Source organism: Puma concolor, chromosome B3 (genome assembly GCF_028749965.1).
Source record: "Puma concolor isolate L17-30 chromosome B3, mPumCon1.1.hap2, whole genome shotgun sequence".
NCBI classification, from domain to species: domain Eukaryota; kingdom Metazoa; phylum Chordata; class Mammalia; order Carnivora; family Felidae; genus Puma; species Puma concolor.
In genome coordinates, this window is record NC_141672.1 from 72,985,682 (window position 1) to 73,057,770 (window position 72,089).

Here is a 72,089-nt window from a genome sequence, read left to right on the forward strand (position 1 = left end):
GGTGAATTAACGGCACCAAGCATATAGACTTATGCCAAGCTAGTAAACCAGAGAAAATAATTTCAGCCTTCATCCAGAAATTAAATGGTTATTGATTGATAAGGAAGATACTGTAACCTTTCAGATTAAATTAAGAAATGTTGCTGAACACAATTAAAATTTTTCTAATGTAATACTGTTTGCAGAGTGCATTTTTGACTAAACTCCATCTCTGAGGTTAATTACCATGTCTTGGGTCCAGGAATAATAGATTAAGTGGAAAGTTGGCTTCAAAGTTAAAGAATGGGAAGAAATAAGAAGTACTCAGAAGTGATTTATGTCTTCCTGATGAATTTGAGGGAGGAGAGCCAAGTAACCACACCACGCTTCTTCTGTGTTAAAGGTTTGCGGCCAAGGGAGTGGTATAAAATTAAAAGGGTGTTCATTCCAGGAGCAGCTCCACGTTTTGCTCATAATTTGGAACTATCTCATTCTTGCTAGTTAGGCTGAAGGTAAAACGTCTTATTGAATGTTCTGGAGGCATTCTAGGGCCTATGAGCGGCCTTTATTTCTAAGGAACTCACCACTCTTTAGGGAAGTCAAGAAACAGTTACAACCTCCAACCACAAAATCTGTTTCAAAGTGACAAGAGCTGTGTGATATTTTAGAGAAGCTAAAAAGAGCTGAGGTTTTGTCTTGAATATGTTATTAATTGGCTGGTTTACACAAGCTATCCAGCTTAACCCGCCCCTTCTTTCTCATCTGTCAAATGAAAGAGTTGGGTTAAGTGTTTTCTAAAGTTGCTCTAGTTCTATAATATACGAATAATAAATGTTTTGAAATTAGAAATAGTAAAATGTAAATATGTACCTTTAATTTCAGCTGCCGGGGTCGTGGCTCCCACCCTGCTCACCGGAACTATTCTGGATAGAGACTATGCACTTTTAGGGAATGTGAACAAAACTTCTGTTATGTAAAGCAGGCCTCCAAAAAGAAAAACCCAAGAAAGGGCCCTTTAAAAGTGTAGCTCCCTGTGAAAACAGCAAAGAATATGTACTAAAAAAAGACTAAAAGGCCTTCATGACACATTCAGTGAAGAGATACCCTTATAACTTTTACCCGTTAATTGATGCATAAAAGGTTGTGAAGATTAATGTACATCAAAATCAAAACTAAATTGAATTTTTGACATTTTTGAAAATAAAAACCCCAAAGAATACATAGGTGCCTTTTGATTTGTCACAGCTGGAAGACTCTGAATCATGAAGCGCTCTAGGAGAGGCCATTAAATAGCGTTAGATGGTTTGTCAGTGTGGAGGAAAAGTAATTGAAGAACCAAACTGTGTGTATGGGCACTGCATTTTAAAATATTTACCAAACAGAGATAAAGTGAGTTTTTTTTTTTTTTCTCCCACAACTAAAGCACAAAATGTTGATCCGGTAGTCCAAAGGAAAATTTCATCACTAAAATCCTTTTTAAAAAATTTGTCAGATGAAATAATCTTTGCTTAAAGATATTTCTCGTCTCTATTTCTAAAAAAATAAAACTACCAAAGTTTTTAGTAGTGGTACACTAAGCCTATAAATCTGAAAACAATTTCAGATCCCCTCATTCTGATAATCTGATTTGTTTTTAAAGAAACAACAATGGAATAAACAAGGGCTAGCATATCATTAAGTCAACGAAATTCCCAGTTTTATTCTTTGAAAAATAATACTATATACTGGTAATATTAATAATCAGGTAAGTGTAATTCCTTTTAAGGTAGACCTAAAATGAAAGACGTGTAGATCTATACAAGGTCTATACTGGGACCCAAACACCCAGGCCCAAAAGAGGACCGAATTATAGGGTTCATGTGTCTCTCCATGATCTGACGTGCCCCCTGAAGAGGTCAGTTGCAGCATATGGAAAGCAATTCTGCCATCCAAATGACTGGCTTCATCTGACTCGACTCATAAGAACCTAGAGATATGTTTTTCTCCTTAAATAGGATGGGTTTTTTTTTGAAAACTGTGCCATTAGTAGTAGACATGGCTGACAAAGACAGTACAGAAAGGGACATGCATTTGATAATTCCCAAAAGCTCTTGTGGCTTTCTCCATTGTCTTTATTTATGACGATTACTTTAGCAGTTGGCAAAGCATCCCTGTTCGCAAGATACGCATGTCAAAAACAAAACAAACCTGATGTTAGAAAACTGACTTCCACGTGGAACAGAAGGCAGGAACAGTTTCTATTCTTAGAAGGACAACAGTACTTTGTTTTAATCAGTTGTGAAGGATCTAAAACTAAAATTCTAAATGAGGTTAATAAATCAAGAAGAGTTAAAATGAAAACAAGTTTCATAATCAGCTTGCAAATAAATACTGCTGCATATTCTATTAAGGCAAGTCCCAGGGCTGAGGCAAGTCAGAACAGATATTTCATAAATACCCACAGTTCAGAGCTTTTAGGTGGAAATGGATCATGAGAAAACATTTTAATAAACAACACCCCTATTCAGTAAGAATGATAATAGCAGCAAGCAATCAAAAACTGTCTAGTAGAAAGCCTCTTCTCCCTAAATGGATTTTTCCTTAATCTCCAGAACAACTGTTTTCAGAATCACCTGCAAATAAGTCTAAGACATCTAGTCATACCCCTTGAAGCCATTCCTATTTTTACTGAGCATAAAGTCTTTACTTAACATTCCAACTCTTGCAATTAAAACCCTGAGCCGAGGTTTCTCTGAGGAGTCTATACCTTATGCCTAATGTTGACCATATTTAGGAGAATGGACAGTCTGAAATGAACCTCTCTACACACTTTAGTAAAGATTTCCAGTTTCTCCTTTGGGTAGGTAGGTGACCGAGTTAAAAAATTCATGATAATAATGACTTCAGGGGACGCTGATTAATTACATTTTGAATATACCTTGTCGGAAATTCAGAAAATTTTGTCTCTCGTAAACGCTGGTTGGGAGGTCAGTGTAAGGCAGTGCTGGAAAGAAACTCACAGGCCAAAAATGAAGTCAGCCGCTTATATTAAGAGCCCCACGTCACCAAACCAAGACTTGATGCCTAACCTAACTGTAGTCTCAGCCCCTGCCCCAGGAATGTAACCTTGCACCAGGCGACCTGGAATTTCCTGGCCGGCACTAGGAAACTTACTGCTAGACCCTTTCCATTCCCCGTGGAAGGGCCACCTCACCGAAAATAACACGTTCCTTGCTAATACTGTCTTTTTTTTTTTTGCATTCCCTCTCTACCTTTAAAACTTTTCCATTTCTAAGCCTTGACAAAGCTCCTTTCCATTTGCTAGATGGGATGCTTCCTGCTTCATGAATTGTTTAATAAAGCCAATTAGATCTTCAATACTCCATTGAATTGTGTTGTTTATGAGTAGTGGTTGCAGCTACTGAAAGAAATTTTAAAAATTGAAAAAAGTTGAGCCTAAAACTCTCAATCATGGTTCTTCCATTTGGGGAAAAAGAGAAAACTTATGTAAAAGACGATGAACTAACGGTAAGAGTCACCAGTCAGGAGAGACGCAGAAGACAGGGAGCTAATCAACTTTACTAAGCCCTGCATTCTTCTGAGTAATACAAGGATGAATACTAGCCATTGGATTTAGCATGCTAGGACAAAACTGGTGCCCTAGCAAGTGCTGTTTCGGTGGGAAGCCATTGTGATGAATTGAGAAGAACAAGAGGTAAGGAGTTGAAAACAGTAACCAGAGGCAGAGGCACTGAGGCAGAGATGCCTGGGTTTTAATCCCTGCTTGGGCATTGAAAATACAGCCTTGAACAAGCCATTCAACATTAAAGAACTATATAGCCTTGTACTCTGTGCGTTTAGGGGCAATGACAGTACCACCCAGAGTTTTGTGAAAATAAAACGAGATATTGCATGTGATTTTCTAGAATGGCACCCGGCATATGGTAAGCACTCGATAGCTGTCAGCTATTATTTTGAGAAGAAGAAAGGCAAAAAATCAAGTGCATATTTTTTGTGTCCTTGGCGACTTTGTTTTGTCTTGGAATCTAGGTGAATGGTTGTGTTTGTGTAGATGGATGTTTTCAATAGGAGTAAATTTAGCCATCTATAGGCTAAAGAGAATCAGTTAGTGAAGAAAGAAAAGGAGGTATCTGAATTGTGCTTGAGGAAAGGAGTGTCTCCATTTGGAGAATATACTTTCAGAAGCCTACTAGGGACAGATGAGATATTCTGGACAGTAATTTTAGCTGGTGTCAACATATCACAAGAGGGAGGAAGCTGCTTTGAATGAAACAAGGGGAAGAAAGTGTGCTTTTAATAATGAATGCAGAATCTGCATCCAAGACTTGGATACAAGTAGTTTTTTTGAAAGGTGGTCTCAGGGAGCAAGGGTAAATGACCACAGAAATGGAAACTGTGAAAGAGGAAAAAAAAAAAAAAACACAATATATTTCAGTGTCTTAAATTTCTACCTGAGGATTGAAAGGGAAAAAAAAAAAAAGCATTTCTTGATCATCTTGCATCCCCCATCGGTGCAGGTTTTCCCACGGGGCGTGAACTCAACTCCCTTACATTTCAGGCTGTGTGTACATCTCCCCTGCCTGACTGGGCTCTGACCAAGCATCTGATAGCACAATGTCAAAGAAAACGTGAAAGATTTTGGTGCATGCTTGAGACAAGACGCTGTCAGTTCCGGGGAAATTGAAGCCTACGCACAATTAATTTGCTGTAGCCGTGCCTGGAATCAGAGATGAGGCCAAGAAAATATGAGTTAGTGAACAAGAGGCATCTGACACAGTTTACCCACTGCAGCGTTCCTGTCTTTCATGAAGTCCGATCCATAGGTCTTCGAGTTTTGGCCTTAAAAAGACTTAGTAGGGGAAGCGTTTGTGAAACAAGACACCAATGTCCCCCTTTCCTGCTATATTGGTCATAGGACCTTAACTGGTAGTCATCATCTTTTGTCTTCATAACCTATTTTGAATTTTCTCAGGCTAAACCGTAAATTCAGCTAATCTGACTGCTTGCCTGTAGGGTGTTATAAACTTTTACCCCTGAGGCGTCTGAGCCCTCAATAGCTCTGTCATTATTGAATGGTCATTACTGAATCTGCCCATTTGCCATTATTAGGAGGTATAGAAACACTGAGAAATGTTCTAGTTAATCCCTTCCTGTCCCCATATGCAACGGTAGTCCTAGCTCCTAGTGGTAGTAAGGAACTCTTTTATTTGTCTGCTAGTCCACTAGGATAAAGATCCAAAAGTGACCTGGAAATAGTCATAGTTTCAAGGTCAGTAGAAAACCTTGAATCCAGTAGAAAACTGGAACTGTGGCACGAGATTCCAGGGGAAGCCTGCTAGGCCTGCACATATGCAAAGACTGTAAATTCAGCAAAGTTAACTACTTCTTGGGCAATCTGCAATCAATAGGGAACTGTGGATAAATGTTACTCCTTGTCAGTTCTCTTGTTCCCTGATTATGGGAACAAGGACCTCTAGATCGACATACCTTAAGGTTGAAAACCCCAATTCTGCAAGTGGGACACTGGAAATGGTGGTGAGAGGGGCCAACCTTACATCTAATGTGTATTTTTCAACTCACATATTCTAGATTTTGAGGACACAGTACCATATATTGGCTGTTGGTTCATCATTCCAACACTACAGAGTTTTATTTCCAGGCTAGCATCCAGGTGATATTTGAATAGGCTATTCTCATTCTATTAGATGGACTGCTCCCGTGAAGTGCATGTATTTGTGCTGGGACCAGTCCATTCCATGGTCGCACACCCATTGATACAAAATGGGTCCCTTATTTGGAGATAATACTATGGAAAAACTCATGCCAATGAATAAGGCATTGTGTAAGCTCTTACGTGATGGTGAGGGTAGAGGAACTTCTGTCAGGGAAGATAAGAGCAAATCTGGAGTAGATGGTGATACCATATAGAGAAATCACCATTAACTTTTGATGATGACAGGGCAGATATTCAGAAGTATAGTAGCTAGGTCAGCCTTGGGAAGAGAGTTAATGTTTCTGGAACCATGCATGTTCTTTTTTTTTTTTTTTTTTTTTTAATTTTTTTTTTTTCAACGTTTATTTATTTTTGGGACAGAGAGAGACAGAGCATGAACGGGGGAGGGGCAGAGAGAGAGGGAGACACAGAATCGGAAACAGGCTCCAGGCTCTGAGCCATCAGCCCAGAGCCTGACGCGGGGCTCGAACTCACGGACCGCGAGATTGTGACCTGGCTGAAGTCGGACGCTTAACCGACTGCGCCACCCAGGCGCCCCTGGAACCATGCATGTTCTACATTCTGCCACACTGGCCTTACTTTTCACGGCCCATGTAAGCACGACAGTGATAGAAAGGCGGTGGATCCACAAGGCAAAGCATAGGAAAGCTTTGAAGGCTGGACTCTTATTTTCCTTTGGAATTCCTGCATCTGCTTTTGAGTAAAATCTGCAGGAAATGAGGGTCTTTCTAGATGCTGTCCTGGAAATCCTTCCTTCACAGCATGCCCTGACTTGATAGTTGGCTAAGCTAACTCTGTAATTTTCTTTGCTCACGTCTTCCAAGGTATAAACAGCAGCCAGTCCATCTCATAATCCTTCAAATTACCATTGCCCTCCTACCGCTGATGCGTTAGAGCCCCTGGATTATCCAGTACTTGGTCTTCGACCAGCCTTCCACTTGGCCTATTCCATGGCAGGTAAGAGACTTAGTTACGGTGATCTGGATGCTTGCTAGGTACCAACTGTTTAGCCATCATCCCCCATAGACGTTTTCAGAGACTTCTGCACAGGTAGTTTATTTGGAAGGTAGTCACAGTGGGTGGGAGTTAGCAAACAGGAGTAAAATGAGCAAGGAGAAAAGGATGTGTGTTGTTAATTAAGGCACTGCCTCTACCACAGCACTCCAGAAACTTCTCTGGGGAGCATGGAGAATACCTTGCAGAATTGGCCACTTGAAAAGTGCCATTGAGTAGCATTTATCCATCAGCCCTCTATTGGGTTGAGGAGAGTGCCAGAAGGCATTAACTTTCCTGCACTTTCAGGGTTTGCACGCACATGGGCTTCCCCTGTACCCCATGCCACAGCACTGGAAGAGCCTGATGCAGCCCTTGGTGCAAGACTGAGTGGAGATGCTGCCAGAATAAAGTGAGTCAAAAGCATACGCAGAACATCTGTCCTCAGCCAGAGTCGGGTAAATTGGAGAAGATGGAGGTGGTGCACAAGGGATAGCTGATACAGAGGGAGCAGGAAGAATAAACAGGAGAAAATACCAAATGAGAGATAAGGGGTGAATCTAGAACTAGATGCATTGGAGCTCCATATTGGTGGGTCAACAGAGGACATGGTCGTGAACAATACCTATTACATTTAAAGTCATATATACTGCTGTAGTATAACCCACTTCAAGGTGTCCTTCCAAAATCTCTAATAAACTGTGAAGCCAATGAAATCTGCAGGCTAATAGATATTTGGCAGAACCCAAGGAAGTGGCTAATGTTGCGTTTAAGTCAGTCCAGAGGGAGCATGAAGGCTGCACTCAGGAAAGGTGTGAGGCCTGGAGAAAGAGAAAACGAAGAAAATGGTATCACACCTCTCCTTAGAAATTTGGAAGAATATCAGGACAATACATTTGGAATTCTAATAAGTCATGGGACTTTTTTTAAGTGAAGTATGATACTCATACCAAAAAGCATGCAAATCACAGGTGTATTTTCACAAAGTGAACAACCCATATAATCAACCCCTGTATCAAAAAGGCTGCTTGTACTCCCTTCCAATTACCTACCCCTGGGGGGGGTCACTTTCCTCAATTTTTTTTTTTTAATTTTTTTTTTTTCAACGTTTATTTATTTTTGGGACAGAGAGAGAGCATGAACGGGGGAGGGGCAGAGAGAGAGGGAGACACAGAATCGGAAACAGGCTCCAGGCTCTGAGCCATCAGCCCAGAGCCCGACGCGGGGCTCGAACTCACGGACCGCGAGATCGCGACCTGGCCGAAGTCGGACGCTTAACCGACTGCGCCACCCAGGCGCCCCAGTTTCCTCAATTTTTAATACCACAGTTTGGTAACGCCTCTTTCTGAACCTTGTTCAAATGCAAAGTTGGAGCCTGGTTTCTGTCACTCAACTTGTGAGACTGTTGCAAGCCACGGATTTTTCTGAAAATCAGGTTCAAGATCCTCCACAGCGGCAGCTGTGCTTCTCGCTGGGCCGTGAGGACCGAGGCTGCGTCTCATTCATCGTTCTTGCCAGCACTTAGGACAACACCTAAGATCATGATGAAATGAGCGATTCCCTGTGTTTTATCCACCAGAGAATTCACTAGCACAGACCCTACCCTTTATCAGCACACAGTTAACGGCAGTTGATTCTTAGATGGTAAAATTATCACAATTATCCATTCTTGTGCCTCTAGTATTGCTATTGGAATCTCAATTCTTAAATGCCAATGTGAAGTATGCAGTTTATACAGGTTTCTGTTTTTATTTCTTTGTTTAATTTTATTGAGACAAAGGATTCCGATCTTGCAAAATGGTATGAAGTAATGAAAAGGACCTAGTGAGGATGCGGTGGGAAAGGAAGACACTGATTTCTACTAGGTCTAAAACAAAATGTGGGGAAACGTAAACATTCAGAAGGGCTGAATTTCCTGTAATTTCAATATACTTCCATCAAAGCATCTGGCTTTTTTTTTTTTTTCAGAGTTTGCATAGTTAACAACTATAGATCACGCTGAAATTAAAGATTTGGAGATTTTGGCGTGTTTCTCAAAGATAAAAGCAAAATTTGTGAATTTAAGCAATGGTTATAATTACTAGTTAACATTATAGTTTGTTTTGTCTTAGTAGAATCTATACATGTGCTTAACGATCAAGGAGACACTCTCTATGTTTTTTTTTAATCTTTCTTTACCAGAGAACAACACATTCTAGCATGATTTGCCATGAAATCCCCCTCTCTTCATTATTTGTGAACAAGTTGAATAGTAGCATTGGCTACAATGCATATAGCAATAGCTTAGCTGCAGTGATAGTATAGTAGCATGCTAATAATTACATAGTAAGAGCATAACTAGCACTCGTTATGTGCCAGGGATTACTCTGGGTGCATTATATATCACAACAAAGATTTTATATATTAACTTGAATATTAACACCTTTAATCCTTATACAGCCCCATGAAGGAGGGGCTTTTATCATCTCCATTTTACAATGAGGAAAACTGAGCTTTTTAGAAATTAAGAAACAGGATCACACACTAGAAAGAAGTAAATCCAGTATATGAACCCAAGCTTTGGAGTCTGTGCTTTTAATTGCTGTGCTATGCTGCTAATTAAACTCGAGAGAGATACCTTTGGCACTTCTACCTCGTCTTGTATGAGAGAACTTACACGTTCTTCCCTCAGCCGCGTGCCTCTTTTATGTGAAGCTTAAGGAAGTCTGGAAGGAGAAGGACAGAGGGTCTGGAAGAGAGGCAGAGGAAGAGTAGAGATGGAGAGTAAGGGGCAAGAAGTGGTGGGTGGGGCTGGGCTTGGAAGGCAGGGACAAGACATGCGCGGTGCAGGAGACCAGGGAGGAGTCTTCCTTAGCGCGACTCTGGGCACTTGCCGCTGAGGGAAGAAATCATTCTGAACATATCGCTCAGAGGAAGGAGTGTAAAGAAAATCACATGGATATTAATAACTTAGTTTAAAATTGGTTTTAAAACAACACAGATAGGAAATCTTTGCTTGGCTATCAGATGGTTAGAATGAATATTAAACTATTAAAAATTAATACAACCACATTAATTTTTCTTAGGATATCAAGGCACTCTAATGTTCTTAAGCATTAAAATGAGAACTGAAAGAAATTAGCAAAACCAAGTGACCAGTTCTGGGGTAATGAAATGATGGACAAATGTCAACTGAAAGCAATAAATGTAATTATAAGAAGGAAACATACACTCTGAAGCACTGGTCCACATAACCCAATGTAATTCTGTCCCTCCATCTCTCCCAGTGCTTTCTATTTCTTTCTTCTTTAGAAACAAAGCTGGTGAAGAACTTAATTTCTTGGACATTATGTAATAACTTGGAGCTAACTTATCTGGATGACTCTTGCCATGGCCTATCAGACTCATATATGTAATAATATTATTAATTGATGTTTTATCATTAAAGAAAGATACATTATCTGTTAAAGCAAACTACACGTTACAATGAAATCCCAGACCTCCCAAATCCCATGTGGAATCAATACATTAACACTTTTAGATAGTAAACACAAATTGGAAAAGTGACTCCATTTCCCGAGACACATATGTGAAATTATTTTTGGAATGTTAATAAGCACGTAATTTATTCAAGACAAGAATTATTAGATATTATACTGCATTTTTATGTAGTTTGCCATGATAAGATTGAACCCAGAGTATTCACACAACATATTTTCTGAGGGCTTTAACCTTCAGAATTTGAATGAAATGTATACAATCTGTACAAACCTCAAAAAATGTCTGGCTGATTTAAAAAAAAAAAATGAGAGCAAAACTGTGAGAAATCGTTTCTTAGAAAAGCACATTATCAGTTTCATATTAACAGACCATATACATTTGGCAAAATTTGATCTTATATTTGAAGAAAATATTTTGAATATGGCTGAATGGATCCAAGGTTTATTAATCATTGTTAAGGAAAGAAATTCCAAGTTAAATTTAAGTTAATGAAATTAAGTGTGACTTAACAACAAACCTCTTTTGAACGTTCTCTATATGACCTTTGGAGATCACCAAAAAAATAGCATGGTATGGTTCTCATCAAACAAGCTTATAAACTTGTTGGAAAGACAATATATAAAGATAGCACAAATAACACAACAGAATAATAGGATATTTCACATGGTGTTAGAATGCAGTTTGGTAGAAATGGGAAAGATTTTCATTTGGCCAAGGTTTTTATGGAAGACAGAAGTATTACCCAAAGAGCATTAAGGCTCCTGAGCACAGGGAAGAAAAATAACGTGGAAGATGAATTGGGTTGTGGTAAGCTTGGATGAGAACGTCTCTAGGAGCGTGAAAGGCCCCAGTAAACCTAAAGGGAAAACTTTTGGGCCCCGAAGCACAGGCAGGGATAAAAAGAAGTATGCCCCAAGGTTGAGACATTCATTAATTCAATAATTACTTACCCTACACATACTGTGTAACAGGCACAGTACTAGGCAAAGATGTCTGACCTTCTGGAACTTATTTCCCAACTGGGAGAAATATAGAGTCATGGTCAGTAAATATAACATGTAAATACATGAGTAGTCAACACAGTAGTTTAGAAGTATCAAAAGCTATGAAGAAAATATTAGAACTCAATAAGGAGGACTGAGGATAAGAGGGAAAGAATGCGTTGTAAGTGTCAAATGGTTAAGGAGGATAGACCTCGTTAGTAAAATGACATGTGAACAAAGATCTGCAAATGTCTGGGAGCTGAATGTTTCAGGCAGAACAATCAGCCTAATGGCCCTACAATGAGAGAAGTGCACTAGCTTGTAGGAGAACAGCAAGAAAGCCAGGTACTCTGGGACGGACTGAGCCAGGAACACTAGTAAGACATAGGATCATAGAGGTAAAGGGGCCATATCATACAGGGCCTGTAGAAAACCCTAAGAACTTTGATTTACACTTTACATGAAATGCAGATTGCTTAAAGGGTTTGGAACAGAGTCATATGTGATATTTTTTTTAGGTTTTAACAGGCTTACTCTGACTGCATTTGAACATGCCTCCCAAAGACGGAAAAGAAAGCTGGTAACTGCAACCACCTAATTTGCATCATCTTTTTTATACACTTTGCCTTGCTTTATAGCTTCTTCAAGAGTAAATCAAAATCAATAACTTAAACTGCTCATTCTTGCTTATCCTTGAATCTAAAATCATACCAGATGTTCCGACCAACCTCAGGTGAGCATTGAAGCCTACTATAATAATACAAGCATAAGGGAATATGAATCCAGCCAGGGTAGTGGAAACAGAGATTAAAAAGATAAGGTGTTAGAGATAAACTCATCAACATAACTATTTTGGACTGAATGTCTCCCTAAAATTCATACGTTGAAACTCTAACCCTCAGTGGGATAGTATTAGGATGTGAGACTTTGGCTGGTAATTAGGTTTGGATGAGGTCATGAGGTGGTACCCCCCCCATTATGATATTAGTGTTCTTATAAGAAAATAGACCAAAACTTGTTCACTCTCTGCCATGTAATTTGAAGATGGCAAGGAAATGGCCATCTTCAGACCAGGAAGAAGGCCCTCATTAGATAACCAATGTGGTGGCATCTTGATCTTGGCCTTCCTGTACTCCTGAACTGTGAGAAATGAATGTTTGTTGTCTAAGTCCCCCAGTGATAATATATCAGCCTGAACTGGATAATCCAATGAAGTGACTAAATGTTTGGATATATAGGGTATAAAGGACAACATTTCTCTCCATTTTCTTATGACAGCGCGAAGAAAAATTGCGAGTCCAAAGAAAGGTGCTTAGAATTTTTAGAAAGAAAGCTCTAGGAAGGAAGTAGGAGAGGAATCCAAGAATACTTGGAGCAAAAGGCAAATTGAAGGAGTTGAGGGTAAGAACGTGAAGGATGCAAAGTCAAAAGAAATAGTAAACAGCCTTTATTCAAAGACCAACATAATCTGATAAGTAGAAAATTCTTTCAAAAAGTACTTAAAAACCCAAACCCTTGAACTAATAAATTAGTTTTAACAAGTTACAAGCTATGGGGTGCCTGGATGGCTCAGTCAGTTGGGTATCTGGGCATCCAACTCTTAATTTCAGCTCAGGTCATGATCCCAAGGTCATGGGATCAAGCCCTGTGTTGGCTCTGTGCTGAGCATGGAGGCTGCTTGGGATTCTCTCTCTCTCTCTCTCTCTCTCTCTCTCTCTCTTTCTTAAAAAAATTGCAAGATATAAGATCAATATAAAAAGTAAATTCTATTTCTGTATATTGCAATGAGCAATCTGAATATTAAATCAAGAAAATAATTTATTCATAATATAAAAACAAAATAGTTAAGAATCAATTCAGCAAAAGAAATGTAAGAGCTGTGCACTCTGAACTACAAAACATTGCTAAGGGAAATTAAAGATCCATGGAGAGACATTCCAGATTCATGGATTGAAAAAATCAGTATTTTTTTTTAACTACAGGTGTTTTGCTTTTTTTTTTTTTAAGTTTATTTATTTATTTTGAGAGAGAGAGAGAATGAGGGAGAGAGATAGAGTCCCAGGCAAGTTCCACATCATCAATGCAAGCCCAATGTGGGGCTTGAACTCGCAATCCATGAAATCATGACCTGAGCCAAAATCAGAAGGCAGGCACTTAACTCATTAAGCCACCCAGGTGCTCCAGAAGACTCAATATTCTTAGGATAGTAATTCTTTCCAAATTTCTCAAAGAATTCAACACAAAAGGTATAGAATCATCAGAACATTTTTTTAAGAAGGAGAACAACATAGGTGAACTTATACTATCCAGTTTCAAAACTTACTGTAAAGATTCAGCAATCAAAGCTGTGGGTTGGCATAAAGATAGGCAAATAGATTAACGAAACAGAACAGAAAGTCCAGAAATAAATTCTTAAATTATGGTTAGTTGATTTTCACCAAAGGTGCCAAGGCAATAATTCATTGGTGAATTTTCAATAAATGATACAAAGACAATTGAATATTCATATGCAAAAAAAGAGAACTTAGACCCTTACCACTCATCATACATACAAATCAAGAACAAAGGAAAATGGATTACAGACCTAAATTTAAGAGCAAAAATTATAAAACTTTCAGAGGAAAATAGAAAAAAACTATTTGCGATCTTGGGTTAGGCAAAGATTTCTTAGATATGACAAGCACATTTCATAAAAGAAAACACATCATAAATTAGACTTCATAAAAATGGAAATTTTTTGCTCTTTAAAAGACACTGTTAAAAATAAAATGGCCATAGACTGGGAGAAAATATTTTCAAATAATATACCTGCTGAAGGACTTAATCTGAAGTACATATACAAGGCTTACAACTCATTAATAAGAATACAAGCAATTCAATTGAAAAAGTGACCAACTATTTCACCAAATATACAACAGCTAATAATAATAATGAAAATATGCTCAACACCACTAGTCATTAGGGAAATGCAAATTAAAATTTCAGTGAGGTGCTGCTACACAACCATTAGAATGGCCACAATCAAGAAGACTGACAATACAAAGTATTGATAAGGATGTGGAGAAATGTGCTCTCACACATTGCAATGGGAGTGGAAAATGGTATCGATCTTTTATTTATTTTTATTTTTTCGAATGTAGTGATTTAACAGTTCCATATATTATTCAGTGCTCAAGATAAATGTATTCTTAATCCCCTTCACCTATTTCACCCGCCCCCTCATCTTCCTCCCCTTGGGTAACCATCTGTTTGTTCTCTGTAGTTAAGAGTCTGTTTCTTGGTTTCTCTCTCTCTCTTTTTTCCCTTTGTTGGCTGTTTTCTTTTTTAAATTGTGCATATGATTCACTCATACCATATGAGTGAAGTCATATGGTATTTGCCTTTCTCTGACAGACTTAGTTTGCTTAGCATTATACTCTAGATCCATCCATATAGTAGCGAATGACAAGATTTCCTTCTTGTTTATGGCTGCATAATATTTCATTACATATATACTACCTCTTCTTTATTCATCAATCAGTGGACACTTGGGCTACTGCCATAGTTTGGCTATTGTAAATAATGCTGCTATAAATCTAGGAGGTACATGTGTCTCTTTAAATTAGTGTTTTTGTATTCTTTGAGTGAATACCCAGTAGTACCCTATCCAAAGGGTAGTTCTATTTTTTTTTTTTTTTTTTTTTTTTTTGAGGAACTTCATACATTTTCCAGAACGGCTGCACCATTTGCATTCCCACCAACAATGCACAGGGTTCCTTTTTATCCACATCTTCACCAACCCTTGTTGTTTCTTGTGCTTTTGATTTTAGCCATTCTGAGAGGTATGAGGTGATATCTCATTATGGTTCTTATTTGCATTTCCCTGACTCTGTGTGATGCTGAGTATCTTTTCACGTGTCTGTTGTTCATCTGTATGCATTTTGAAAAATGTCTGTTCATGTTTTCTGCCTATTTTTTAATTGGATTATTCATTTTTGGGGTGTTGAATATTATAAATTCTTTATATATTTTGGATACTAACCTTTTATCAGATACATTGTTTGCAAATATCTTCTTCCATCCCATAGATTATCTTTTGGTTTTATTGGCTGTTTCTTTTGCTGTGCAGAAGCTTTTTGTTTTGACATAGTCCCAATAATTGTTTTTTTTTTCTCTCTCTTATTTCCCTTGCCTCAGGAGACATATCTAGAAAGATGCTGCTGTGGCCAACATCCCCAATATCTGAGAAACTGCCTGTCCTCTCTTCTAGGATTGTTCCACATATTGCAATTGGAATGTAAAATGGTGTAGACATTTTAGAATACAGTTTGACAGTTTCTTAATAACTTAAAAAAAACTTATCATATGACCCATAAACTTCACTCTTCTAGATTCCAGTGTCTACTGAAAATGAAACTTTTGTCCACCTAAGACTTAAATGTGAATATTTACAACTGCATTTTTCATAATAGCCAAAAACTACCAGTACTTAAAATATCCATCAAGTGGTGAATTCATAAATATATTATGATATATTCACATCATGGAATACCATGCAGCAATAAAAAAGAATGATTTGCTGACACATGCTATAACATGGATGAACTTCAAATCATTACGCTGAGTAAAAGAAGCCAGACACAGAAGACCACGTATTGTGCGATTCTGTTTACATGAAATTTCCAGAAAAGGCAAAACTATAGAAAAAGGCAGTAGTTGCCTGGGCAGTAGCAGAGATTAACTGCAAACAGGCACAAAGGAAAATTATGGTGTGATGAAAATATTCTATAACTGGATACTAATGATGGTTGCACAGCTGTTTACATGTACTAAACATGAAATTATGCACTTACAATACTTGCATATTCATGGTCTACAAATTATATCCCAATAAATCTGTTTTTAAAAATCAAAGACATTTTCAAAACAGAGCAACACTTCAACATTGAGAGTATTTGCAATACAACTTTAGGGGCACTTGGGTGGCTCAGTTCACTAAGCGACCGACTTCGGCTAGGGTCATGATCTCACAGTTCATGGGTTCGAGCCCCATGTCAGGCTCTGCATGGACAGTGTGGAGCCTGCATTGTAGTCTCTGTTTCCCTCGCTCTCTGCCCCTCCCCCGCTCATGTTTTCTCTCTCTCTCTCTCTCTCTCTCTCTCTCTCTCAAAAATAAATAAACATTTAAAAAAATTGAAATACAGGGGCACCTGGGTGGCTCAGTCGGTTAAGCGTCCGACTTCGGCTCAGGTCACGATCTCGCACTCCGTGAGTTCGAGCCCCGCGTCGGGCTCTGGGCTGACGGCTCAGAGCCTGGAGTCTGCTTCCGATTCTGTGTCTCCCTCTCTCTCTGCCCCTCCCCCGTTCATGCTCTGTCTCTCTCTGTCTCAAAAATAAATAAACGTTAAAAAAAAAAATTGAAATACAACTTTAATTCACCCTAGAGGTATAGGGCCTAGGTAGGCTTTGCTTTGAGGTGCCGTGTTAAAAATCTATTTTTTCACTCCTTTCTCTATAACGGGAATTGTGAACTCATAAGAACAACAAACAGATATAATGTTTCCCCTATTTTGACAATAAATAGTTGATTGAATATTAAAAATATCTGGGTAAAGCCAATGAATCAGGTATTTATTCTACATGGTATCACCATCTGTGATGTTAAAAGTGAATTACTTTTTTAAAAATAAAGTGACACAAGTTCATTGAGTCTGATAGGCAAAGTCTTAATATTTTCTTAAAAATTTTTTGTTCACATTATCTTAGAAGTATTTTAAAGTAATGATACATCTGAATAAAACGTGGAACTAAAATTCTTTCCATCATTTCACCAGAATAGCAATATTTTTTTTCAATTTTAATTGTGGTGAAATATACCCAACATAAAATTTTCCATCTTAACCTTTTTTACATGCATAGTTCAGTGGCATCCAGTACATTCATATTATTATGCTATCATCACCATAGTCCATGCAAAGAACTTTTTCATTTTACAAAACTGAATCCCTGTGTCTTTTTAAAACGCTCTCTATTCCTACTTCCCCCAGCCCTTGGTGACCACCGCTGTACTCTCTGCCTCTATGAATTTGGTTACACAGGGCACTGCATGTACGTGGGATGATACAGTATTTGTCTTCTTGTGACTGGCTTATTTAACTTGGCATAATGCCCTCAAGGTTTCTCTATGTTGTAGCACGAGTCAGAATTTTCTTCATTTTAAGGATGAATAAGGTATGTCTATACCACACCATATGTCTATCCAATTCATCTGCCAATGGACACCGGGTTGCTTCCACCTTGTGGCTATTATGAATAATACTGCCATTTACCATAGGTGAACAAATATTTCTTTGAGTCCTTGCTTTCAATTCTTTTGGGTATACCCCCAGAAGTGAAATTGCTGGTTCATATGGGAATTCTAATTTTTTGAAGCACCGTCATATTGTTTTCCAAAACAGCACCTTTCAATAATTCCATCATCAGTACACCAGGATTGGGGTTCCAGTTTCTCCACATCCTCTCCAACACTTGTTATTTCCTGTGTGTGTGTGTGTGTGTGTGTGTGTGTGTGTGTGGTAGTAACTACCCTAATAAATATGACGTATCTTTGAACACAGCATTCCCATTTAAGAAAATTTTTTTAAGTTTATTAATTCTTGAGAGACGGAGAGAGACAGAGCATGAGTGGGGGAAGGGCAGAGAGAGAAGGCGACTCAGAATGTGAAGCAGGCTCCAGGCTCTCAGCTGTCAGCACAGAGCCCAACGCGGGGCTTGGACTCATGAACTGTGAGATCATGACCTGAGGCAAAGTTGGACGCTTAACTGACTGAGCCACCCAGGCGCCCCGTATTCCCATTTTAATTTTAATATTACTCTACCTGATTTTGATACTAAATAGTTATCAAACTTAATCTAATAGAATATAACCAGAAGATTCAATTCTTCACATTCAAAATAATGTGTTAGGCTTATACTCTTTTCAACTATCCCCTTGGATTCTGCTATGCACCAACTTGTACACAGTATATTGGAGTAATACTTCAACTGGAAAAACCTTGAACTCCAAGTCAGATCAACCTGAAAGATTTTTTGAACCAAACTAAAATTAAACCCAAAAACTACTAAATATTTTAACCATGAGCTGCATCTTATCCCATATACCAATGAAGTCCAGGTCAGAAACAAATCCCCACAGCTCATGATTTAAAAAAAAAACTGAGTCATTTGAAAAGCGTTTTGAAATAAATAAGAACATATGTAATATTTCAGATCAAGTCTCTGAATACAAGCAATGTTGGCATTCAGCGTTCCTGCTGCAAACTTTCTCATATCCCGTCCCATTGAAGCAGAGCTACATAAACTAGTGTGTTTCCAGTTTTTCGCTGATTATGGAACATTTCCATTGAATACCAGGGATTCTCAGTAAACATTCATCTTCTCTGTCAGCTAGTTTCCCTGTATCATTTCAATTGATCTTTATCGCCTTCAGCAATAACTTCTCTCCTAAGTTTAATTTTGAGAGCTTCTGTTCTCTGCTTCTTGGTGCTCCGTGTCTTTAAAATGTCCACTTTTTGTTTTCTTAACCAAATAAAAGTACTCGGTTTGAGGTAGCAGGCAACAGATTTGTACTGATTCATGTCAGTGCCGAGTGCCCTACCAACCTATGGTCCAACAGAAAGTTAGCAAACCAGCCGATACTGACGCTTGACTAACAGGTCTCTCTTTGGTGAACAAGGCAACCATCAGCAGCAGACCCACTGTGGAGTCTCCTGGGAAAGTGTGAACATGACAGTAAACAGCTTACATCAAAGACATTTCAATTCTGCAACAAGCCTTTCTGCTTCGGGTAAGTGATATACACCCAAACAAAACATTGATCGGAAGACCCATTTCGTCTCCTTTGGGGAATTGGAGCTATAGGCAGAATAATCCTGCTAAGTGTGATTTTGAACATTAAAATGAGTTCCTTTTAGGAAATCTAGAGGCTGAGAGAAGCACCGTAAATTGAGTAGGGATTTCATGATAATAAAAAAAAAGTCTTGCTGCAAATAAACATGAACATTGTAAAATTTGAACTCTTTCTTTTAATTAGGCCCGTCAGCTGGGGGGGGGGGGGGGCTATATTTGAGGCCATCTCTGTCTGACAGGTTGCCGTTAACATAAAATGGAGAATGGTTTACATTGTCTGCACAAGCACCCTTTGACCTGTTTGAGTGGAGAAGTGTGTGTATTCATTGTTTTTTCCTGATTTCTGATAATATGGAATTACAAAGGAGAGCTGACAATAGAGTCTGAGTGTGGGACATGGAAAGAGGGTAATATTTGCTTTCCTGGCATGTGGACAGGGCTGATGTTGTGGGAAGTTTCCACTTACTCTACACACCCGTTTTGGAATGTCAGCAGATGTGAGAGTATCCATGGAAGCCACCTAAAATTGCCAGATGATGATGCTTTGGTCTATGCATTCATCCTAATCTTTACCCTTGTAGAAAACAAGGAATTCAATTAAGCCTAAATACCACCCTTTATTTTTCTCTTCTACTTTTATTCCTGAACCCCAAAAACTTGATGCACAGCATAGGTCCCAAGATGGGAAGAGGCTGTAAAGATTTTGGTTAGTTACAATGCTTTAGCCATATCCTTTCCTGAGTCTTACACAAAAGGTGACGAAAAGCAGATGGCATTTGGAGCAGCCACGTTTTTCCTGGGCCAAGTTAGAGAGGAGTCCTGTACCTGCTGAGGTTCTGACAACCCACGAAGAAGTTAAACCCTAAACCCAAGTTCATCTTCCTGCTTTGCAAAAGACGACTGTCTTGTCACAAGTGATATTTAAAATGTTAACATTTGTGCTAAACTAGCACATAAAAAGTAGGCTTTCCTTAAAAAAAGATAAAATATTATTTTCTCACCTTTTTTGTAATTTGAAAATGAGCGAACATATTGTACTCTAAATCTTAAAACAGATACAAGTCTGAAGTGAATCAAAGAAAGAAGTAATAAATTGCCTCTGGAAATCCTATGTTCATAGAAACATAATAATAAGAGGTGTCTTATAAGACCATGAGTTATATCTCACAATGCTAATAAGAGTCATAAAAAGCAAACAAACAACCAAACAAGTCTTTATGGGGAGGTGAATCCTCCTTCTCAGTAATTATATCATCTTCCTTTATAAATACTTTTATAAAATAGGCTCTCCTTTCATCCCACAGCAGTATCCTTTACTGAGGATATACTTAAGCATCCTAGAGCCCTTCTCTTCTTACAACCAAACAAATAATCAAGAAACAAATTGTCTTTCTGTTTATTCGTTTTGTTGCAGAGAGGAGGAATTTCCTGGAAGAAAAGGAAAACAATCTCTTCACATTTTGCTCACTAAAGGGCAGTAGTGAGGCCCCTGCCTCGTGAATAACCTTCATTCTGAGTGTGCTGTAAATATTGAATAGATTGTAAAAGTCTGCACATATATATTAATATCATTGCATTCTTCATAATGAATCATTGCAGCATACTTTTTAAACTCGATCTTGTTTTTTATCTTTAACATAGTAGGAAATTGATTACAGAGGTCTATGGCATGACTTTTTCTTTACTGACCATCCAAATTTCTGAGAAATGCAAATTTTTAATTTTTTCTTTCACGAATTGCATGTAGATACAAAAAGTGATAATTCCTTTATATTTAGAGCTAGTCAAAGGCTCCTTGAAGATAGTGGCCAAGTTTAATTTTCATAGCTAAATATTTTCAGTGAGGATTTTTAAATAATTTAAAAGATAAACAGAAGATATAGTATGTTAATCAGATTTTAAAGAAACATAGAATAACCTGCATCTTTTAGGGGTTTTTAATGTTTATTTATTTTTTCTTTAGTAATCTCTACACCCTACATGGGGCTCAAACTCACAACCCCAAGATCAAGGGTCCCTTGCTTTTCCAACTCGGCCAACCAGGTGCCCTGTAACATTCATCTTTTAATTTGGAAAATAAATACTTAAAGGGAACTTAATTGTCTTTTCACTATTCTAAAACAACTGACCAAATGTGTTCATTATATAGAATACACTTGATCTAAATCACTTGTGTTATTTACCTATTTTTTTAATGTTTACTTTTTTTTTTTCAGAGAGAGAGAGAGACAGAATATGAGTGGGGGAGGCGCAGAGAGAGAGAGGGAGACAGAATCTGCAGCAGGATCCAGGCTCTGAGCTGCCAGCACAGAGCCTGATGCAGGGTTTGGACTCACCAACCGTGAGATCGTGACCTGAGCTGGAGTCAGATGCTTAACCTACTGAGCCACCCAGGCGACCCTAAATCAGTTGCGTTATTGAATTGGGTTAATACAAATGGTTCATCTAGTAACTACAAACAGGTAATCTTAAAATGGTTTAAAACAATGAAATAAATAAGATCACTATTTATACTGGGAACAAAAAATGGAAGACTAACTTTCCTGTATAGTATGGGGAATTACATTGGACAATTATTCAAGATTTCCCCTTATTAGTAGGAAAAACAAGTATTTGTAAGGAAAAGGAAGAATGTCTTATGTTTGTTAAAATACTTGATCAAAATCAGATAATACTATTATTGGTATTATCAATTCTTCCCACTATTCTTTAGAGATAAAAAATACCTATTACAATATTTGACATGGTATATTGATATGTCCACAGGTCTAGAAAATGCTTAGTTTCAATAGACAGTGGTCTATATAGCCCCGGGCCAGGGAGGGGAGAAGCAGTAAACAAGCTTAGTATCAAGTGTTCCTGGCTCTTAGGAAATAGGGTGAATTCGCCTCTCATCTAATGCCAATTAATGTGCTTCTTTCCATTTTATCAGAGAATACAGAAAGTGACAGAGTTAGAGGAATTAATTTTCTTTAAGATAAAATCCAAAGAATATCCACCTAATCATACCAATATTTCAATGTTTCCTAAATAATTTAATTTCTTTTCAGTGCCTCTTCTAAACCATAGAGTAAGAAAAATAGAAGAGGATAAGCAATATTGAATATAATAGTATTGGAGATAAATCATAAAATATATTGGCCCTGGCATATGTCCATAGTAGTGATTGGAATCTATATTAATATAATCTTTCTATGGGGAAATTTGACAATGTGGTAAAGTAGTTTTTACAAAGTTCCCATCTTTGAAACAGTTATTACACTTAAAAAATAATTTCTAAGGATATATGATAAACAGTATGTACTGTGACAATACTTTTTTTTTTTTTAATATGGAACGCTTCACGAATTTGTGTGTCATCCTTGCTCAGGGGCCATGCTAATCTTCTCTGTATCGTTCCAATTTTAGTATATGTGCTGCCAAAGCGAGCACTGACAATACTTTTTAATAGCCAAACAAAAAATGAAGTGACCTGAATACCTACCAATAATAAAATGACTCTTTAAATTATGGTATTTCCACCTTATAATGTTATACATGCCTTAAACTTATTTTTATAAATTTATATAAAATTTTATAAATTTTTAAAATTATACAAATTTTATAAATTTTTATAAACTTTTCTAAATTGAGATATCAAATACAAACTTTTATAAATGGTGGGCTATAATCACATATTTATTAAAATATAGTTAGAAATAGCTACATGTATATGTAGGACTTCAGTTTTTTGTTTCTTCTTATATATGTTCCTAAATTTGGGTGATACACATGTATTCATTTCTGGATAGGAAAAGATTATGAAATGAAATAATGAGAAAATAATGTCACCTGTGATAACATAAATATCACTGCAGGTGAGGAACTCTGAAAAACTGCTTTGAGACCTGTGCATAAACTGTAGGCATGCCAGGTCAGGTTGAAGGCAACCACAGAATGTCTGGAAGTGAACAGGTACAAAAAAAGGCAGGCAGGAAATCTAAAGCCAAATATCAAAACCACAGCAACAACAATAACAACACACATGCATGCTCAAAAACTTCTATTAAAAATGAATACTAAAAAAACCTTCAATTTAGAGAGACAAAACAAAATGTCTTCAAAGGAAATATTAAAATTTTCTCAACAGAACAGAAGGTGAGAGTAAAAGGAAGCAGGAAAGAAGATTGGTATATAAAGAATACAGCACTTGAAGATAGTCATAACAAATACATCCAAAAATGTGATAGAAAATATTTAACAACTATTTTCTTCTAAAAAAGTTCTAATTTTTATAATCTGCCTATTTCTGTGGAGCTAATAATCCTACCATGACCCATTTTAAGCTGCTACTGTGAGATGCCATTAAAAGAACAGTCAGGAAGAGATGTGCACAGTCATTTCTTGTGCACTGGTATAAGCAAGTTCCTGAAACCATTAAATATACAACAGTAAATTACAGCGTAATAAAAATAATTGTAAATGGATAAAATTCACCTATTCAAAGGCAGAAAATATACCTACATATTTTCTTTCAATAATTTTTCATAATACACAAATAATTTGAAAATTAAGAGATAACATACACTCTAAAATACTGATCAGAAAAAAAAAACACAGCCAAAAGACATGCCACACCCATACAGAGTTTGGAAAAGACATAGGTATATATAAATCTCCCAAAAAATATCCAAGATTTTACTACAAAATATACCAAAGTAAAATGCATTAGTAGAAAAGATAGGACTTTACATAATAAAAGAAACAATTCTCAGTATCTCTCAGGACATCAATACCACAAATTTGTATGCATCCAATAGCACAGTCAAAATGTACAAAACCAACTCATGGAAACTAAAAGGAGATTCGAACACATTTCTATCAGAAACCTACAGATAAAGCATTTAAAAAAATAAATGAGTTTAGTAGTTATTTATGGACTCTTAAGCTAATAGAGAACATACAATGTTTTGAAGCTCACATAAAATATTTACAAATTGGACCAAGTGATAGATCAGAAGTCTTTGCATGTTTCAAGTAGTCAATGACATACAAAATATATTAATTACAATGCAGTTAAGTTAGGAATCAACAACTAAGAAGTGGGATCATTTTTATGTTTAGAAATTAGAAGTAGTACCCTTCTAAAAAGCAATGAATTCAAGAAGAAACCGTAATAAATTTAACAACAATAAAAGAACTACAAATCAAAAGTCATGGGCATCATCTATTAAAACTTCATTCAAAATAATTACAATGTAGTAGGATACTGATTTAAAATAAAAGATGTTTGATAAACATGGAAAAGTATAGTGAAAGAAAGGGATTAGAAAAATACAGAGAAGTTAACGTTTGAGCTGCATTTTGAAATACAAATAGAAAAATTCCAGGATAATTTGGGGGAGGATATCATTTTAAGTGAAGGGAGCAACATAAGTAGCCAGCAAAATATTAAGAAATGTGATATGTTTGGGGAAACACAAATAATCTAGTCTTACAAGGTGATACAGTGAGAGATAAAATTGGAAAGTAAGTGGTGATCAGACAAGTAAGCCTTTTAAAATATGTCAAATTAGGGGAGTGGTAGGTACAGGCTATAGTTATGGAATGAGTAAGTCATGAGGGTGAAAGTTATGGCATAGGAAATATAGCCAATAGTATTGTAATAGTGTTGTATGGTGGGGTGCCTGGGTGGCTCAGTCAGTTAAGCATCTGATTCTTGGTTTCAGCTCAGGTCATGATCTCACCATTTTGGGATCGAGACACACATCAGGCTATGCATTGAGCATGGAACCTGCTTGGGATTTTCTCTGTCTCCGTCTCTTCCCCTCTCCCCCTCTCCCCCTCTCTCTCAGTCAAATCAATAAAAAATGGGGGGATAAAAGGTAGCACCTGGGTGGCTCAGTTGGTTAGGCGTCCAGTCTCATGGTTTATGGGTTCAAGCCCTGCATCAAGCTCTGTGCTGACAGCTCAAAGCCTGGAGCCTGTTTCAGATTCTTTGTCTCCCTCTCTGCCCATCCCCCACTTCCTCTCTCTCTCTCTCTCTTCCAAAAATAAATAAACATTTAAAAAAATGAAGGGAGAGGCCAGAATGGTGGAGCAGCATGGAAATTTTCTGCTTCTCTCAACTCTGAAATATAACTAGATCAGCAACAAACCATTTTGCACACCTAGAAAATTGATCTGAGGATTAACACAACAATTGGCATAACTTGAGCCACAGAACTTGGCAGGTACACAACAGCAGAGAGGTGAACTGGGGGATAGAAAAGCTGTGGAGGATAGGGAACTGTTTTTGTTTGCAGAGAGAGGACAGAGATGGGGGGAGAGTACAGGAAAAGTACTCACCCCAAAAGCAGCTGAAGAAAAGAAGAAAGAGTGGAAGCACCCACAGGGTTTGAAAAAGAAAGGGAGAAAGGAGAAAGGAGAGAGTTGCAATACAATTAGGGCTCTATAAGCAGGAGAGCATAGAGTTGGAAATTCCGCAGCTTGATACCTGGTGGTGCCCTGGTGGCATGGGTTAATCCTCAGGAGCAGACATTAAGGTCTGAGGGGTCATTGGGTCACACAGGGAGAAGATGTTCCCCTGCTGGGAGGACATTTGGTAGAGGTGTATGACCTCCCCACAGGAAAAGGTCCCAGGGGACCCCAGAGAACAGCAACATTTGCTGGTGTTGGAACAAGGACCCTTGGGTGTGCTGAAGCCTTGTGCCCATTGCAGGCTGTGGTTTGCTCTAGTCCCCTGAACCGCTGCTGCTACATGATAGTGTGAACTTTTTCTGTGACAGGCTGGCACCCAGACACAGTCTCTGGCCCTTTGCAGCGGCACAGTCCGACAAGCATTCCTGGGGGCAAGCCAGCACCTGGACATTGTTTGGCAAGACCCTCCCCCAGAGGATCAGTGTAAGTTACAGGACCCTGAGAAGTGAGGGGTTTGGAAACACAGCCCCATCTGATTTAAAATTCTGGAGAGAAGTGCCACCTGGCAGTCTGATAGCTTGGTCATGGGCATTGTGGAATAGGGAGTGGGCGGAAGCTGGAGACAAAGGAGGGGTACCTGATGGCCAGTCGGTGAGAGCACAGAGTTCTCATGCTAGAGACTGGGGAGCTGGGTGATGCCATTTTCACCTGTCCCACACCTGTGCATACACCTGCATGCATGCCACACAGATCCACCCCAATAAGCTAAGCAGCACCACCTAGTAGAGAATGGAGCTGTTACACCAAACGTAGTCCAACTGTGCCAACCAAGCCCTAGAGGACGATCACAAGTCTCTCCCCCTGCTTAGTGTACGAATAATAGAGTGCTTCATGGTTTGAGTTCTAGGGGAAATTGGATGTAATTTCATTCAAATTTAATTCTGTTGGCTGGACTATTCATTTTTTTCTCTTTTTCATTTCTTATTCTTGGACACTATTTCCCATTTTCATAATTAAAGAATTCTTTTACTATATTTATATTTTTTTGTAAGTTTTTTATTCTATTTTAATTTATTTATTTTATTTTATTCTATTGTATATTTTTTAATGTTTAAACATTTTCTTTTTTCTTCTTCTTTTCTTTTTTTTCTCTTTTCTTTCCCTTTTTCTCTATTCTATCAAGCTTCTTTCAACAAGAAAACCAAAATACGTCTAGTATCTAGCTTTCTTTTTTTGATATTTTTGGTTTTAATTTTTTAATTTTAGTTTTTGTTAATTATTTCTCTTCCTCCAAAATGACAAAAAGAAGGAATTCACCCCAAAAGAAAGAACAAGAAGAAATGACAGCCAGAAACTTAATCAACACAAATACAAACAAGATGTCTGAACTAGAATTTAGAATCACGAAAATAAGAATACTAGCTGGGGTTGAGAAAAGCATAGAATCCCTTTCTGTGGAAATAAAAGAAGTAAAATCTAATCAGGACAAAATTAAAAATGTTATGACATGAAATCTCAAAAGGTTGCCATGCAACAAGGATAGATGAAGCAAAGCAGCAAATCAGTGATAAAGATGACAAAATTATGGAGAATAATGAAGCAGAAAAAAAAGGGAAACTAAGGCAAAAGAGCATAATATAAGAATTAGAGAACTCAGTAACTCATTAAAAAGGAACAATATCAGAATCACAGGGGGCCCAAAAGATTAAGAAAGAGAAAAGTGTAGGAGGTTTAGGTACGCAAATCCTAGCAAAAAACTTTCCTAACCTGGGGAAAGACACAGACATCAAAATCCAGGAAGCACAGAGAACTCCCATTAGATTCAACAAAAACCAACCATCAATAAGGCATATTACAGTCAAATTCACAAAACACACTGAAAATGAAAGAATTAAGAAAGCAGCAAGGGAAAAAAAAATCCTTAACCTATAAGGGAAAATGGATCAGGTTTGCAGCAGACCTATCTACAGAAACTGGGCAGGCCAGAAAGGAATGGCAGGATATATTCTACGTGAGGAATCAGAATAATATGCAACCAAGAATTCTTTATCAAGCAAGAATGTCATTCAAAATAGAAGGTAAGATAAAGAATTTCTTAAGGCTTTATTTTTTTATTTTTTATTTTTTACATGAAATTTATTGTCAAATTGGTTTCCATACAACACCCAATGCTCATCCCAAAAGGTGCCCTCCTCAATGCCCATCACCCACTTTCCCCTCCCTCCCACCCGCCCATCAATCCTCAGTTTATTCTCAGTTTTTAAGAGTTTCTTATGGCTTGCCTCCCTCCCTCTCTAACTTTTTTTTCCCTTTCCCTTCCCTTCCGCATGGTCTTCTGTTAAGTTTCTCAGGATCCACATAAGAGTGAAAACATATGGTATCTGTCTTTCTCTGTATGACTTATTTCACTTAGCATAACACTCTCCATTTCCATCCACAATGCTACAAATGGCCATATTTCATTCTTTCTCATGCCAAGTAGTGTTCCATTGTATATATAAACCACAATTTCTTTATCCATTCATCAGTTGATGGACATTTAGGCTCTTTCCATAATTTGGCTATTTTTGAAAATGCTGCTATAAACATTGGGGTTTAAGTGCCCCTATGCATCAGAACTCCTGTATCCCCTGGGTAAATTCCTAGCTGCTATTTCTGGGTCATAGGGTAGATCTATTTTTAATTTTTTGAGGAACCTCCACACTGTTTTCCAGAGTGGCTGCACCAGTTTGCATTACCACAACAGTGCAGGAGGTTTCCCGTTTCTCCACATCCTCTCCAGCATCCATAGTCTCCTGATTTGTTCATTTTTGCCACTCTGACTGGCATGAGGTGATATCTCAGTGTGGTTTTGATTTGTATTTCCCTGGTGAGGAGTGACGTTGAGCATCTTTTCATGTGCCTGTTGGCCATCCAGATGTCTTCTTTAAAGAAGTGTCTATTCATTTCTTCTGCCCATTTCTTCACTGGATTATTCATTTTTTGGGTGTGGAGTTTGGTGAGTTCTTTATAGATTTTGGATACTAGTCCTTTTCCAATATGTCATTTACAAATATATTTTCCTATTCTGTCAGTTGCCTTTTAGTTTTGTTGATTGTTTCCTTTGCAGTGCAGAAGCTTTTTATCCTGATGAGGTCCCAGTAGTTCATTTTTGCGTTTAACTCCCTTGCCTTTGGAGAGGTGTCAAGTAAGAAAATGCTACGGCTGAAGTCAGAGAGGTTTTTTCCTGCTTTCTCCTCTAGGCTTTTGATGGTTTCCTGTCTCACATCCTGGCCCTTCATTCATTTTGAGTTTTTGTGAATGGTGTAAGAAAGTGGTCTAGTTTCATTCTTCTGCATGTTGCTGTCCAGTTCTCCCAGCACCATTTGTAAAAGAGACTGTCTTTTTTCCATTGGATGCTCTTTCCTGCTTTGTCAAAGATTAGTTGGCCATACATTTGTGGGTCCAATTCTGGGGTTTCTATTCTATTCCATTGGTCTATGTGTCTGTTTTTGTGCCAATACCATGCTGTCTTGATGATTACAGCTTTGTAGTAGAGGGTAATGTCTGGGATTGTGATGCCTCCCTCTTTGGTTTTCTTCTTCACTATTACTTTGGCTACTCAGGGTCTTTTGTGGTTCCATACAAATTTTAGGATTGCTCGCCCTGGCTTTGAGAAGAATGCTGGTGCAATTTTGACTGGGAATGCATTGAATGTGTAGATTGCTTTGGGTAGTATTGACACTTTAACAATATTTATTCTTCCAATCCATGAGCATGGAATGTTTTTCCATTTCTTTGTATCTTCTTCAATTTCCTTCATAAGCTTTCTATAGTTTTCAGCATACAGATCTTTTACATCTTTGGTTTGGTTTATTCCTAGGTATTTTAAGATTCTTGGTGCAATTGTGAATGGGATCAGTTTCTTTATTTCTCTTTCTGTTGCTTCCCTATTGGTGTATAAAAATGCAACCTATTTCTGTACATTAATTTTGTATCCTGCGACCCTGCTGAAATCACACATCAGTTCTAGCAGACTTTTGGTGGAATCTGTCAGGTTTTCCATGTGTAATATCATGTCATCTGCAAAAAGTGAAAGCTTGACTTCATCTTTGCCAATTTTAATGCCTTTGATTTCCTTTTGTTTTCTGATTGCTGATGCTAGAACTTCCAACACTATGTTAAACAATAGCAGTGAGAGTGGGCATCCCTGTCGTGTTCCTGATCTCAGGGGGAAAGCTCTCAGTTTTTCCCCATTGTTGATATTAGCTGTGGGCCTTCCATAAGTGGCTTTTATGAAGTGGCTTAAGTATGTTCCTTCTATCCCGACTTTCTCGAGGGTTTTTATTAGGAAAGGATGCTGAATTTTGTCAAATACTTTTTCTGCATCTATTGACAGGATCATATGGTTCTTTTCTTTTCTTTTATTAATGTGATGTATCACACTGATTGATTTGCAAATGTTGAACCAGCCCTGCAGCCCAGGAATGAATCCCACTTGATCGTGGTGAATAATTCTTTTTATATGTTGTTGAATTCAGTGTGCCAGTATCTTGTTGAGAATTTTTGCATCTATATTCATCAGGGATATTGGCTTGTAGTTCTCTCTCTCTCTTTTTTTTTTTTTTTTTTTTTTTTTTTTTTTTTTTTTTTGCTGGGTGTATGTCTAGTTTGGGAATCAAAGTAATGCTGACTTCATAGAATGAGTCTGGAAGTTTTCCATCCCTTTCTATTTTTTGGAACAGCTTGAGAAGGATAGGTATTATCTCTGCTTTAAATGTCTGGTAGAATTCCCCAGGGAAGCCATTTGGTCCAGGACTCTTATTTGTTGGGAGATTTTTGATAACTGATTCAATTTCTTTGATGGTTATGGGTCACTTCAAGTTTTCTATTTTTCCTGTTTGAGTTTTGGAAGTGTGTGCATGCTTAGGAATTTGTCCATTTCTTCCAGGTTGTCCATTTTTTTGGCACATAGTTTTTCATAGTATTCCCTGACAATTGCTTGTATTTCTGAGGGATTGATTGTAATAATTCCAGTTTCATTCATGATTTTATCTATCTCTTTTCTTTTTGAGAAGCCTGGCTAGAGGTTTATCAATTTTATTTATTTTTTCAAAAAACCAACTCTTGGTTTCATTGAAATACTCTACTTCTCTATGGGGCGCCTGGGTGGCTCAGTCAGTTAAGCATCTGACTTCAGCTCAGGTCATGATCTCACGGTTTGTGTGTTCGAGCTCTGCGTCGGGCTCTGTGCTGACAGCTCAGGGCCTGGAGCCTGCTTCAGATTCTTTCTCTCTCTTTCTCTCTCTCTCTCTCTCTCTCTCTGTCTCTCTGCCCCTCCCCTGCTCACACTCGTTTCTCTTTGTCTCAAAAATAAATAAAACATTTTAAAAATTAAAAAAAAAAAGAAATGCTCTACTGCTCTGATTTTTGTTATTTCTGCTCTGATTTTTATTTCCACTCTGATTTTTATTATTTCTCTTCTGCTTGGTTTGGGGTGTCTTTTTGCTGTTCTGCTTTGTTTCCTTTAGGTGTGCTGTTAGATTTTGTATTTGGGATTGTTCTTATTTCTTGAGACAGCCTTGGATTGAAATGTATTTTCCTCTCAGGACTGCCTTCACTGCATACCAAAGCATTTGGATTGTTGTATTTTGATTTTCATTTGTTTCCATGTATTTTTAAATTTCTTCTCTAATTGCCTGGTTGACCCATTCATTCTTCAGTAGGGTGTTCTTTAACCTCCATGCTTTTGGAGGTTTTCCAGACTTTTTCCTGTGGTTTATTTCAAGTTTCATACCATTGTGGTCTGAAAGTGTGCATGATATGATCTCAATTCTTTTATACTTATTGAGGGCTGTTTTGTGACCCAATATGTGGTCTATCTTGGAGACTGTTCCATGTGCACTCGAGAAGAAAGTATATTCTGTTGCTTTGGGATGCAGAGTTCTAAATATATCTGTCAAGGGGCGCCTGGGTGGCGCAGTCGGTTAAGCGTCCGACTTCAGCCAGGTCACGATCTCGCGGTCCATGAGTTCGAGCCCCGCGTCAGGCTCTGGGCTGATGGCCCAGAGCCTGGAGCCTGTTTCCAATTCTGTGTCTCCCTCTCTCTCTGCCCCTCCCCCATTCATGCTCTGTCTCTCTCTGTCCCAAAAATAAATAAACGTTGAAAAAAAAATTAAAAAAAAAAAATAAAATAAATATATCTGTCAAGTCCATCTGATCCAATGTATCATTCAGGGCCCTTGTTTCTTTATTGATTCTGTGTCAAGATGATCTATCCCTTGTTGTAAGTGGGGTATTAAAGTCCCCTGGAATTACCACAGTCTTATCAATAAGGTTACTTATGTTTATGAGTAATTGTTTTATATATTTGGGGGCTCCCGTATTTGGCACATAGACATTTATAACTGTTAGCTCTTCCTGATGGATAGACCCTGTAATTATTATATAACTCCCTTCTTCATCTCTTGTTACAGCCTTTAATTGAAAGTCTAGTTTATCTGATATAAGTATGGTTACTCCAGCTTTCTTTTGAATTCCAGTAGCATGAGATAGTTCTCAATCCCCTCACTTTCAATCTGAAGATATCCTCAGGTCTAAAATGAGTCTCTTGTAGACAGCAAATAGATGGGGCTTGGGTTTTTTTTTTTTTATCCATTATGACACCCTATGTCTTTTGGTTGGAGCATTTAGTCCATTTACATTCAGTGTTATTATTGACAGATATGGGTTTAGAGTCATTGTGATGTCTGTAGGTTTCATGCTTGTAGTGATGTCTCTGGTACTTTGTGGTCCCTGCAACATTTCAGTCACAGAGTTCGTCTTAGGATCTCTTGTAGGGCTGGTTTAGTGGTAATGAAGTCTTTCAGTTTTTCTTTGTTTGGGAAAACCTTTATTTCTCCTTCTATTCTGAATGACACACTTTCTGGATAAAAGATTCTTGGCTGCATATTTTTTCTGTTCATCACATTGCAGATTTACTGCCATTCCTTTCTGGCCTGCCAAGTTTCAGTAGATAAGTCTGCTACTACCCTTATGTGTCTACCTTTGTAAGTCAGGGCCTGTTTATCCATAGCTGCTTTCGGAATTTTCTCATTATCTTTGTATTTTGCCAGTTTCACTATGCTATGTCATGCAGAAGACCGATTCAAGTTACGTCTGAAGGGAGTTCTCTGTGACTCTTGGATTTCAATTCTTTTTTCCTTCCCCAGATCAGTGAAGTTCTCAGCTATGATTGTTCAAGTATACCTTCAGCCCCTTTCTCTCTCTCTTCTTCTGGAATTCCTATGATACGGATATTGTTCCGTTTGATTGCATCACTTAGTTTTCTATTTCTCCCCTCATAATCCTGGATTTTTTTATCTCTCTTTTTCTCAGCTCTCTCTTTTTCCATAATTTTATCTTCTAATTCACCTATTCTCTCCTCTGCCTCTTAAATCCATGCTGTGGCCACCTCCATTTTATTTTGCACCTCATTTATAGCAGTTTTTAGTTCCTCATGACTATTTCTTAGTCCCTTGATATCTGTAGCAATAGATTCTCTGCTGTGCTCTATGCTTTTTTCAAGCCCAGTGATTAATTTTATGACTATCACTCTAAATTCTTGTTCTGTTATATTGCTTAAATAGTTTTTGATCAATTTGTTCGCTGTCGCTACTTCCTGGAGTTTCTTTTGAGGAGAATTCTTCCGTCTCATCGTTTTGCGTAGTCCCTGCGGTAGCTCCAAACTGCAGCGCACTTCCCCTGTGCTGTCCGGAGTAACTTGTGTTGGTTGGCAGGGCAGCAGTCAGACCCAATGACTCACTGTGGAGTGGTGTGGCCCTTGTCTGGGCTACTTGCACACTGCCAGGCCAGTGGTGCTGCTTCGATGGGATCTGGCCAAGGGCATATTAGCCAGGGTGCATCCACAAGGTGCCTGGGCAGGGGGTGGGGGGTGGGAAAGCTTAGTTTGCCTTGCCATCAGTGGTTCCCTACAGGAGGGGCCCTGCAGCACCAGGAGAGAGGCAGGCCCATCAGAGGGATGGATCCACAGAAGCACAGCATTGGGAATTTGTGCAGTGCAAGTAAGTTCAGTGACAGGAACTGGTTCCCTTTGGAATTTCGGCTGGGGGATGGGAGAGGGAAATGGTACTTGCCAGCTCCTTTGTTCCTCCGTCAAGGTGAGCTCTGTCTTCCAGGGCTCAACAGCTCTCCCTCCTGGCATCCTTTCACCCTCCCCACTCTCCAAGAGCAGAGCTGTTGACTTTTAACATTCCAGTTGGTAAGTCCCACTAGCTGTCAGAACTCACAGAGTCTGACCCCTCTGCTTTTGCAAGCCCATCTTGGGGGGCTCTGCTTTGCCAGGCTGGCTGCCCCTTCAGTGCCCCGGCTTCCTCCCATTAGTCCGTGTAGCACGCACCACCTCTCCGCCCTTCCTACCCTCTTCCGTAGGCCTCTTGTCTACGCTTGGCTCTGGAGAGTCCATTACGCTACTCTTCTGGCAGTTTTCTGGGTTATTTAGGCAGATGTAGGTGGAATCTAAGTGATCAGCAGGACAAGGTGAGCCCAGCGTCCTCATACAGCACCATCTTCCGTCGAAATCTCAAATATGTAAGGCTTTAAACTATGCTTCTGAGGGAGGATCCCATGCCCACCTCTTTGGTTTCCATCAGTTGGCTAGAGCAACTCACACAACTCAGAGAAACATGTTTCTCACTAGATCACTGGCTTATTACAGAAGGAGATAAATCAGGAACAGCCAGATGGAGAAAATACACAGGACCCAGTGTGGGGAAAGGGCACAGACGTTCCAGAGTCTCTCCAGGTGCTCCTGCCACCCCGGATCTCCACGTTTTCACCAGCCCACAAGCTCCAGATAAAGAGTTTCTAAGACAAACAAAAACTAAAGGTATTCATGACCACTAAACCAGCCCTGCAAGAAATTTTAAGGGGGATTCTCTGAGGGGAGGAAAGAGAAACAAAACAAAAAAGGCCAAAAGCAACAAAGACTAGAAAGGACTAGAGAACATCACCAGAAACTCCAACTCTACAGGCAACATAATGACAATAAATTCATAAGTTTCAGTACTCAGTCTAAATGTCAATGGACTAAATACTCCAATAAAAAGATATAGGGTAATAGAATGGATAAGAAAACACGATTTGTCTATATGCTCTTTACAAGAGACTCATTTTAGACCTAAAGACACCTTCAGATTGAAAGTAAAGGGATGGAAAACCATCTATCATACTAATGGGTATAAAAAGCCAGAGTAGCCATACTTATATAAGACAATCTAGATTTTAAAATAAAGACTATAAGAAGGGTTAAATAAGGGCATTATATCATAATTAAGGGGTCTATCCACCAAGAAGATCTAAGAATTGTAAACATATATGTCCCCCAGGTGAAACACACAAATATACAAATCAATTAATCACAAACATAAAGAAACTCATTGACAGTAATACCATAACAGTAGGGGACTTCAAGACCCCACTTACAACAATGGAAAGATCATATAAACAGAAAATCAACAAGGAGACAATGGCTTTGAATGGCACACTGGACTGGAGGGACTTAACATATATTCAGAACATTTCATCCTAAAGCAGCCGAATACACATTCTTCTCTAGTGCACAAGGAACATTCTCCAGAATAGACCACATACTGGGACACAAATCAGCCCTCAACAATTTCAAAAAGATTGGGATCATACCATGCATATTTTCAGGCCACAATGCTATGAAACTTGAAATCAACCACAAGAGAAAATTTGGAAAGACAACAAGTACTTGGAGATTAAAGAACATCCTACTAAAGAATGAATGAGAAAATTAAAAAGTACATGGAAGCCAATGGAAACGATAACACCCAAAACCTCTGGGATGCAGCAAAGTCAGTCATAGGAGGGAAGTATTTAGCAATCCAGGCCTTCCTGACAAAGGAACAAAGTTCTCAGATACATAACCTAATCTTACACCTTAAAGAGCTGGAAAAAGAACAGCAAATAAAACCCCAAAACAGCAGAAGATGGGAAACATTAAAGATTAGAGCAGAATATTGAAACAAACAAACAAACAAAAAGCCAGTAGAACAGATCATTGAAACCAGGAGATGGTTCTTTGAAAGAATTAACAAAATTGATAAACCCCTAGCCAGTTTGATCAAAAAGAAAAAAGAGGGGCACCTGGGTGGCGCAGTCGGTTAAGCGTCCGACTTCAGCCAGGTCAAGATCTCGCGGTCCGTGAGTTCGAGCCCCGCGTCGGGCTCTGGGCTGATGGCTCAGAGCCTGGAGCCTGTTTCCGATTCTGTGTCTCCCTCTCTCTCTGCCCCTCCCCCGTTCATGCTCTGTCTCTCTCTGTCCCAAAAATAAATAAACGTTGAAAAAAAAAATTAAAAAAAAAAAAAAAGAAAAAAGAAAGGACCCAAATAAATAAAATCAGGAATGAAAGAGGAGAGATCACAACCAACACTGAAGAAAACAAAAAAAAAAAAAAAAAAGGAAAAAATATTTTAAAAATGTGCTGTATGGTGACAGATGGTAGCTACCCTTGTGGTGAGCACAGCATAACCTATAGAGTTGTCCAATCACTATGTTGTACAACTGAAGCCAATGTAATGTTATGTGTTAACTATATGTATGTCAACTATACTTCAAACAAAATAAAACAAAACAAAAACAAAAACAAAAGCAGAAGGAGCAAGTGAAAAGTGGCAACAATACATATCATATTCTAAAGTGATCATTTAGATACATGTTTTATCTCTGCTGAGATACATATTGTACCTACTCCCTTTGCTCTTATAGAAAAAGAAAATCATTTGAAAACTTGGGATATATCATTTGCTGTAGGCATATAATTTTTAACATAACTCAAAACTAGTTGAGACAAACGAGTTAAACCACAGCAAGTGAAAATCCCTGATTCTAGAGAGGGATTATATATATTCATACCATGAGAGTACCTATAATTCATGACAAGCAGTATGGTTTAGGAGAAAAACAGTACTGAATTACTCAGATTTTCTCCTAAAGCTGTTGGTAAGCATTTGAGTTTTATATGGGTTAGTAACATGGTCAAATTTGCATTTTGGAGGGATTGCTATGGTACCACTCTGGAGAACTGAGAGGTATGGGGTTGGGACTATTAAGAGGGCAGACAGTCTAAAAGCACAGAGATCATGAAGGAGGCTATTAAAGTAGTTCAGATAAGATATGGTATGAGCTGCATTAGAGGAGAGGCAGTAGGATTAGAGAAGGGATGTATTTGAAAGTCAGAGAGAAATGTAGTGGATGAGAATATCAAAGGTGATTAAATATGGAAGGTAAGTGAGAAGAAAGGGACTGGAATTAATGTTTGGTTTCTATCTCAGAAGACTGGGTAAAGACTAGCTCAGGCTGCCACAACAGAATACCAGAGACGGGGGACTGAAGAAACAGACCTTTATTTTGCCTAGCTTCAGAGGCTGAGAAGTCCAAGATCAAGGTGTCAGCAAGGAAGGTTTTATTCTGAGGTTTCTTCTGTTGACTTGCAGGTGGTCACCATCTTCCTATGTGCTCACATGACCTCTTCTTTGTGGATATGGGGGAGTGAGAAGAGCAAGCTCCTGGAGTCTCTTCCTTTTTTTGTTTTTGTTTTTATATTTGTTCTTTTTAGAGAAATAGCATGTGAGCAAGCTGGGGAAAGGAGCAGAGAGAGAGAGAGAGAGAGAGAGAGAGAGAATCCCAAGCAGGCTCTACTCTTAGTGTTGAGCCTGATGCAGGGCCCAATCCCACAACCCTAGGATCATGACTTGAGCTGAGATCAAGAATTGGTTGCCCAACTGACTGAGCCACCCAGGTGCCCTGAGGAGTCTCTTCTTTTAAAGGCACTAATCCCATCATAAGAGCCACATCCTCATGACCTCACCTAAACCTAATTACCACCCAAAGTCCCCACCTCCATATACCATCACGTTGGGGATTAGAGCTTCACCCTGTGGATTTTGGAGGAAACAATTTATATCATAGCAGATGATAATGTGATAACTGTGAAGTGCAATAGAGAAGAAAGGCAAATTTGTCTAGGAGGGGTAGGGTAAAGGGAAAGGGGAAGAGCATCAGCTTAATTTTAGATAGGATGGTGTTTAATTTCAAGTGCCTTAGGAAGAGCAGGTGAAGATTTCTGGCAGACACTTGGTTATGTAACTGTAGAGTTTTCGAAAGTGTGGGGGGATTGATATGGATTTATTTATTTATTCTTGAAAAACATAGAAGTGGAACATGTATGATGGAAAGGGGGCTATGGATGGAGCCCTTGGGAACACGGAGACAAGGGTATACATAAAGATAGAGTGAAAGAGACAGAAGTGGTGGACGGATGGGATGAGAAACAGAAATCTATGTTGTCATAGAAACAAGAGATGTGATTGTCATCATCCGCAAAAAATTCAAATAAGTATTCTATTCATTTGATTTGGGCATTAAGATGTAATCAGGGAATGTGTTCCTCTGACAATGCCTTCATCTTGTACCCAGTTTTATTAGCTCTGCCCATCCTTTGTCCCACTCTGCCCAAGAATGACCCTGTTAATTTGCCTGCTACTCTAGTTCTGGTTCTGGGACTACAGAGAAGGACCCTGCTCTGCTCTCGTGAGTTACTCCAGATAGTAGAACCCCAAGTACTGTTCCAGTACCCTGTGGGATACCCCCTGTGACTTGGGGTTGATTCTCTCTCACCCAGACCACCCTCTTGAATAACGCTACTGTGACCACATGCTTTAGATGCTTCCCCCATTTCTGTGTCCGGCGAATTCCCCAATCCTGTCCCCTCTGTGAATGATCTGGCCTATTGCTTCTGGAGGGAAGCCTCAGATCCTTTCTGGATGCTTTATATATTGGATACATTTTGCTTTATGATCTGCTTCTTAATCCCTTTGCTCCCTATCGCTTTTGGAGAGCATTTCTTCAGCAGGGCCTCTCAGTTCCTTAGAATTGCTTTTTTAAGGCAGTAACTGCTAGTGTTTGCAAGTCCAACTTTACTTTTTTAAAAACCAAAAAGGAAGGAAAAAAAATAAAAGAATTCTCTTAAGCCCACAGGAAGCATTATGGGAAGAGAGGCCAGGCTGTCCTGTGACTCTGCATTTTAAACAGGTATCTCTCCTCATGATGAGAATTACCTTGGCCTGGGTTGAGCTTTCCCCATGGACCCTTTCCACTTAAGCTTTTTATTTAAAAAGTAAATTGGGATTATTGTATTCCCTCCCTTTACTTTGGAAGTAAAAATTTTAAATTAATTGTGGTCTAAAATGATAGCAAACAGAGAGGTTCTGATAGCAGTCTGGTGGCCTCTTGTTTAGCCAGCAGAGATTTCTGTTATTGCTGCTGGGAATGGCTTGGCTGAGGTATTTTTAATTTACATTTTTTCTTCCTCTAATGAAGGATTGAATTATGACTTACTATAAAATCCCCCAGTGTCGTGTCGTGGAGAGAGAGATGTTGACTGACTTCCTCTGACTTGATTGGAGTGGAGCTATTTATTGGAGCTAGGTTTTAAGTCACAGGGGTGGCATTCTGAAGGAGTTTTGCTTTTAAGGCAGCACTATCTGGAAATGCCTTTAGCTCTGTTCAGTGCTTCAGCACAGCGGGCAGTGTTGTAAAAGATAAGAAGGGCATTTCTGTACCAGTGGCTGGCGTAGCACTACTGGGTTGTCCACCCTGGTAGGATCAGTCACCATGGTTCTAAGTCAGGAACTTCCCTGGCCCTACTGAACCTGCTTCTGCCTGGGAAAATAGGGAAATCCCAAATGTCAGCCTCTGGATATAGCCACCACCTGCCAAGAGAACCATCCCCAATGGACAGGACAGATTTGTAAACAGTAATCCCTGTGCTATAACAATAGCTCTCTGCCTGCTACATAGTGGGGATGGTAAAAATGTGGATGTTGCAAAATGTAATCACTGGCCTGGAAATTTCCCTTCTGTGGCAGATGGTAGGATCAAGAGCAAAGACAGACATGTCCTTCCACAAACCAAGGGCAATGGTTACACAATAGGCTTAGGTAACAGCCACTAGAGTAGACAGCTTTAGGCAAAACCCAGGGATATGTAATAAAATAACTTCTTTGAATCCGGACAGCTTGGATGAAACATCTTTTGAGGATATTGGACTGGAATCCCGCTATAAGCATGGGCTACCCAGTTCAGACTTCAGGCAACAGAGTAGTTGTGTCAGGTTTGTCTGTGTCTTGAGACAACTGCACTCTAGACATTACCATATTTCAGAAAAAGAATTTTAAAAGAAAGGAAACAGCACCCAAACTGGGAGTAGAACTCAAGCATATCAACCTTGGAATAACATTTACTCTGTGCCTCCAGTTTTCTGAAAACAGCTTTAACCAAAAAAATAGTTTTTGAAGTTGCCTATGAGAGAATCTGTCCTGAAGCTTATGTGAGAATTTTGTTATTGGCGCAGCACCAACCAATATATGGTCTCTCAAGGTGCATGTTCATTTGTTTGCACTCACCTTATATGTAACTGGTGCACCCCCAGCTCATGTTGCAGAGATAGAGCATTTTCCTGAGGATTGAATTAGACATGCTGTGGAGTTCAATTAATGCACTTTTTCTCTAAATACAATGATTTTCCCCCCAAGCATTAAGCCAACTAACACATGGAAAAGATCCTTTAATGTTTTGTAGAAAACAGTCCCCACTTGGTAATGTACACGGCAAGTTGAAAGATGGCGTTCTGGTTTTTCCAATCGCTTCAAAAAGACACACTATTTCCTATTTATTGTTTCTGTTTGGCAAAGATCAGATTCCTAAAAGCAAGAGGGAGATAATTTCCTGAAGAAATTGAATTTTCTTTCTGAATAATTAAGGCCTTGGGAGTCCAATATTTAGAAAAACTTCAACTAAGGGCTTACAAAATAGGAAGATTAAGAAGAAACATTTTATTTTCTGGTGTCGTACAATTTAAGCCTAAAAGGCAACTGAAAATTGTCTCTCATATTGTTGCAGACATCAAATTGTTCAGATCATATGGTGCAGGAAAACAAAATTTTCTTCTTGTTTCTGTTGGACTTTTTGGTCAGACAATAATTATTCATGAGGAATAACGAGGGTCCCTCAATGCTGCAAACTCAACAGTTGATTTACCAACGAATGGCAAAGCCTTGATAATCACTTGTCTATAAGTTCAAGGACTACTGGCAGGGTGGGGGGAGGGGCAGTTGTCCTTGATGTAGTCTTATGTAAAGAGGCAGGAGACAGAGGAGAGCCACACAAGTGTCACCTCCTTGGGGACCAGAAAGTATTGATAAGCATGTACCTGTGTCACAATGATATCACTCAATGGTTACAATCAAGTGTGTATGTTAATAAGGATATGCCATAATAGTAATCATGTTTCATGCTAATTTTTAATGAATTGAGAGCCCTATATTCTTACTTTGTTCTGTTGAAAGTATTCAGCTGAGGATACCCCCATAAATAATAGATATCTAATTCCAGGGTTTAAAAGAGAGTTAGATTTTAGATAAGAAAGTACAATTCTCTAGGAGCAATTTGATTTCCTTGAATATAGCATCCTTCTATTTGTAGCGGAAAAACTAGTGATAAGCATATTTTGTTTTAGTAGGGTTTTACCTAATAATACTAAGATTCTTTGGACCATTCATGCATAAATGACAGGAGAGGAAATGGCTGTCATTCATCCTATAATATGAAGAAAAGGAGAGTGGTCAGGGTCACATTATCATTTGGAAATGAGGATGTGCACTGGGATCTTTGCAGCCCCCTGTTCCTGTCCTGTCATTCTTTGAAGGTTGGAAAGCTCGCTTTCCTCTTTGTTCCTATCAATCTGCAAAATAAACTGAGCACCTGATCTTACTCAATCCTCCTGTCCCCTACAATCTTTATTTTAGGTGCTGAGCTACGATTTTATATCATTAATAATGTTTAAAGACTTAAACTTTGGACAATGTGCCAGATCCTACATATCATGACCTCCTCCTCCGAAGCCAGGTGATTGGGATTGGGGAGCAGGAAAAGGTAGCGTGAGTTCCTGCCCATGAATGTGACTTTCTAAGCATAAATGAGAATGACAAAGGAAAGAGACCTTTTCAAAATATAGTCAAAAGGTCTCTGTCAAACTACCAAGCTGAAATTCGTACTACGACTGACCCACTGCCTAACTGCTTGTAATTGGTTTCTCTTCCAAAAAGAAGTAGGTAATGAGAATTTGATTCTAGCAATTCTCCGTCTCAAACAGAATTCTGTGGGAGCTGCTGCTCTCTTTCTATGTTATTTAATTTCTCGCTGAAATATGAGCTCAGGTTTTCATTGGAAACCGTTGGATTCTGAGTTGATTTGGAACGCTTAGAGACCTAGACGAACTGTACCATTTCGAATTAGGTCCCATGTTCCAAGTGTTGAGGTGTGTTTCTAACATCTGTGAAAGAACCTGGGACCGTCTGTCCTCTGCCAGTCCCACCGCACTGTGCCGTGGTCATAATCCATTCAGCAGCAAGGAACGGGTTCTCTTGTGTTCAGCAAAAACAGGTACTTAATTGGGAGGCCTTCTTTTCTACTTCATGATTCCAGCTGGAATGTACAGGAACCATAAAGAAGTTTGTGATTGTTCTTGCCCCATCCGTGTCCTTCACTGTCCAGGCTTACACCTGTTTTACAAGGAGCATACTGCCAGTTGCCTACATGCAGTGGGAGAACTAAGTAGGGATCCTAATGGGCGAAACAGATGGAGGCTAGAAGCTCTTGCGAAGTTAAAAGAATTGTGTGCTTAATAGACTAAATGCTTAATAGCAGTAATAGCTGCCAAGTCACCACATAACTCACTGATATGCATGGACTGTAGCTGCAAGAAAGTGACTGCTTTCAGTCTCAAGGACTTTCCTAAAAATTCAAGGTTGTAAGAACCTAACCTAGAGAATAATTACTTGTCCAGACGTGATAACAGACTCTGGCAGAACAAAAATGACAGCTTGATTCACAGACAAATATAAGTCGGTCTTGGATGTCTGGCTTCCATTTTTCTGTGGAGAGATAGATGTCTTTAAAAAGCCTCAGCAGTGAACATCCTGTCAGTTTAAAAGGTCAGACACTGAAGTGTATCAGAAGAGATGATGCTGCACAGACCATTGAGAGAAAAGAAAATGATTTCATTATCCTCGTTCATCTGCTATGGATTAATTCAGTTCCCATCATTGTGGCAATTAAAGCACTTTTGTAGAGCTGTCCTGACCTAGTTGAGGTGGAACCAGGTAATAAAAGGCAGCGGCAGGGAGGAGGGCAACTATGGCTGAGTTAATATTCCTTAGGAACAAACGATGTTTGGAAAAGAGTTCGGAGTTGATATGTGCAACTGCATCTGATGAAGAAAAAAGCCTAAACAAAGAACAACCCCTAGAAATATTTCCCTCTATGTCAGAAAGTGACTTTTGCATCTTGGGTAGCCCGTGAGTCACGCCAGGGCTTGGAAACAATCACGTAAAAAAACGGCATGTTTTGCTTTTCACAGGGGACACTACGGACATGAATGAGAAGATAGAAGAATTCTGGGAGAACTGCTACCCTCCTGGGTCAAAGATGGGGCTGCTTTTCTGCCAATTGGACCTTCTCAGTACCTGAAATGTAACATCTAGAAAGAGAACACATCAGATCCTCCTAAATTAGTTTCTTCTGATTCTGTTTGCTCAGTCACTCCAGCTCAAAACCTCTGTCACCATGTTTAACTACTTGTCTAGTACCCCTCATATTACTTGCCAATTTATATTCATTCTGTGTCCACTGCCTTCACAATGTCTTCTTTATCACTTCCCTTCTTTCCACTCCCACTTACACAGTCCTCACAGAAGCCCTCATTACTCCTCACTTGGACAACCATAATAGCTTTCTAACTGTCTCCTCACCTACCCTTTCCAAGCCCTAATGCATTCTACTCGCGACTGACATATTAATCTTCCTAAAGTCTATCTTTAATCATGTCATCCCCTTGCTTGCAAATGTCAAATGTCTTCCCAGTGACTACTAAATTAAGTACTAAGTTTTCACCCTAACATTCAAGGCTCCCCAGAGTAAGCCTTAGCTGATCATTTGTGCCTCATTTCCCATTAGTCTTCCAAGCCCCTTATGGTCAATCTAGACTATGAGCCAATCCTCAGTCACATCTCCTGAGCAATCCCTCTATTCATTCTTGTCTTTCTTCAAAGAATGTCCTTTGCCCTCATTTTAGCTTAGAATGCCACCCATTCTGCAAGGTCAGTCATGGAATGCTTCATGGAACATTTCTGGACTTTCCCCTGCTGAATATAGTTTCTCACCACTATTTGTGCCTCCCTTAAAGCACTAATCACAGTCCCGTGAAGAGTTAAAAAGTTGCAGGGACTTAGAGCAAGGAGATCTATCCAACTTACTCTCTCGTGAATTGGAGCAAGAATGTAATCCTTTAAAAATCTCAGTTTATGTAATAAAATTCAACAAATATTTGTTAAGAACCATCTCTATGCTTGGAATATAGCAGTGAACAAAACAAATACTTACCTTCTAAGGGAGATGACAGATATACAGGCCTTTAGAAATATACAAGGTGGGCATCTGGATGGTTCAGGTGGTTAAGCATCTGACTCTTGATTTGGGCTCAGGTCATGATCTCAACAGACTAAAATTTGTATTTCAGGTTTGAAAAGAATAGCCTTTTTAAAAGAGACAAAGAATTCTGTGCTTTCCTGATTTCTTTATAATTTTCTCTATTTCTTTGCGTACTTAAACTGAAACTTGAATCCAACATTTTTAAGTCACAAACAGATAATGTTTCTTCACATTACATTTTCAGTATGGAAAAAGAATAGATTTTTCTTACCCAAAAACCCCTACCAAGGATCACCAGGAATTGCAATATACCCACTGATATCAACTCTATGGTAGATTCCGTCATGAATTTTTAACTGCATACATGAACCTATTTTATGTCTCAATTCTTACTTTTCTTTGTTCTTTTGTTCCCAATTTACACTGCCTAATTGCACCGTTTGGGCCTTTTTAAGTTTTTAAAACTCCTTTCTAGAACAAGGCTTCGACCAGCCAACCAATAAACAAATAAGCATGTTTATACCCTGTAAGCACGTACTAGATATGAATTCCTGCTAATGGTCTCTGGCTCCCAGATGAACTGGAGGAAATAAGATGTATGCATAGTAGGGCAACTACATTCTTTTAGTTCCAGATTGCATGGGTTTCAGAAATCATATAATTTTGCTTTCTTAGATTTGTGTTTCTTACACCGGCTCATTATGGAAAATAAAATGTATCCCACATTTCTGCTATCCTTTTATTTTCCAGTGGGAAGGGAAAAAAATAATGATCCATCGAAAGTTTCTATAAAAGCCAGCACCTATGTTGCCCAAACTTCAATGTATATGTTTATTGCCATTATTAACATTATGATTACATTTATGTTTTCTGTAGTCATTTTTCTCAGTATTTATTAAGATAAAAGTGTTGCCAACAGAATTCCGACAGGTATTCTATTTATAGTCCTAAAATTAAGGCAAAAAGTGATTTTAGTTCTAATAGTTTCGTTACCCAAATAGTTTGTACCAGTAAAAGCAGGCAATCCATTAGTGAAAAAAATAATTATCTCCAATTCCCCCACATTCTTTCTGCACAGATATAAAGAATTTATACTTATGGGGACAATAATGAATAGGTATGAGCCTCTGCACAAAATATCACACAGGCTTTGGTAAAATACAATGTAATTCTAAGGCTAGGATAGCAATAGATAAGCATAGGCAAAGGAAATATGCATACAGAACACAAACATCATCATGGAATATTAAGGTAGCTCCAATCTAAATGTGGTCCATAGTTCTAGAAAGTAACTCTGTGTGTAAGTTCTTAAACTGTCTTTATGCTGCAGAGAAAATGACTTGCCATCAGTCTGAGAAAAGAAACTGAAGAAATGCATTTGACGAGGCCGCAAAATAAAAAAAAATAAAATAAATAAACAAATCCCGTGATGAAGATTGCCATATTGGATATTATATTATTTTAACATAAGGAATAAAAAAAGATTAAAGAGTGACATTTGGGGGAAATGAAGCCATAAGAAGTTCATATTTTAAAGAGCAGAGCGAACAGATGAAGCGTAAAGTGACAGTGTTATTATTTTTTGTTATTAAGATTATTGCAGCAGTCGCTTTATATTTTGATTCACTGTTTTGATTCATGTTGAAGCCTGGCTCTTTTGAGCACTAGAGATGGCTAGATCAGAGGACAAAGGAGACAACTGTGCCTGAACCTAAATGTCATTGGCACTGAACCAATGGAGACCACTAATGGAGCAGACAATTCATTCTCATTTCTGGATGGCTAAATTACCTGCGCTCCACCAAGGAGAAACAATAAAAAAGATATACCATGTGGCATCACTTACAATTTGGGATCTGGCAAACAAAGAATTCTGGGTGTCAGAGTAGCTGCATTCCGGCAACAGGCGGCAACAGCAATGCGCTCCCGGTCTAACAAAATTCCAGCTATTAATTCAGGTGACAGCTCCCTTTGGCCAATATGTACAGTCGACATTGAGTAGGACTGCTTGTGAAAAATTTCCTTCGCATCCTTAGGGCAAGTAAAAAGGAATCTCTGTTACCCGCTACCATCCCCAACTGTCATCCAAGATCTTCCTCCATCGAGTTTGATTATCATTCACAGCAGAGCGTCTGGGAACATTTCAATTGAAGTGATCTAAATATGCTTAACTATATCTTTAATTTGGATTCAAAGGAAAGTTACTTAAAGGATAATGTCTATGGCTTCAGGGGCACACATAGAAATAGAAGTAAATGGCTTTTCCAGTAGATTAAATGCCAAAACTAAATTGAAGGATTTGACATGCTGGGGAAAATGTAATTTATTATGAATGTGCCATAGATTGTGGTGAGAGTTCCAGTAATAATAAGTCAAAGTCAGTGTTGATTTTAATGACACATACTGGGGCTTTTTGTTGTTGATGGTTCAGGTTTTTCATTTACCGAATTTGATCTTTTTCGCCTATATGAGGAACGGATGAATCATAGTTCTACATGTGCTGCCTGAATTAATAAAGACTAATTATGCCATTTGTAAAATGGCCAAATATTAAAAAAAATGATTTTCAACTATATGTCTGCTGCCAAATGCAATCATATTTTAAACCAAACACTAGGTTTATCTTCCCTTCACTCAAAAGTAGAATGATAAAACTTCTGTATTCCAAATTACACTCTGAAAATTGGACAGTATATCCAACGGAGGTGGATATAATCAACTGGAGTATGTACTCCAATAGCTTACGAGCTGGTTTTGTGCAGGGTTTGTACAATTTTCTACTTGTCTCTTAGAAGTAATGTCAGAAGAGGGTTCCTGGAAATATTTTTCTTAATTCAAAGTCTATGGGCCAAAATGTCTTTTGGGGAAAATGGATGAATCTTTGGATGAGTATTTCAGGAAGTGAAAGAATTCAGACTGCCATGCATTTGTTTGGAGATGAGCAAGTGAGCATGTCCATTCCCCACCCCCAACCTTCCACTGCTACAACCAAAGTGACAGTACAACTGTACAAAAATTAATAAATCTTTAACAGCCCTGGCAATAAGAAAGACTGCCTGAAATGTCCAGGATAATTTGGAGAATGTCTGAAAGCTAGAAAACAGATGGGTTGTTGTTGACTCCAATCCAAAATACATATAGGAAAAAGTTATCACAGAGAATAGAGCTGCTTCCTAGAAAGTCTGAGTTAGGACTTAAAAAGGAAAAAGAAGCAGCAAAGCAAAGCAAAGCAAATAAAAGAGGTGAGGTAAACACATCGTCAGCAATGTCCTAGCCTGATGATAGTAAGGGAAAGAATTTAGAGAAACACAAGATGATACAACAAGTTGTAAATATGTTAGTAGAGAAACTGTGGAGTGTTGTGATGGCTCTTTCCTCAGCCTAATGATATAAAAGGAATTGCTACAATCTTAGATTCTAGGCGCAGCCTTCTCGATCCACATGAACAGCATTGACCCCCGAGCTTCAGGCAAGCCTCCGGGAGGAAGTGGTGAGACAACCAAGTGCTGTGTCTTCCTCATCTCTTGGGCAATGATCTCTACATCTCTGTACAACCTCTTTGCTGGCAAATAGTGAACTAGTATAGAATAAATGCTAAAAGTTCGAAGTTCAGAGTCACAATCTCTGGTTTGATCCAGATTTTACAAGTTAGCAGCTGTGCAACACTGAGCAACTACTTAAGCTCTCTACTTCACTTTCTTTACCTGTAAAACCAGAAGGATATTAGCATCTACCACTTGGGGTTATGAGAATTCTGTAAGCTCATCTATGTACCCACCACATAGGTAAGCACTGTGTCTGTTGGTTTTGTATTATTGTTATAAAATTATGATTTTTAATTTGAAAGAAAGAGTTGAGGAACTCAGTGTAAAAAATATGGACATAAAGAAGTAAAAGAAATAAGGAAACAAAAGTGACAAAAGAGAATAAAAGAGAGAATGAGAGCATTAAAAGATGTGGAAGGCAGGTTCATCTATCTAGTCAGACTTCTGGTAGCAAATGTGAGAAAATAATCAAAGAAATAGTAAAAAATTTCTATGAGCTGAATATCTCTGCTATTAGATAAAAAGAGTTTCTTGGGTACAAAGGGACAATATAAAAAAAAAAACAACACAAGAACTGTTTTGTGAAACCTCAAAACTCTAAGATTTGAGAGGGGAAAAAAATCCTAAAATTTTTCAGAGAAAAACACAGCTTACCTACACATGAATGTAAACCAAACTTGCATGAGATTTCTTACTGGCCACACTGGAAGCTAAAGGTCAATGCATTACCTTCAAAGTTTTGCAGGAAAATGACTTTAAAGCAAAATATTGTGTCTAGATAAAATATCAATCAGAATTCAGGTAAAAAATAGATATAGATATAGATATAGATATAGATATAGATATGATGTATTTTCAAGCATACAATGACTCAGGATTCACAGGTCACACACGCTTTCAGACAGACAACTTATTGGAAGAGAAACTTAAGCAAAACCAAAAAGGAATTAAAAAAGAAAAGTAGGATGTGAGAGACAAAGAATCAGGGAACAAACCTAAGATTCTGATGGAAAGAAATTCTGAGTCATCAGCTTATTAGTTAGAATTTTTTCAGCTACCAATAGTAGAAAGCCCTAACTCAACTGGTTTAAACAGTACAAAAGAATTATTATTTCAAAAATCAGAACATTTTGAGTTAGTGAGTCTCCAGGGTTGATTAATTCATTGGTTCAATTCTGTCACCAAGGATCCAATTTCTTTTCAACTTTCCACTCTGCCACCTTCTGTAAAGCTCCCCTGTGCCCAATCACTAGCTGGACAAAGCCATTCAGATATTGCATTTAGATGTAAGTCCAGCTGAAAAAGAAAATAAAGAAAAGAAAAGAGAAAAGAAAAGAAAAGAAAAGAAAAGAAAAGAAAAGAAAAGAAAAGAAAAGAAAAGAAAAAAGAAAAGAAAAGAAAAGAGAAAAGAAAAGAAAAGAAAAAAGAGCCTCTTCCCCTTTTTTGCTCTTTCTGTCTACTTTTCATCAGTGAACAAAAATAAAAATGTGCCTTTTGCATATTTACTCATTTTTCAATGGCCAGAATTGTGTCTATGTATATTCCTAAACCAGTCACTGGCAAAGAGAATAAGATTATCAGGATTGTTTTAAAAAGCAGAAAGTTCCATGAGTGTGTTCACAGTAAATATGTGAAGATTTTCTGTATATCAATTCTACAACAATAAATCTTTAAGGTTTTAGAAAGACAAAACAGAAAATGACCCTTTGAGTCACATGGGAAAGGGATGGCTGTTAGACTAACATTCATGATTTACAAATGAAATTGGTTCAGATGTAAATTTACAAATTAATCAGTACAAATTAGAACCAAAATTCAGTAAGCTCTGTAAAGAATATTCTCAGGGCGCCTGGGTGGCTCTTGGTTGAGCGTCTGACTCTTGATTTCAATGCGGGTCGTGAACGAACTCACAGTTGAGTTTTGTCTGTGTCAGGTTCTGTGCTGACAGTGCAGGGCCTGTTTGGGATTCTCTCTCTTTCCCTCTCTCTTTGCCCCTCCCCCACTTGCACACTCTCAGTCTCTCTCTCTCTCAACAAATAAATAAAATTTAAAAAAAAAGAGAATACTCTCAAGAATAAAATTGCTACCATTACACAAATTTTATGATTAAGATGATCATAATTAATGATGAACAGAGGAAGAAGATGCCTTTTCTGTCAATAAGATGAGAGGTAGGGAATTAAAAACTTTAAAAAGGAAAGAAAAAATGTGTAAGTTCATGGTTCAGATAAGAAGCATAGTAAAACGTGCCCTTGGTATGAGCATTTGATGGAAGTATATGACTCAGAATGTCCTGAACAAGAAACCCAAACCTTACTGGTCAGGTAATTTCGAAAAGTCTGACAGATACTTGAATTAATGAGTGGTCATTTGGATTTATAATAGATACAATCTCTAATTAGGTCTTGTTTGTTTTACTCAGAACATCATTTATCTCTTTTATAGGAAATTGAGTTTGAAGATCAATCTTTCTCAATCAATTTCTTTTGGAAAAATGTCCTGATAGTAAATGTACGTTTCTAAAGTTATTCTTTAAAATTTTTTTTGATATCTGACTCAGTTTTACTCCCTGGAAAAAAAGCTGTTTAAGAAATATGCACTTTATTTTTTTTTTTTTTTTTTTTTTTAATTTTTTTTTTCAACGTTTATTTATTTTTGGGACAGAGAGAGACAGAGCATGAACGGGGGAGGGGCAGAGAGAGGGAGACACAGAATCGGAAACAGGCTCCAGGTTCTGAGCCATCAGCCCAGAGCCTGACGCGGGGCTCGAACTCACGGACCGCGAGATCGTGACCTGGCTGAAGTCGGACGCTTAACCGACTGCGCCACCCAGGCGCCCCGAAATATGCACTTTAAACAACAACAAGAAAACTCAAGCTATAAATCATAACTTTAGAAACGACTTGTAAGAACTAACATCTATTGTGTTGAAAAATATTAAAGTTCAGGTATATCTTTCAGATTTACTACAGGTTCTTTGCTGTAATTAAATTTAAGTAAAATTAAATGTATTAGATATTTGTAAAATATTTAAAAAATTATCAGGTCATTGGCCATTACATGTCTGCATAGCTATGTGTTACACGTATCTAAGTTGGGACCCTCAACTAAACTGAAATCTATAATAAAAGTTGCTCTCCTTTTTTCGCTGTGACTTTTCTACCTCTGACTGTGTATTTGGCTCACTAAGAGACCTCGGTTATTGCAAGTGATGATCCATAGAGGCCAAAGTCTACTAGTTGACCTCATGGGACCAAAGAAAGGAAACACTGCCAATTTCTGCCCTCTTGATGACTTCCACCTACTCCCGCCCCCACACACATACGCAAACATACACAGCCAGCAAACAAAGGCTACTTCTTGGAGTAACCAAGTTTTGAAGGATGAATTAGAAATCCTCCAGATGGACAGGTTAGCAAATAAAGTATGAGCAGTATATTGCATCTAGACAAGTATAAGTAAATTTTTTTAGTGAATGAATAGAATGATTTCACTCATATGTGGAATTTAAGAAACAAAAGAGATGAACATAGGGGAAGGGAAGGAAAAATAAAATAAGATAAAAACAGAGAGGGAGGCAAACCATAAGAGACTCTTACCTATAGAGAACAAACTGAGGGTTGATGGAGGGAAGGAGGGTGGGGGGATGGGCTAAATAGGTGATGGGTATTAAGGAAGGCAATTGTGATGAGCATGGGGTGTTGTATGTAAATGATGAATCACTAAATTGTACTCCTGCAACCAATACTACACTATATGTTAACTGACTTGAATTTAAATAAAATCTTGGAAAGGAAAAAAAAGAATGAGTTCAAAGGAACTGTATGTTAGGACTATGACTATCAAATAAGATAATTTAGGTGCTACACTAACTAAATGCATTTCTATATTTCCTCTCTCATGCAAACCTTATGAAGTAATCTATGTAAAATTACTTTGGAAAAAATGTAAAAGAATACTGTTAATTATCATAAGAGATTTCAAATATAGCTAGAGTGTGAAATCATTTAATGTCTAAGAAAGTGAAAATGTTTCTTAATTTATCCTGAAACCACAGTTTTAGAACTACACACCATGATGTCTAATTAATGTCTCTTTTTCTCACCTGTTTTTAGATGAATGGATTATAATCAATTTCAGTCTTTATTAAACATAGTAACAATGAGAACTTCTTGCTGCAGGGAAGGCTTGAAGCTTTTTCTTCTTTTTTTTCTTTTAACTATTTGCAGAGAAATATCTAAAATATTTCTCAGTTATGTCCCTTCCTATCCATTTCCTTAATTTTCCTCCTGGGTTTCATCAGCACATCATACCCAAACTAATCGCATCTCAGTGTTCCTGGGTCTCTTGCCCATCAGTTCACTGATTCATCCTTGTCATGGCTAGTAAAAAACCCTATTTTTGAGTAATTTGAATAAAATACTTTTGAGTATTTATAACAGAAACCAATCGAAGAAGGAAATTGTGAAAAGAGGTACAAGAACTAGAAAGAAGAAGGCAAAGTTATTATTATTTATGGATGAATTAGGAAATATCCGTGGAGCTGGGCCCAGACAGTGCTTGAAGTAGGAATGGAAGCCATATTCTACTTTTAATTTCTATTGCTACATTTCTGCTCCTTTTCTATTGCTCCATGACTGTTACGGGGTGATTCTCTTTCATCTTCCTTTTCTCCTCCAGAGAGAATCCTCACCTTCCTCCTTTCCACAAAAGGGTGTGTGAAGAGATAAATGTAATGAGAACTGTTATTAAGCTTTAAAGATGTTAGTTGTACATAGAATTAGGAAAAGCAAGTCAAAGTAGTGGTATTGTTAAGCTGTTAAAAAAGAGAGAACATTGTCCTTAGGTTTTCTTTTGAAACATTTTTCTATAAAGTTGGTGTGTTTCTTTTAATTAACATTGTTCATACAGGAAATGACCTGCTTTCTTGTAAATTTATAAACCTGTCATTACTTCATGGGAAAAACACAGGTAAAGTCTTTCTCTGGCATTATAAATTGTTTATTCCTAAGGCCTACCTTACTGCCCAATCCTATATACTACAGTGCTAGCTACCTTTTCAAATAGCCCCAACCAACCCATAATAGAGAATAAAACAGCAAGTACTCCTTAGGAAGTGGCCTGAATAAGATTTTTAGACAGTCACCAACATATGGTCATGGCTAGTTTGATACAAATATATATTTCAGTCAGTCTGAATATAACTTTTCTCATTTCTCCAACATTATGATAATGTGCATATCAATAAAGAATCTTAATTGTAGTCAAAAAGAAACTTGGGTCCTCATTTGACTTTTATGGGAAATCTTCCTGGCAGTATCCAGATAAGTAGACTATATCATAGTTGGAAAGAGTCCGAGAAAGCAAGCTCATGGCATCTTTATTTGGTGTGTGAGTCAGGGTTCTACAGAGAAACAGAACCAACAAGATGGGTATATATATAATGCTTTATAATATATTATAAGGAATTGGCTCAAGTGATTATGGAGACGGAGAAGTCCCAGTATCGGCAGTCAGTCTACTGGAAACCCATGGTGTAGTTCCAGTCTGTGTCTTAAGGCCTGAGAACCAGGAGAGCCGCTGGTGTAATTCCTGTCTGAAGCCAGTGGGCTTGAGATCCAAAAAGAGCCAATGTTTCAGTTCACGTTCAAACGCAGGAAAAACTGATATCCCAGCTCAATAGTAAGGCAGGAGGAGTTCCCTTCTATTTGAGAAAAGGTCAGCCTTTTTGTTTTATTCAGGACTTCAACTGTTTGGATGGGCCCCACCCACATTTCGAAGAGCAATCTTCTTTACCGTCTACCGACTCAAATGTTAATATCATCCAAAAACACCCTCACAGATACAGGGTGTCCAAATAATGTTTGACCAAATTTCTGGGCACTCTAGTCCAGTCAAGTTGACACATAAAGTGAACCATCACAACTAGGAAAGGAGTTCTGTTTCCTGAAGGACTCATGTGGCAGAAAATTCCTCATACGTAGGCAGGAGAATCCATAGGCATGGCAGTGAACACAACTTCATTTGTACAGTCTACTCATTTGTGTGACCAACACCAATATACATTCTTTTTTCTAATTAGTACACATTAAAGAAAAAAGCTCCTGCCTAACATAATGCAATTATGCCCTGCAATCCAGAGATACACTTGGTCATTTCTAATTGTGGGTGGCCCATGTTTTCTTTATTTGCTTCCTTCAGCACCAAGGTAAAGATTCTGGGTAATATTTATATCTGTGTTAGTTTCCTTGAAATCCTCTCGCAATAATGGATAATCCATGAACTAAATTGTAATATTATTCATCATCAACATATCGCATTTAAAATATTTGGATGGATGGAAAAAAGGACAAGAACAAAAACTCGGATTAATTTTTCTAAAATTGATGGCAGGTATTCGAATTCAGTAGAGACATTGTTGTGCCTCCTAGCAGAAGCATTTTCTGTCTGATACTAAGATTTCTAAGTCATTAGCACACAGACTCAGACTTGGGAGTAAAAACATTTTGAGACACATGGGTGGTTAAGTTAATCAGTGATGGTAACTTTCAAACACTTCATTGAAGTGTTTCAATCATTTGACTTGTTTGCCCTTTCAATCTACCCAGGCCCACCTCTTTCTCAAGCCACCTCAGCAGTACCAGTCCCACACACACTTCGCTCAGCTGTGTGCAAGTGAAACCTGTCACCCTGGGCCTATATAGTGTCCCTCTTGCTTCCTGCCCCAGAGCTTCTCTGATGCTGTGTGATGAACCGTGCAGAAACCTACTTAGCAATCATGCATGTGCAGTCCAGAAGTTCACGGGCCACGTTTGTCCTCTTTCAGAGGAGGAGGGATAGAGACAGGGTTCCACTATTTTTTCCCCAGAAGGAACATTCTGGGATGCGTTATGCAGGTCTTAGTACCATTTGCCCACAGTGGTAGCTAATTGGCAAATACACATTTGTTTTGTCTTTGACTCATTCATTCCCTTTATTTCTCTTGCCGTTCCTTCCTGATCCCAAGTTCACTTACCAAATAAACAGCCAACCCAAATTTTTGTTCTAAGTCTCGCCTTGAAGAGTACCCAGGTTAAGACACAAAAATATATATATTCCCATACCTAGGTTTTTGGAACTCTGTATATACTGACCATGGGAGTAAACGTATTGGTTTCTGGCTTAGAGTATAGTGTATATCACTTTGCAAGATGATGTTTCAGCCTCCCAATTGTTTGCAGCTGACACTACAATATACTTTAATAAGGCATCGTTCTGTTGTATGTAACCATCTGTTTCTGGGTGAAGCAGTATGTAGTAAAACCAGAAAATCTGAGAATAATCATTTTATTGGCTTCATTGTATTTTAGGCATAAGTCTAAGTACTTATCAATGCTATGTGAGATTTTATTGTGTGACATAAGGCCTTCAGTAACTCCATGGATGGTTGTTGAAGTTAGTATGGTAGATGGGGAAAGAAAGTCCAAGCCAATAATAGCTATCTGTTCTAATACGGAAAAATTGAAGTTCCTTTCATAGATAAATGCATCACATGGAATCAATGACCTTATACCCAATGTCTGGATGTCCCATCAAGCATTAGGTTTGATTAGCTCGTGCTGTTGACAAAGGGATACTCATCAATGGCAGTAGCTTGATTGACCTCGTGGACATTTCCTAAAGAAAATCCATGTTACTGAACCGAGGCCTGGTGTTCATTCTTTCCACCATCATCCCTTCAAACCTGCTCTTTTCTCCTTCTGTTGTTAAATACTCGCTTCTGGTGCCAGGTTTTATATTGGTGTTCTTATTTGCAAGTTACTTTTGTAAGCTGCCAGGGTTCCCAATTCAAAATCAACACCTTGTTAATTTAATCACCACAGTCTAGGTCAATTATCTACTCCCAAAGTACATGAGAACCTGGGAAAGTGAGCGCTATTTTCAGTTTCTATAGTGGGAAGCAGTGTCACTAGTATGGGAATTCCCCAAATATAGAAAAGCGTTCTCAGACGTTCACTGGCCAAAGAAAATAATAGATTTCTACAGCCAAAGTTTCCGGTTTGTTGTCATCGATGTGGCTATTGTTTTTGTTCAGGTGCATACTTTTCCTTTCAAGAAGGATAATTTTGCCTCCGGTTATTTAAAGCTGAGAAACCTGCGCCCCAACGTAGAGGTAGTATGAAATAAAGAACAGAATTATATTTCCTAATTGCATCATCATCCTTTTGTCAGGCACCGCATTAAGGATAGGAATACAAGAGCTTAAGACAAACATGGCCACAGCGCTCAAGGATCTTATGGTCTACTGGGAGGGGACCAAACAATTGATTGGTAAATTATATTTGCGACAACTTCTCTGAAGGATAAATATAAGTTAACATGAGAGAAGACAATGGAAAAAGCTGGCTTGTCCTTCACGGCAGGATCATTGAGGGAATTGCATTTACAATGAGTCCTACAAAAATACAAATAAAGAGGCATCAAAAGAGGAGGTCTGTTTGTGCCAGAGTCACATAATCCCTGACTATTATCCTTTACTAGTCAAAGAGCTTCCTATTCCTTTATGTTTATTTAATAGAAGATACATAAAGTTATTTATAGATTATTGGTGTTCATGCTGGGCTCGACTTAACTACAGTCTAAAATAAAATAAAATAAAATAAAATAAAATAAAATAAACACATTTGCTGCAGAAAGGGATCACCCATATGGAGGAATGATATTATTCCCTTGTCCCAGCATTTCTACGAAAATGGATAGCTCCAACTTATTGGACAGGAGGTTTTGTCATCTGATGTAGTGTCAGTGCTTCCCTCAATGAGAGCCTAATGTACCATCGGAACCATTGCTTTGCTGCAAATAGAAAGTTGAAATTGTGCTGATATTTTACTCCCTCTGCACTTTCCATTTTGGCAGCCTGGCTTTCTGGCTGGTTACTTTAATCATTTTAAGTGCTTGAACTAAGAACCCATTTAACACTTTCCATTAATAAAGAAAAATGTGGTCCAGGAATACCCAACTTAGAATCTTGGAGGTCATATAGTTTAACCTCCATCCAATTCAGGGAACTCTGCATCACTTGTCTGACAGGTGGTTATTCAGGATCTGCTTAAAACCTTCCAATGATGGAAAGTTCTGTAACTTCACAAGGTAAGAAATCCTCCCGATGTGGTTGAACTAGCAGAATCTAAGACGTGGACATTATGCATCTGTATCTGTTAGGATAAGTTCACATGCAAGTGACAGAACATTACAAATGAACAGTGGTCTAAACACACCGATACCTTAAAAAAAACTATTTTATGTAAAAAATTTCTGGCAGTTGGCAATGACTATGGAAAGCCCACAGTCATCAGGGACTCAGGGACTTAGGCCCCTTCCAGGTCCAGGCTGCCAAACCTAGGCTTTTATCTACACGGACCCAGATGGCTGTTTGAGCTCCAGCTATCAGGTTTAATTTCCAACCAGCATGAGGATGAAGGAGCTATCTTTTCAGAAAGATTACAGAAAGCTGAAACACAATACTTCTGCATATGTCTCACTGTCCAGAATATAGTTGTATGCAATGCCGGATGCGAAGGATACTGAGAAATGCAGTCTTTAGGCAGTCACAGGCCAAGATAACAGTTACAGGTCCTATTCCTAATGAAGATGGGGAGAGTGTGATTTGGAGTAGAATAGGGGTTGATGAAATTTTTCTGCAAGTGGCCAGATAGTAAATATTCTCATCTTTGGGGGTTATATGAACCCAGATGCAAATACTCAACTCTGCCACTGTAGTGAGAGAACAGACATAGCCGGTACATAAGCAAATGAATGTGGCTGTGTTCCAATAAAACTTTATTTGCAAAAAAGAAGCAGTAGGCCAGATTTCACCCAGTTGCTTACTTACCCCTGGAATAGGAAAAGAGAATGCTGTACCACATTGATTAACGTATCAGAAGATACGTATCTTGTTAATAAACTTTGTCTTATCGTTGGGTCACATTTATAGGCAGGCAACTAGATATTTGATTCTTTTTTACATGAGATGCAAATTAAGCAGTGGTTTTTATTTTTTTAAAACCTTACATTTGTCTTCACTGTGCTCTCTCTTTTCTACCGTTAGTACATTTGTTAAGCATGCCTACCATGTCTTTCAAATGGCTTGTGAAAATGTTGAACAGGACAGTGATCTGCATGTTCCTGAGATTTCCTTCACAGTTCAACAAATAAATATTTATTGACCACCTATTATATGCCAGACACTAAATCACTATTAAAACTCTAACGACATCGAGGATGGAACACTTGCCCTTTAGCACTGTGTTAGTATAATTCACTGGTTAAAATTTGGCAGCCAATCAGATTCATCCAGGGAGTTTGATCAAAGTGTGTATTCCTGGAGAAAACCTGGATAGTTTTCATTCATTTGATATATGGCGGGGCAAGCGTCAGGACATCTTTATTTTTAATAGCACATTCCGGTGATTCTGATAGAGTCCATGATTTGAGACCTACTGGCTACTAAGTGCTGAAAAGCGCTGTCAGAAAGATCCGTTTTTGTATCTTGCCTACAACGGTATCATGACAAGCTTTACCAAACGCCTGGCTAACTTCAAGTGCACTCTATCTAGAACTGGCCTCTAATTTCCAAGGCAAGCATTCTGGGTTTTGTTGCTGTTGCTGTTGTTGTTGTTTGATGTAAGATTAATTGGTCTTCCCTTAATCTTAGTGAGCAGTGATTGCCTTATTCCTTTCCAAGTAATCACAAGTAATAAATGTCACTAGTTACTAATGCTTACTCTGTACGTTGGCATAGTGCCGAACACACTTTACACGTATTACCTTTTACACAACAATCCCATGAGGTAGTACTGTTAATATTAATATTTAATGATTAATATCAATTAATAATATGAATATTAAGCAAGTTTTACAAATGAATAAACTGAAGAATACAGAGCTTACTAACTGCCCAAGGTCATGACTCTTATAAGTAGCAGAACAAAGGTATGAATCCAACTTTGCTGAGCTAGACCAGCGAAGTCTTTGTGGCCATAGAGGTTTATGTCTCAACTAGGAAGAGAATAATAAAGAAATAAACAAGATAAAATTTTATTTATTTGGTACCCAAAATGTAGGTGTTTCACCTGAAATAAACATAAGCCTTAACACTCTGAAACGGAGGGATGAAATCGCTTGTTTTACTGATGAAGAAACTGAGGTTTGTGCCCTAACCTCACTGAGTCCACTCCTACCCTTTTCTGACATACTTGTAACCATACCATCCAGAGTTATGGTTAGTGCAGTGTCGCAGATGGAATGTCAGGGAGGACGTTGACCAATGACAACAAAATGAGCACTTTCTAGATGCTCGTCAGTGTTCTATGTATTGATAGTCATATGACTGAGTAGTCAGCTATTCATTTCTGCCTTCTTAGCATTTAGAATGTAGTTTAGGAAATAAGATTTGGCTTCTCTCCTACATGAAACCTAACTCATATCGGAACACGAATGCTAAGTGCCAAATAGAAAGATCAGATAATAAAAAGCATAAAATGTCAGAGGGAGGAGCCATCTGTCCTTTCTGTGCACTGTGATCTTTCTTAAAGCAAATCTCACAATATCCCTTATGTGTTTAAAGTCCTTAGGCTGCTTTCTGGGGCGTCTGGGTGGCTCAGTTGGTTGAGCTTCTGACTTCACCTCAGGTCATGATCTGGCGGTTCGTGGGTTCAAGCCCCGCGTCGGGCTCTGTGCTGACAGCTCACAGCCTGGATCCTGCTTCAGGTTCTGTGTCTCCCTCTCTGTCCCTCCCCCACTCATGCTCTGTATCTCCCTGTCTCTCAAAAATAAATAAATGTTAAAATAAAAAATTTAAAGTCCTTAGGCTGCTTTCGATCAATTCTAGGGCAGTGTACAAACTCCTTGGTGTAGAATAGGAGGGGCCTTTCCTGACCTCATCTGTCCTTACTTTCCCAATCCATACGTACCCTCTTTCAGCCCCATTTGGTCCATGTGTTAACTTCTGGAGGAAGCCATCTCTGATGACGTTAGCTCCCAATCTTCGTAATGTGGGTGCACTCATAGAATCGTGGCTACATTTCTCTCATAGCTCATAACACTGAATTAAGCTTTCTTATTATGCACTCCCCTTCTCTGTGCAATTTTGCAAACTTAAATTCCTTCTAAAGACACTTTTAGTAGACACGGTAGGCTGCCCACTCAATACCCATTAACCCAGTCTTCCTTGTCAACACAAACTAGCTTTATCTAAGTATCCAGCTCTCAGAGAAAGGGATTCCATTCTCAATTCAGGAGTCAATTCTAGATTAGTATATTGGTTTACTGCCAGTAATTCATTTAGGGATGGAAAAGTGACATAATTCTGGCCAACAGGACAGGAAAGGATGTCAGCTAGGTGGTGAGAATTTCCTGGAAAGATTTCTTCACTTTTAAAAAGTGACGCAGAGCAACAGCCTTCTTTCTTTGGACATTTTTATGTCTGGAAGCTCTGAAGGAAAATGTGGCGACAGAAATACATAAAGAAGTTGGGTTTTCTAGGTCTTCGTTAAGTGAATATGAATTGACAGTTTCTAGAGCCACCCTGCCTTAGAGCTTCCTGTCTTATCACCTGCTGCTAAAAATATCCTAAATGATACAAAATTGACTTTCTTTAATTTTTTGCATTCTCTTCCATATAAATAAGCTGAGAGTTTAAAATAGTTGATTCTCCACCTATCCATCAGGACTGTCTTTCAAACAATGGCTTGTGACCATTCAGAAATTTAAGATTATTCAGGGAGATGTTAGAGTCAGCAATGTTATCTGCTCGCAACTCCACTTTTAAAGTAAAGCAGCGCAAAGCTGTATATTTTCATTATAAATGGAATAATTGGAGAACCTCCAGATACTTATGAGTTGTGAATCTAAAGCGGTCAGGAAAGCCCCAATAAAATAAGGTTGTTGATGATTTAGCTACTTGAGGCAACCTCTTATCCAATTTAATGTTGGTGCCATTATGATAATTTTTAGTTTCTATTGTTTTGTTTTTAATAACGCATTATTTAATGTATACCCATGATGAACAATTGGATGGATCCAAGAGAAATAAGGAACGTCAAGGCCGAAGTACAAGTTGATGAGACGTACAAAAGCAACAACTGCAGATTTGCCTCGGTGTGATCCGCACAAGATCCACCATCCGCCAGTTACACTTGTCTGTTCAGAATTCGGCCCAGTACTGAAAGATGCCCCTGGTACTTTGAAAATCAAACAGATAAAAATCTAGCAATGACTATTTGGCATTTCATTCATGGGGGATAAAAACTCTTCACACCCACGATCTGTTACTCGAAGAGAAGAGCTTATAAGTCAGAGAGTTTTAAAACCTTTCTTTTTATTTCATCCTTTGAAAAAGTGGAAATTATAGAAACAAGCCTTTGATTTTTTTGATGTGTAAAATGCAGAATGCTTAGCCAAGTCATGAAAAGTTTTGCATGCTTGTATGTTGTATGTTTTAATGGCATCCAGAACTGAAGTAGAGAGAGTTTTGTGCCATCTAAAATGTTCTTTTATTTAGATATAATGTAAACCTCAAAAAAAGTTTGCAAAGCAGTCCAGAGAGTACCCAGTATGCCCTCACCCATCTTACTCTTATCTAAACATAGGACAATGACCAAAGATAATCAATTAACATTGGCACAACACTATTAATTAAACTAGAGACTTTAGTCAGATTTCAGCATTTCCCATAAATGCCCTTTTTCTGTTCCAGGATCCATTCGGGATCTCAAGTTGAATTTATTTGTCATGTCTCCTTGGTCTCTTCTAATCTGTGACAATTCATCAGTGTTTTCTTGTCTTTCGTGACCTTCAATTTGGGTTTGTCTGATGTTGTCCCATGATTAGACTGAGGTGATGCGGTATTGGGAAGGATAGATAACGCAGAGGTTCTATGTACCTGTCAGGGGGTAGATGTTATCACCATATATACCTGTTATATTAATTTTGATCACTTAGATTAGGTAGTATCTGCCAGCTTTCTTCACTGTAAGATTAGTATGTTTCCATTCATAATTCACAACTATTGGGGGGGGAGGCAATGCTTGATAATTAACAAATATTTGAAGGGAAATAGAGTTATCCTGCTTCTGAATAAATTCACCCACTAATTCTAGCAGCCCGGTGGTAGGTCCACTTGCAAAACTGTGGCACCCCTTCTGCCCACTTAATTTATTCAGCTTCCTACATATATTTGCAAAGACTCATGCCTACTTATGTTATTCTTTGGTTATAACGCAATAGTATCATCGTTTATTTGGTTTTCCAGTTTATACCACCTCAGGCCACCATGAGTTCATCTAACACCTCCGACTCCAATCTAGCACCTCACTGTTCGTGCTGGCCTTCTCTCCTTGCTTACCTGTGACTTCTGTTTTCCTAGAGAAACTTGGCTCTCATTATCCCAGCATATTCCCTTATTGGCTCAAGTTCATTTCTCCCCACCACCTTTAATCATTTGTAATGTAGTTGGTTTCTTTTGTCACAGTTGGAATTTCATCTTTCCCCTTTCATCCTGGCTGGTTTTGTAAATTTACATATAAGAAAATCTACTTTGTGGAGTATAGTTTTATGGGTTTTGACCAATGCGTGGAGTCATAGATGCACTACCACATAGAATAATGCCATCACCTTAAGAATTCCTATGTGTTACTCTTTGTCTACTTCTTCCTTCACCTTCTAACTCCTGCCTTCTGTTTCATTCTGTCTTTGGTTCCTATACATATGTCTTTTCCAAAATACCGTGTATGTGGATTTATGCAATACGTAACATTTGAGGTCTGGTTTCTTTTACTTCCTAAGGTATATTTAAGATTAATCCTTACCGTTGTGTGAGAAAACAGTTCATCCTTTTTATTGCTGGGTAGAATGTTCCTGTGTGGATGTATCACAGCTTGCTGATGCATTCACCAGTGAATAAAGGATACCTGAGTCATTTCTATTTATTGGTGGTTTTGAGTAAAGCTTATAATGAACATTCACTTGAAGATTTTCATGTCAAAATAGTTTTCATTGTTTTGCATGAACTATCCAGGAGGGAGACTGCTGGGTCATAATGGCAAATGTATTTTTAAGTTTATGAGAAACTGACAAACTATTTTCTAAAATGGCAAAAACATCTTGTATTCCCACCCACAATGTACCAGTTGCTCTGCATCTTCACTAACACTTGTTACTACCTCTTAAAAATGATTATTTTAGCCATTCTAGTAGGTGTATAATTGTATCCCATTGAAGTTTTAATTTGCATTTCCCTAAGACCGTCTTTTCACGTCCTTATTTGTCATCTGTATATCTTTGGTGGAATGTTTGTTCAGGTCTTTTGGCCATTTATTTATTTATTTATTTATATTTATTTATTTTTGAGAGAGAGAGAGAGAGAGAGAGAGCAAGAGCAGGGATGGGGCAGAGAGAGAGAGTGACACAGAATCCAAGTAGGCTTGGCATTGAGAGCAGAGAGCTCACTGTGGGACTCGAACTCACAAACCTTGAGATCGTGACCTGGGCTGAAGTCAGATGCTTATTCAACTGAGCCACTCAGGCGTCCCTCGGCCATTTTTTAAATGTTTTTGTTTGTTTGTTTGGTTTGGTTTACTTATTCCTGAACTTTGAGAACTCTTTATATATCCTGGAAGTAAAGACTTGGTCAGTTATATAATTTGCAAGTACTTTTTCCTATGTGTGCTTTGTGTTTTCATTCTCTTAACTGTGTCTTGCATAGAGCAATATTTTTTCATTTTGATAAATTAGAATTTATCATCTTTTCTTTTGAGGATCATTCTTTTAGTGTCACAGCTAAAAACTAACCCAAGATTTTTTTCTAAGTTTCCTTCTTAGTGTTTGGGAACTTTTCATGTTAAATTTATATACTTCATTTTAAGTTAATTTTCATATAGTTTGTATAGTTAAAGTTCATATTTTGGCATATGGATTCCCAACTTTCTTACCAACATTCTTTTGGAAGAAACTATCCTTTCTCCGTTGAATTACATTTGCACTTTTGACAAAACTCAGTTGATTATATTTGTGTGTATCTATTTCTGTTTCATTAATATATTGGCCTTTTTTCTTTTAAATGTCTTTCACCAGGGGCGCCTGGGTGGCGCAGTCGGTTAAGCGTCCGACTTCAGCCAGGTCACGATCTCGCGGTCCGGGAGTTCGAGCCCCGCGTCAGGCTCTGGGCTGATGGCTCGGGGCCTGGAGCCTGTTTCCGATTCTGTGTCTCCCTCTCTCTCTGCCCCTCCCCCGTTCATGCTCTGTCTCTCTCTGTCCCAAAGATAAAAAAAAAAAAAAAAAAAAAAAAAAAAATAGGACTTTTCCTAACCTTTTAAATGTCTTTCACCAGTATATTTAATTTTCAGTATACAAATCTCATACAAATGCTGTTAGATTGATAGCTAACACGTTGGGGGTTATTTAAATAGTTTTTTTTTTTTTTTAATTTCAAACTCCTGTCATTCATTCCTAATATACGGAAATAAAATTGATTTTTGTATATTGAGCTTGTATCCTGCAATCTTGTTAATCCACTTATTTGAGGATATTTTTTATAAATGCTTTTGAATTTTGTATTTGTTAATGTTACCTGTGAATAGAGACAGTTTTATTTCAACTTTTCCTTTCTGCCTTTTATTCCTTCTTACTGTGTCATTGCACTGGCTAGAACTTCCAGTAAAATGTTGAATTAGAGTGTTGAGAGAGTATATCCTGTCCTGTTTCTGATCTTAAGGGTAATGAATTCACTCTTTCTCCTGTTATCTGTAGATATCTTGTAAGTATGCTTTATTATATTAAGAAAATTCCCTACACTTCCTAGTTTTCTGAGAGGTCATCATAAATTGGTGTTAAATCTTATCAAATATTTTTTTCTGTGTCTCCAAAAGTGATAATGAGGTTTCTTCTTTAGTAAATAGTTTTTGGCTCTTATATTTGTTATTTTCTTCTTTACTGCTTTGGATTTAGTTTGCTTTGTTTTTTCTAGTTTCTCAGATCGAAGTTTAGGTTATTGATTTGAGACCTTTCTTCCTTTCTAATGTAAGAATTTAGAGAGGTAACATCATCAAGGCTAAATAGATCATTTCCAACTTTAGTCTCCTTCACACAACAACAACAACAACAACAACAACAACAAAACAGCTAGCAACTAGCCATAGAGAAGACACCATTGTAAAAATCTTAGGATCTGAGGATGAGGCTAAAGCACCCCCCGGGAGAACAGAGGCTGAGAATACTGTGTCAAAATGGTCAGAGAAGTGGTTGCACGCTGACCACATTGCTCCTCCCCCACCCCAGCACACCACTGCACCAAGAGTGCCTCCTAACCCCAAGTCCTTGGTTTCTCTAGTGGGAAAAGAAAGCCCAGGGTGGAAATTCAGCCTCTCCAGCATTCAGAGTGCTTCCCAGGAAGTTTGCTTGAGTCCCACCTCAGGGGGATCACTGGGGAAATCTGCAAGGCATATCTGCAAGGGATCAGATGGAGACAGAGAAGGATGGCAGGGTTTACAGCAACCGGCACTCAGATGTTGGCTTATCACATTCCTATTGGCAGTGGTGTCCAAGCAGATCCCAGCCAATAGCTGTACTCATCTGTGAAGCTAAATCAGTGACCCAATCTGGCCTGGCAGCTCAGATGTCAGTTCTGATTTAGATCTCCAGCCAATGGGCCATACTTGCTATGGAACCCATTCTAGGGCCCCACCTGGTCAGGTAAGTAAATTTGTAGCCTCTTCCAATACTAAGCATAGCCTCCAGTCCTGCCCCACCAGTTATCATGGCCACAGGTGCCCAACAGACACAGAGCGTATCTGGTGGCTTGGCTGGGCAGAGAACCAAGCCAGGAACCCTGCTAACTATTGAATAGAGCCTTTGACCCCACATAACTAGGAAGCCTGAAAAGTGAGTAGCCTTGGAGCCAAGTCTATGGTATCACCAGCTGTGGAGCCTACCCTACAATCCCACTCTGCATTGGAGCCCTGCCAGTAACCACCCCCAACTGCAGAGCACAGACTGTAACCTCATCTATCTAGGGAGCCTGGACAGCAACCCAGCTAATCCATCAAGCATAGTCTCCAGCCTCACCCAACTATGAGTTACAACAGGAGGCCCCACACAACCAGGGAGCCTAGCCAGTGATCTTGCCCAGTAGTGGAACACAGGCAATGGCCAACCTGATCACAAAGCCCAGGCAGTGGCCCCACCCAACATCAGGACACAGCCTACAACCCTGCCTGATCACAGAGCACAGCCTGAAGCTCTGTCTGACCACAAACTCTGGCCTATGGTCATGCCTCAACATAAAGTCCAGCCAGCAACACTTAGCCCCTCTGGGAGCATAGTCTGAGGCCTCCACCAGGCCTCAACCAGGAGCTCTTATGAAGCATGGCCTAGAGACATACCCAACCACAGAATCTAGCTAGTAGCACTACCTTGCCAAGGAACAGAGCCTGCAGCTCTGTCTGACCAAAGGTGATTGCAGAGCCCATTTAGTGGACCTACCTGACTATAGAACATAACTAGCATCCCCATTTGAATGAAGGTCCCAACCAACAGGCCCACTCAACCAAAAAGCCCAGGCAGTGGCAACCCCCACCCTCCACCCCTTTGTCTTCAGAGCATGGGCAGTGGTTTTGCCAAACTAGACATCCCAATACAAGCTTGGCTTGTCCATGGATGCTACCAACTGACCTATCCAGTACACAAATAACTAATAAATGCATATATTAAGAATTTAGAAAGATCTCAAGTAAACAACTTACACCTCAAGGAACTAGTAAAAGAACCACAAACTAAGCCCAAAGTGAGAAAAGGATGGAAATAAAGATTAGAGCAGAAATATTCCACAGAAATAGCAAGGATCATAACAGACAACTGTGAATAACTATATGCCAAAAAATTGGACAATTTAGAGGAAATGGATAAAGCTCTAGAAACATACAACCTACCAAAATCAAATCATGAAAAAAATAATTTAAAATCTGAATAGACCAATAACAAGAAAGAAGAATCAATAATCAAAAACCTCCCAAAAAAAGAAAAGCTAAGGACCATGTGATTTCACCAGCGAATTTTCCAAACATTTAAAGAAGAAGTAACACCAATCCTTTTCAAGCTCTTCAAAAAAAAAAAACTGAAGAGGAAGAGGCACCCTCAAACTTATTTTACAAGGCCAGCATTACCCTGATTCCAAAGCCAGATAAGGATACTAAAAGAAAAAACTATAGACCAATTATCCCTGATTAATACAGAGGCAAAAATTCTCAACAAAACACTAGCAGACCAAATTCAACCATTCACTTAAGGAATCATACTCCATTATTGAAAGGGATTCATTCCTAGGATGCAAGGATGGTTCAACTTGGACAAATCAATAAATGTGATACATCACATTAATAAAATAGAGATAAAAATCATATAATAACTTCAGTAGAGGTGAAAAAAGCGTTTAACGAGATTCAACATCTTTTCATGATAAAAACTGGTCCCAACAAATTGGGTATAGAAAGAATTATATTGGGACATAATAAAGGTCATATATAATCATATATGATCAAAGGTCATATATGATACTGACATCATACTCAATGGTTAAAGGTTGAAAGGTTTTCCTCTAAGATGAGAAACAAGTGAAGGGTGTCCACTCTCACCACATATTGAGGTAATTATTTTACAATAAAAATATGTCAAATCATCATGCTGTATACTTTAAACTTACACAATGTTATATGTCAGTTATATCACAATAAGGCTTGGGGGGCAGAAGTAATTTAATGCTATTTATTTCCCTTTAAGCGCTGCCTCACTTCCATCCTTAAATTTTGAAATGTGATATTTTTATTTTCATTCAGGTCAAATATTTTTTTTTAAATATCCACCGTGGGCGCCTGGGTGGCTCAGTCAGTTAAGTGTCTGACTTAGGCTCAGGTCATGATCTCGCAGTTTGTGAGTTCGAGCCCTGCGTTGGGCTATGTGCTGACAGCTCAGAGCCTGGAGCCCGCTTCGGATTCTGTGTCTTCCCCTCTCCCTGTCCCTCCTCGGCTCGTGCTCTATCTCCTTCTCTCTCTCTCTCTCTCAACGTTTTTTTTTATTTATTTTTGGGACAGAGAGAGACAGAGCATGAACGGGGGAGGGGCAGAGAGAGAGGGAGACACAGAATCGGAAACAGGCTCCAGGCTCCGAGCCATCAGCCCAGAGCCTGATGCGGGGCTCGAACTCACGGACCGCGAGATCGTGACCTGGCTGAAGTCGGACACTTAACCGACTGCGCCACCCAGGCGCCCCTCTCTCTCTCTCTCTTAAAAATAAATAAACATTTAAAAAAAAAATTTTTTTTAACTTCCACTGAAACTTCATCATTGACCCATGGGGCATTAGAAGTATGTTGTTTGTCTTCTAAACATTTAGGGGCTTTCCAGATATTTTTCTGTTATTTATATTTATATTTATATTATATTTATATTCGGTTATTTATATTTCTAGTTTAAATAATTTTTCCTGTTAGTTTACGATTGTTGAAGTTTGTTTTATGGCCCAGAATATGGGCTATCTTGGAGAATATTCCAAATGCCCTAGTAAGGAAAATGTATTCTGTTGCTATTTCATGGAGTATTCTACAAATGTGAGTTAGGTCTAATTGTTAGATAATGGTTCTCAGACCTATATCTTGACTGATTTTCTGCTTTTTCTGTCATATTTTGTTGAAAGCCACACATCTTATGTAGACACTGGAGCCTGAGGTAGTTTTTATGCCTGGAAATAAGCACACCTTTCTTTCTGATAGGACTTTGGTGTGGGCACTTCAGCATATTATGTTTAGGAGTTAGTTTGGGCTTAAGGTCAGTTGTTACTGCTATGGTTACCCCCTGAGGTCCACAGGCATCAAGTTCCTATAGTGACTATGTCTGGAGGCCAGGAAGCTTGTTAGAGTGGTACCTGCTTTACCCTCAAGTTGAGGTCTTCTCTTTGAACTATTTTTCAGAGAGGTTTCTTGTAGATGGTAGGATTTGGCTGCTGCTTGTTACTGGAAGCTTATGGACTCTCAGTGGTAGGGGGAAGACTTGCTGTGAGGGAGAGGGTGTGAGGAGTGTTCTCTATTATTCTGATTCATCCTCATTGTTAGGGAGGCACCTGTTCCTGAATTAACTTAGGGGTGGGGGACACCATTTCAGTTCTTCACCCCCTCCCTGCCACTCGGTCCTGGACCCACCATGTATTCCTGTCCTTCCCAAGCAGTAGCGACTTCTTTTTTCCTGTTGCTTCCTGAGGAATCAGTGAATTTTCACCTTGGCCCTAAGGTAAGGCTGTCTGCTGAACTTCATTGTGTGAATTAAGGTTCTCATTCGAAGAAAAATAAGGAAAATTGTCTGCAGAGGGTCTTATACCCCTTCTGCACAAGCCGCTGTTCTCCTCCTCAGGTCCTCCCCACCACAAAGGCTTTCTTGGGGCTCTTTCCTATTTTTTCTGTGAAAGTGTGACGGGATTTAAGGAGAAAGAGCCTGCAAGAGGGCGCTGAGGGAGCCTCAACATCTGTGTGTTATAAGGGGTTCACAGTCTCCTGCCAGCTCACACTTGCCTCTCACCAAACTGTGAGCTACTATTAATGCAAATCTTCTTCCTGATGTACAATGGCAGCTACTCCAGGCAAGCAAATGTTCACACTTCGTCACTTCCTAAGGTGCCTGTGTCTCTTTGCATTTGGGAACAGTTGACTGCCATGTGCCCCCCTTTTCCAACGGATTAAAAAAAGGTCATAGGTGTTCAGTTGTCTAGGTTTTTAATGTTATTATTATTATTATTATTTTAGTTATGAGAGCGGGAGAGATGGCTATTCCAGTTCTCTACATCCTTGAGCAGAAGCCAGAAGTTATTTAGGTAGGCTTTAAGAGGAAACCTGGTTGAAAGCAGGGGCTATAAAACTTCTCTTAAAGCTGTAGCTGTGTAACATTTTATTGAAGATTGAGAAATCCTTTGTTCAAATCAAAATATGGGGGAGAAAGGCCAGCAGCTGATGGAGATTCTGAAAGGAGAGCTAACAACCCCCTTCCCACCCTATACTGCCACGTGGTCACTGTCCCCAAACCGCCTAAAAGTCAAAACTAGCTCTCCAGCACCCGCTTTTCAGAAGCACAAGCACACAACGCGCGCTCTCGCTCTCTCTCTCTCTCTCCTCATTTTCCTCCCTTCCTCCCTCCCTCTCTCCCTCTACCTCCCCCCTCTCTCTTTCTTTCCCCTTATGCAGTTTTTATCTTTATATCCTTTTGTCTTCCACTCCATCCCTGGCTCAAGCAGGACCTCTTCCCACTTTCCTGTGATACAGTGAACTTGCTAAACAATGGGAGCAAGAAGGGAATTCTGTCCCTTTCTGCCCTGGGGGTATGGTCAACAGTCTTGTATCTAAAGCCATTACCCACCTTGTCTGCACTTAGTAATCCACAGAAGAGTGGCATCCTACTCCTCCCCCGCCCCGCTCCCAGCACCTTCTCCGCTGGGATCCTGCCAGCTGGTACTGTTGAAAATTGATGGAATTACTTCAAAAACTTTTAAGGAGGTTAATGACTGTGCATATAACTGTGGAAAAGTTTGTGAGTCACAAAATACCAGGCTTGTATAGGTTGTAGGCAAATGTATAGTGATTCTCACCTGGTTTTGACTCCTACTCTCTTGTTCTGAACCTTCCTGCGATGGTCTGATAACCTTATACCTGAATTTTATCTGCATTGTAAGTGCTTTTCCCGCTGGTATCTTGCATGGCTGTGTGCGTGGTGCACTCATTCCCTTTTGTTCCATGACACTTTCTCATTTCCATGCTCTGCATCTGTAGGTCAGTCCTGCCACTCTTCTTAATTGCACGGGCCTCTAGGAACCTAGGTCAAGTTCAGAGGTATAGCAACTCCTGATCTAGGAGAAGGATTTGGATATCACTGCCTGCCACATAATATACACCCTCAGTAAAAGAGTCAAATATGACTCAGTAAAAGGACAAGCTAACAAGCTAGCTAGAGTCCCAGCCATAAAAGACTTCTCATGGAGAAGGAACTTGAAATAAGTTTTAAAGGATGGTTATATCTGAGATTGATAAAGAAGTGAAGCAAATGCCCTAACAAATGTATAAATCATCCCTCTATAACAACACTCCAGCCTTTCTAAGATGCTACAAATGGTGATCAGTGACACCTATGTCACTACATTGCTAGTGGCCAATGTCGCCATTACTTTTCCTCCTCATCTGATCTCTCCTCTAATTCTCAGAGATTTTAGTGTTGCTCAGGTTGATTCTTCAAGGCTGCAACTGCCTCTGTGTTTCCACTCTAAAGGCACACAGATCAGTTTTGATCTCGCATCAGTAGCCCATGTATTGATATATACCTGAGAATGTTCATATTATTTTTACCTGTTATGACCCACTCTCTTGGATGCATGATACTTGCTCCTGGATTTTGTGAAAGCTTTATTTTCTCAACGTTTCTCACTTCACCCAAGTGGTCTATTTCTTCCATGATTTTGCTTTGGAGGCTTCCATGCCGGCTTGTTAATGCTGTAGTATCACTGACTCCTCAGTAAACTGGCTAGCGCAGGTTATGCCAGGAATGTCTCACCTCTGGATCATTTCTGCCATCTTCTTTGCATCAGTACCCTTGGCAAGGAATTGTGGCTGGAGAGCAAATCAGTACCAAGCTCTGTTGACCAAAATAAGATCACGGTTTTATTAATCATCTATTTTCTCTACCAGTTACTTTATCTTATTAAAGCTGGTTTTTTGGATGCCCCAGCAGCGTTTCCTGGATCTATTATGTGTAGCAGTGGTTCCAATTTGGGAAGTTAAACTGTATTTATCCTAGAATCAAACATGTAACAGTGTATCCAGAGACAGAAGGCTGGATCAGCTAAGAGTCTATTTGCACAAACTGCTGAGGAGATTCTTGGGAGTAAAAGGGAAAAGCAAGCAAGCAAGCACCCAGGCACGTTAGTGTGTGTGTGTGTGTGTGTGTGTGTATTTTCTAAAGTCAAAGATCTAGAGACTGAGGGGGGTGTTAACACTACATCTACCATTCAGATTCTCTTTTATCCTAGCCCCAAGGACCCAAGCCTGAATCCTGGAAGAGGAGATCTACAGTAAGAAAGCCAGTAAATGCTGAATCACTGGGACACTAATTGCAAAGTGACATCAGCCTTGCCAGGACTGGAGTCTTTGAAAAACCTTCCTAATCTATTTGGGTGACCCACATTAAGGCCTCTGACTTCATTAAATACATAACAGTGTAACTGTATTGTGGCATGGGGGAGGGGTGGATTTCACAAAGGATTTTTATCTCTGAACTTTCAAAAATTATATCTGATTTGATGGTGCAAATCCTCTTATAATGTATATGTTTATCAAATCACCACACTGGACACTTACATATATTACAACTTTGTCAATTATACCCCAGTAGGGCTGGAAAAAAAAAACATCTGGTTTACATTTTTTGAAAAGCTCTGAAGTGTCTCCAACAGGTTAAAAAGATAGAATCTCCATGTTCA

At 38.7% G+C, this 72,089-nt stretch overlaps 1 long non-coding RNA gene and 1 other non-coding gene across 2 annotated transcripts; one reads left to right on the top strand and one right to left on the bottom strand.

Annotated features, from left to right (window-relative positions):
- The first annotated feature begins 18,681 nt into the window (after window positions 1–18,681).
- On the top strand, window positions 18,682–44,732 carry LOC147580055 (uncharacterized). Its single transcript, XR_015251873.1, has 2 exons — window positions 18,682–18,994; window positions 42,938–44,732. It is a non-coding gene; the product is annotated as an uncharacterized LOC147580055 (long non-coding RNA).
- LOC112856533 (U6 spliceosomal RNA) lies at window positions 22,382–22,488 on the bottom strand. Its single transcript, XR_003223107.1, has one exon. It is a non-coding gene; the product is annotated as a U6 spliceosomal RNA (small nuclear RNA).
- Window positions 44,733–72,089: the final 27,357 nt, after the last annotated feature.